Below are 72089 nucleotides of genomic sequence, written 5' to 3'. Positions count from 1 at the left end.
CTCATAGCAATCATAGTAACCACCTCACAAAACTCTATCAATCACTTCCAATACCATAGCAACCATACAGAAGCATTCGGGTGACCACCAAAGATATTATAGTATATGCTATACAACCACATAAAATACCCTTACCCCCCACCTGGAAGACCACAGCAACCCTCTAGCAACCACCTGGAAAAACAAATGATCCCCATAGGAGCACCCTAGCAACCACCTAAAATACCATTAGCAACAACCAAGCAACATCTTAGCAACCACCTGGGATAACATTGCAACCACCTAGCAACATCCTAACTACCATTCAAAGCACTGTAGCAACCACCTTGTAGACTTTATCAACCGCTAAGCAAAACCATAGCAATGATCTCTCAATGCCATAGCAGTGACCTACCAACCACCTAACAACTGCCAAGCAATGCCCTAACAACCAACTGGAATACCATAGCAACCACATAGCAACATCCTAGCAACCACCTGAAATTACTATACAAACCTAGTTATATAGAGAAATAAAGGTTCAGTGCAGGTACATTTTTCATTCATCAAGGTGCAAACAATGTAAATGTTCCCTCAAAGGTACAACAGTGGTTTTAAGGTCTGATTGTGAACCTTAAATAAGTTTTTCCAGGTGAAAAGTTCGTATTTGTACCTTTTCATAACCGAATGTTTTAAAACAGAACAGTAAAATAAAAGCCTGGAGACGAGACGGGGTGTGTGGAGTCAGTACATTTTAGAGAATATCATTTCAATGGGTTGTAAAGGTACTGAGATGTGCCCTTGAGGGTCCCACCCCAGTGACAAGAGGGGTCCTGCCCCAGTGAAAGTTTACTACCTTTATTTCTGAGAGTGTGTTAGGTATCATGCAATAAAATAACAGCAATTGATAATTTGATATTTGAACAGTTGCACACATATAGTCATATGCAAACATTTGAACAACCCCTGGTTCATATTTGCTGAAAATAAGTTTATACATTATCTACAGAGGACACACATAAATGTAGCATTTTGTTCTGCGTATTTTACTGCACAATTTCTATTGGAATTTCCAACATTTTGGAAAAAATATACCATAAAGTGGCCACTTTATTTTTTTTTAACATGTCAAATTTAGCAAAAAAAAAAACAACAACAACAATTATGCATTTAAATGAGCAGCAGTGTGTTCTCTGTAGACAAAGCATTAACTTATTTTCAATAGAAAATCAACAAAAGATATTATTTGACCAGGGGCACCCAAACTTTGCATATGACTGTATTCATGTGGAAATAATGTGCAAGGAAATTCAACACATTCCTTCTGTCTGAGTCCTAAATTAGAATGGGGTGATTCCTTTGCATCATTTAGTCACCACCACCGTGGCAAACAGTGGCCCGTTACAGGCAACCAGGGGAATGCAGTCTGTCTCCAGCAGGTTCTATTTATTTCCAGAGACAAAAGTGCCACTGTGATTTGGAGATGAAGTAAAGAGAGAGAGAGAGAGAGAGAGAGAGAGAGAAAGGAAAGCCACTTATGGTGAAAAGAAGGCTGCTATAAAAAGCCCCCAGGCATTCTCAGAGAGTGGGGGGAGGAACTGGAGCTTTAACAGTCAGGGACCAAATGCTGTTGATGTGCCGAGTTGGGGAAAAATACAAGCATCCACGGTCTCTGGACAGGCTGACCCCTGTCATTTCCTCTGGCTGGGTTTCGCTAGCTTGAGGCTCTCTCAGAATGGCTTGGTACACAAACGGTGCAGTCTGGACACAGGAAGGAATGTGCTCGCGTGTATAAAAGGCTGAATCAATAATAATGTTTACCCTGTCTCGGTCAGGTTCCAATAGGAACGTTTGGGTCACTTCGTCTCCTTTGTACAGAGTTTTTCATGCCTACACACTGGTCAGTTTGAGGTCTATGGTGACTTGTTAAGGCTAAATATGGAGGTGGAATGAGACAAAGTCATGGCCAACTGCAGAGGAATGAGTGGATGGTGGTTTCATAAATGCCAACATGATTTTATTTTCTTGTGTAATAAGTTCTCAAAAGAGTTTGTGAAAACATGTGATTATTGAAAGGGTAAGTGAGGGTTGAATAAAACAAAAAAAACATCATACAGCCACATCTCGGCCTAAGTTGTTAGAATTTGAAATAAGTGACCCTTAGAAGTTGCATTTATTGCTCTCAAGCATAGAAACTGTATAGAAAGACCAGACACTTTGTCACAGTTTGAATTTAATGCATTCTGGTTTTGCAGAATAAAAAAAAAAAAAAAAAAAAAATTTTCATGTTTTTTTTTTCATTTCTTTACAAAAAGAAAAGTGTCAAAAGTGCAGACTTGAACCTGTTGAGACGGAATGTAAATCAAATGTGTATATATACATTGTTAATTACTAATTAATTACATAATTAAATGCATTGTCATTACATTTAGATAGCATAGCAAAATGACAATAATTACTCCAGACCTCTAAGGGTTAATGTATTGTATATTTTTTTTAGGTGACCTAAAAGCATGCTCTGCAACTTGCATGATGAGATCATGTGTCTTCCTGTCTGTAGCAGCTAACGGAAACATTGTGGTATTTTGTCTCGCTTTGTTTTTCATCTTTATCAGGTGAACCATATAGAATTACACCATGTACAGAAGCATCTTATCTGTGCAATGCCTTAAAAGCTTTTAGCGCTTTGACTCGCAGCAGGTGTATATAAAGACCTGTGATCACTATATGAGTCACAAAGTATAAATACATGCACACAAAAATGATTTAGATAGATAGATAGACAGACAGACAGACAGAAATGCCTGGCAAAAGGAATCCAGAATGAATAAGTGCGATCAGCACAGAAAGCAGGAGGATGTACGACAGTAGACTAGTTATTACAGCAAAAACCACAGACCTGTTCCTGCCCAAGCCTGAAAAAATCAAACCCGTCTGGATTTTGCACGCTAACAATGCAGTCGCTGAATACTAAAGCACAGTCCACAGTCATAAAACTGTAATACAAACCATCTTTCATGGCATAAGCTTCAGTTGATATGACAGGGTGGATTATAAATCAAAGGAACATCTTAATACCGTAGACTAAACCAGATGCGCAGCAGACTTTTAATGATGTGTGCTATTGGGTAATTGAGCTAAACAGTAGTACTGCTGTAGACTCTTTCCTCTGCTCCTGAGGGAACTAAATACAGTGTCAGACTAAATACAGAGTGAGCAATGAAAATTAGATGGTTAAAGTGACCAAAGTCTTCTTTTTATAATATCCTCCAACAGCTGTGCGCTTTGATGGGTTTCTTATTAATGATATGTTTCATATTTCTGCAGTGTGGTTATGGCTACACCTATGTTTAGAGTGCTTTGTCACCCATATTACCCAGCATGTACTTGAAGGCACTGGTAGTGAGCACTTACAAAGACACTTAAAGAGACATCAGTAACACTATATTTTGATAGTCCACTGTAAATGCTTTGTAGATGGCCAGCCTGTCTCTAACTAGCATTCAACTACATATGCATTAAAAATTCAACTGCTCTACAGTCCAGCACTAAAATATACATATATATATATATATATATATATATATATATACATATATATATATATATATATATATGACCTTGGTAGTCCACCAACCAAAAATATCCAGCCAACAGCATCCTGTGGGCAGCGTCCTGTGACCACTGAGGAAGGACAGCAGCAGATGTGCAGCAGCAGATGAGCTATCGTCTCTGACTTTACATCTACAAGGTGGACTGGCTCAGCACTGCTGTGTCTGATCCACTCGTACCAGCACAACACACACTAACACAACACCACCACGTCAGTGTTACTGCAGTACTGAGAATGATCCACCACCCAAACAGTACCTGCTCTGTGAGGGTCCATGGGGGTCCTGACCACTGAAGAACAGGGGGCTAACAAAGTATGCAGAGAAACAGATGGACTACAGTCTGTAACTGTAGAACTACAAAGTGCACCTATATAGTAAGTGGAGCTGATAAAATGGACAATGAGCGTAGAAACAAGGAGGTGGTCATAATGTTATGCCTGATTGGTGTATATAGTATATGCAACACTGAGTTAAATAAAACTAGTTCAGTTGCTTGTTACCACATGAAGTAATTTTTATTGGTTGATCTGATAAGCAATTTTTTACAGGGTGTATATATTAGCATGTGGATACCCCTAATTATTCAGTTCAGGTGAAGACACGCCAATCACCAATAGATGTATAGACTCAAGCACACAGCCATGCAATCTCCACAATAACTGCTAGATTGGGTCGTAATGAAGAGCTGAGTGACTTTAAATGTGGCACTGCTTCAAGTCACAAGTCAGTTTGTGAAATTTCTGTCCTGCTAGATCTGCCCCAGTCAACTGTAAGTGCTTTTATTGTCAAATTAAGGAATCTATTGGACCTAGTTATAAGGCTAGGGACCGTTTATCATGGTTTGGGCTCGGCCCCTTCATTCCAATGAAGGATCATGTTAATGCTGCAGCATATGAAGGCATTTTAGACAATTATATGCTTCCAGCTTTGTGGCAGCAGTTTAGTGAAGACCCTTTCCTGTTCCAGCATGACTGAGCTCCCTATGCACAAAGTCAGCTCCATAAAGACATGGATTGATGAGGAACTCCAGTGGCCTGCACAGAGCCCTGACCTCAACCCCACTGAACACCTTGGGATGAACTGGAACGCCGATTGTGAGCCAGGCCCTCTCGACCAGCATCAGTCCCTGAATGCTCTTTTGACTGAATGGGCACAAAGTTCCCACAGACACACTCCAAAATCTCTTGAAAACCCTCCCAGCAGAGTGGTCGCTGTTAAAGGGGCAATGCCACATTCGTACTCATGGTTTTGGAATGGGATGTCCAACAAGGTCATCTAGGTGTAATGATACTTTTTGCCATATAGTGTATGAATGTATACAGTCACACTGACAATAAAGACACTCCTGAATAAATGAGGCAGAAACCCTTTGTGGTGATTCTAATAAACCTCATAAAAATGTTATTCAGTATAAAAGCAAGAAGTTCTGCCTGTCATGAAAAATATATAAAGGTAACATATCTTGGCCTAAATAAACTCTGTGTCACTGGCTCTTATGATATGATGTGGCAGTGAGTGTAATGCAGCAGGGCAGAAGGGTGGAGCTGAATGCCCTTATTTCACTGGCGAGGGGAAAAAAAGGGCCTCTAACTCTGTGGAAAGTGGTTAGCATATTCTATATTTACTGTAACCATACACAAGCCCCACCTTCTGCACATGGGGCTCTTTTAGCTATGCTGAAACTTTGGGACTTTGACCACTTTAAAGGACCAAAAGGAGCACTTTACTCAAAATATTAACACGGCTAAAGAACGAATGGTAGTTCATGGACATTAGTTAGCATGCTCTTTGCTCAATGCTAACTGGTCCTCTATTGGCTTTCATCAGCATGATATCAGCATTGTTAGTGGTTTTTGGGTGAAGTGCTGCTTTAAAAGTCAGACAATCTTGTAAACTTGCACAATTGGATTGAGTTGAAGTCTCTATGTGCTTTCAGATCATGTTTGCAAAAACTTCAAAGCATGCTGTTTTCCAGTTTAGCCCACTGCTAAACTTGCTAAACTAAGAAGCTACTTTTTTTGCTCACAGCAAAATAGTAGTAATGTCTACAGTTAAACTCCAAACACAACCTTACAGACCTTTTAGAAAGATATACCCAGGGGGTGACTCAGAATTTGCAGAATTCGTATGGCACTTTCTACAGCAGCTGTTGTCCCGTGCGGCTTTCCAGAAATGCAAGTCAAGCCCTCTAATGAGCATTGCTGAGGGAGAGAGTGTCGGGAGAAATGCCCGAGGAGCATGAGGAAGAACCACTCAGAGGAACCAGGACTCAAAAAGCAAGCTCCCTCCTCTGGGCTGCACTGGATCATGCATTTAAGTGGAACTAGATTAAACAGATCCACTGGAATCATACAGAGGAAAGCTCAGGGAGATACACCAGTGAGGTCTGTAAAGATCTGGAGGAGAAACTAGTGGAACACTTATGGGTAGATACATGGACGCTTTAAACTGCTCGTGGGCTACATGTGGGTTGTGGGCCCTATGGGTTTATTGATACAATGTCCAGAAGCTGAAGTCAGCTTGTTATTCGCCAGCTTCTTTTTCAAATTGTCTTTTCCATCTTAATTGGTGGCACAAGGTGGAACAGGAAATGTGATTAAGAATCTAGTGAATAGGAAGCCAGTTTCAGCCTCAGTTGTACCTTTTAATTTAAAAAACAATAAGTTTGAGAAGAGTTTGTTAGCTAACACCAAACGTGATAAATCCAGTAAATCTATCAAAAGTTTTATTCCATTAAGACCATACAGGTACAGTGAGTTGGAAAGTTGAGATGAACTTTGAGCTCATGTGTGCTACAGTCCAATCTGTCACACAATGCTTGTCCTGCAGTGTGTGGTAGAGCTTACTTGGTAAAACCATCAGCATCAGCAAAACAGCCTAGGTCTATGACACGCCATAGTAAACCTGAACCTAATCATCAAAGGCAAACAGATATAAAAAATTGCTTATGATCAATTCATATATTACATTTGATGCACTGAGATAACATTAGATGTTTGCTTTGACATTTTCACCAAACCCACTTCAGCCTTTGTAGTTAGAGCGAATTGTAAGAACCAAACTCACAGAAAACTGTTGATGACTCTGTTGGCTTTGAATGAACAGAAATCGGCATAGTCTTCAGGACGAAATGTCACTTTTAAACATCCACATTTTTAACTGCAGCTGGAGCTTCTAGTTCATACATTCATGCACCAACAACGAACCGAAGGCTTGAGGCAATGGCGTGATGTGCAGTGATTAGAGGGCTTGGAAAAGAAGGTGGAGTTTGACGGAGTGTGTAATGATTTGATTAGCCAGAGCACAGTGGCAGCACTGACAGTAAACAAATTAAACTTCATTATTTTAAACAATTCAGATGAATGAATATTCTTTCCCCATTTGATTTAGCAGGCCTGTGATCAATCTCTTTAGGCCCAGGTAGTGGAGAGGGAATAGTTTAACATTTTACCAGTCAAATATATGTATTTATATATATATATTTGTGCACTCTTGCTATGAGTCCATGGCTGTATTATAGCTTACAGCTTTTAATTAGCAAGTTCTGTTGATAGCTCTCGTAATAAAACTAAAGTTGTTTCTATGCTTGCCCTGCAATGGACTGGCGACCTGTCCAGGGTGTATCCTGCCTTCCGCCCAATGACAGCTGGGATAGGCTCCAGCACCCCACCGCGACCCAGAAGGATAAGCGGTTTAGATGATGTATGTATGTATGTATGTTTCTATGCTGTGAATTTGTTTATCACTGAAGAACGTCGAGTCTGAAGCATCATTTACAAGCAGAACAAAGCAATGAGCACTGATGTGGCAAAATCAGTAATTTTGCAGACTACACTGGGCACAGCTTGTAGGAGAGAAACTAACAAAAGCAAAAGCAAAGTTGGAAAACTACAGTTCCCCTCAAACACATACGAGGAACGTGCAGCCACTGCTGCTCTCCCTGAACATCGGTGATGAATGTCATGTACAGGTTCGTCTTCACCCTGCACTAAATAATAAAGTTATTTAATTACTGAAAGTAATGAATGTATTCTGATGAAGATTATTTTGTCCACTCATATTGAAATAACAAAATATATGGCTTTATAAACACAAACAATCTTTCTTTACAGTCAAATTTCATCAAATAAGACAAATGCAATTTATAGTGATTACCTACACAAAACAATGTGATTCATTGCAATTAACCCTTGTGTGGTGTTGATGTGTGTGTTACTCAGTGGTCTGCTGGACCCACCACATTATTGTTTTCAATACAGCCATAACAATTTATGTAGAAATACCAGATCTTTAAATTATCACAAGTGGGCAGCGTAGGGTTCTCCTTTAGCAGCTGTAGCCAGTCAGCAGCCTGTCCACATTGTCCACCCTCACACACAGACACACACACACACACACACACACACACACACAGCAGGCCATGTAGGAGGAGAACAGAGTGCAGGACACAGCACCTCCACACTTTTATTCCCTGCAGGTTCACCCAACACTACATGTGTAATATAAATGTGTGGGGGGTGAACAGAGTGAAGACACTGAAAATGGGTTATTTTATATGTTCTTCACGGAAAATGAGCAAAGGCCAAGGAATTTGGGGTTGAAATAATAATAATCGCATCATTTTTTTCTTTAGGTAAACATTGAAAACAGGTCCCACAGACCTGAACACCACACAGGGGTTAATTGCAAAGACATCAGTGTAGAAACTCATTGACAACACATTGTATGTAAACGTCACTAGTGAAGTTTGTGCCCATGTCTGTGTGCTGTTCTAGGTGCTGGTGTGGGGTTTTGTGTATGAGTGTGTTTGTGTTAGGGTGTGGTAAGTCGAGGTAAATGGTTCTCTGGGGTAAATTACTAAGTTGGAGTTCTGTCGGCTGTTGTAAATAGCAAACCCAGAACAGCAGTAAACACTCAGGCACTTCACTAGCCGCTCCTATAATACAGCGCTTCCTTGAAGGCAGCGCTCAGCAAAGTACTCACATATGGTGTTGACACAGGCCAGAAGAGGAGCAGAGAAGGAGAGGGAGAGTGAGTGAGAGTAAGGGAGAGAGAGAGAGGGAGGGAGAGGGGAGGCAGTGGGAGCCAATGGCCAAAATTAAAAGCAATTATCCCAAAGGCGTAAGCCACAAAGCTCAAGACCTGGCAACTGCGCCGCAGCGATGATGGTGACACTTTGGGGTTTCTACTGGTTCCTAATCTGGGGCTTAATTAGCAGGTCCAGCAGAAGAGTTTTTAATATGGATCAAACGCCAAGATTAGAAAGAGTCCAGTGTCCCTCTTGTGTGAAGGCAGTCACGGGTGTAACCCAATGCCATCATTGGTATCTATACGTGTTTAGTGCGCATAATATCTTTATAAAACAGAAGGTTTCTCTTCTAAAGTCTGACTGGCTCAGCCCTGTTTTAAAACATTGAAAATACTCAATATACTTGGTTTTAACATCCCCAGTCAAATTACGTTTTATTGATTTTCTTGAGGTTAACACATCCTCTACAGAAAACACACATAAATATGGCATTTTTATACAAATTTTAGTGCACACTTTCTATTTACTTGCTAAGTTTAATTGAAAAAAAATGTGCCATAACTTTTGCACAATCCACATTTTCTGTTTTTTAGAAAAACAGTAATAAACAGTAATTGTGTTCTCTGTAGAGGGTGTGTTAACTTACTTTCACTCAGAAAGTCACCCAAACCTTTGCATATGACTACACAAGTCAGCTGAAGCTACTAAAAAACATTGTACACTTCATACTTCATGTGTGTTTGGTTGCTTGGCAACCATAATCTACTGTTAATCTGCTGGGGAATAATTGTTTAATGCAATTATTTTTAATAATAGTAGCATTATGTATTATAAATCATACATTTCAAAATTGATTTGAATATGGCCTAACAACACCCCTGCCTGCAGGAAATTATTTATTTATTTTATTTCATATCTTTATTTGTTTTGGTTAATCCACTGAGTTAGCAATTTCTCACTTAAGGGATTAATCAAGTCTTGTGCATGCAGAGTATAAAGTCAACATAAATTCAACATGTTTTTTTTTTTTTATTTAGTCAAACTAAACGAGGGCATGAAAACCTGCTGTGTCTTTTGTATTGTATGTTGAAACAAGCCAGATTCAGATCTGACCCCTCCCAGACTGGACACCTATTTCAGTGAACTCAACACCTTGTTCACATACTGAATACATATACATACATACATACATCATCTAAACCGCTTATCCTTCTGGGTCGCGGTTGGGTGCTGGAGCCTATCCCAGCTGTCATTGGGCGGAAGGCAGGATACACCCTGGATAGGTCGCCAGTCCATCGCAGGGCAGACAGACATACATATACAATCACACACATTCACACCTAGGGGCAATTTAGCATGTCCAATCAGCCTGACTGCATGTCTTAGGACTGTGGGAGGAAACCGGAGTACCCGGAGGAAACCCACGCAGACACGGGGAGAACATGCAAACTCCACACAGAAATGACCCTGGTCGACCGGCTGGGAATCGAACCCAGCCCCTTCTTGCTGTGAGGCGACAGCGCTACCCACTGCGCCACCGTGCCGCCTTATACTGAATACATTTATGCACAATTTATAGAGATGTAACAAGAGAAATACCTCGGGACAGTACTGTGCAAAACGTCGGAGACCACCATTCACTTATTTAAATTCCACTTGAAATGGCCAGTAAGTACTAGTCAATCATTTTTCAGGAGAGGAGATTAGATATAACATAATCCACATGCATAAAAAGTGGAAAGTCAAAAGAAAAGAAGTGAAAAAAACAGGAGTCTTCAAAAAAAATATTCTTTAAAAATTATGCTCTCAGAACAATGGACTGACCGCCCCAGAGGCCAGACCTCAACATCACTGGAATGGGATTACCTGGATCATGAGAAGCAGAAAATACAACCAACTTCTAAGACCAAACTTTGGAGGTGTGTCTGCAGTTTTCTTCAAAAAACTGAAAGTGAGTCTCCTGAAAAGAATGAGAGCTGTAATAAAAGTGAAGGGTGGACAAATTACGTTTCTACGGTTTCTGTTTCGATTGCTGATGCTGAAAAAAACTTCTACCTAACGGCTGCTTTGACTGGAAATTAAATAAATTACGGGGGGAGTCTCTGACCCTTCCATGGCACTGCATAACATAACAAAATGTGGGAAAATGAACTAAAAAGCACACTGTGTCACTCCGTGCATCACGCACTCATGCACTTTCCAGAAGTGGTAATAAAAACAACACACTGTTTATCACTTGCAAATGAGCCACTACTGTTGTGATTGTTCACCTCTCAAAAAAGCTCAGTGATGCTGAGTAAAAGCACTGTGGCTGATTTATTAACCACTCATGCATTGGAAGCTGCTTGTTTACCCATGTGTGAGAAAAGGTTTGATGCTTATAAGCCTCATTAACAGTTAACCTGGCCGTAAGATCCAACGTTCTGGGAAATGACATTGAATTACTTTCTCTTTTTGTTCCGAAACCTCCCTCAGCACATCAACCTCCTGGATTCATTACTATTCAGTGTTCCAGGTCACCATAATTTGCTATTTAAGCCCAGGTGCCACATATTCCATGCAATCAGTGCCGCTTTATAGCCTGTAGACTTTGTTTTGGTCCAGTTCATATAGCATTATGGGCTATATTTAGAGATAAATAAGGCTCTGTGTCTCAGTTTGAGCACTATGTACTGTATTCTTACTTTTTAGTCTCTGTGTTTTATGATTTACTCTCTGAATTTTGTAGGTATCGTCTTAAATCAGACTTTTGCATTAAACAAAAAATGACAAATTAATGTGTGGTTGAATCGCAGGTTGCTTAGCAGTTAGCAGGCTAACGTAATCCATATCTAGATGCCACTTTGCCGGTTGTTCTCTATCTGAGGCGATACGTCTGCATGATCAACATGTTGGAGCGGTCAAGATCCGCTTGTGAACAAATTCATTTGTATTGAGAGACGATGAGTCTCAGGATTAAATCAGCCTCAACTTCCTTATTACTCAACCGATTTTAACCAAATCTGTTTTGTTATAATCCTCAGATGTAGATTAATCTAGGCTGCATAGATCTGCTCTCAGTAGCTTTTATTACTTTAATAACTGATCGTGCTAATTAGCGATCCGACTCACAGAAATGTATTCAGTCTGCAGCTGACGTTAAAAACCAAGTTTAGTGCAAGTAGAAACACAAACACACACACACATCAGCAAATCCATCAATGTGTGAATCACTTCTAATCTTAATACACATAAAAATAAAATAAACCCCCAAAACTATTTGCCAGCTTCGTGTTCGGGTTTTCCCGTTCCACCTTAAATGGTGCAGCAGTCACTTTCTAGCGTCTGAAGCTGCACCATTTAAGGTGGAACGGGAAAATTCGAACAAGAAGCTGGCAAATAAGAAGCTAACTTCAGGTTCGTGTAAGCAGGTGCTGACTTTAATCTATTATGAATATCTACACAGATTAAGGAATGCTGTAATTTACCGAGCTACAAAGCATTAACTATCAGTATAAATGAATAACTACTACATGGAGGTAAGATTCCCTGAATAGACTATTAAATGATATAAGCTTCATATAAAACCAGAGGAAAAACAATCACATCAGCAGGTTCTCTGTGCCTCATTAACCACATGGCCATATCTACACAAACACCACACAAACAATACACATCACACAGACATGAGCGTGGATCGCTGCGTTCCCTTCGTTATATAATCCTATCCCACTTTCTGAGAGCGATATTCTTGAAATAGTATAATTTTGGACAGTTCTTAAACTGCAGTTCTGAATGGTACTGAATGCAGTCCAGCAGCAATGTTGACCGCCCCAAAATGGCAGCGCCGTTGATGTGCCTGGCTGGACCCAACTCGCCATCTAGGTATGTATATCTATGTTAGTAATCTAAAGTAATCTAAGTCACATCACATGCCAGGTTTCCATTAAAACATTTTGAAATCTGCAAATCACACATAGAATAAATCAATCAAAACAACCTATCTGTACAAACAGGGCTGCATTCCTAGAAGTCAGTCCTTTCCTCAGCTTCTCTTCTCTCCTCAGCAATGTCGCTGCACCATAATGTGTGTTCATAACATCTAATCCACACCTGGTAAAATCTGTTTTCTGATGCACTTTATGACCCAGCATGGGCTTGTCTAACCTTAATGACCGGGCATGGACTGCATTATATGTCTGTGGTGCGAACGACAGCGTTTAAAAAGGAACATTATGAGCGGCTGTAGTAAAAACAGCCCTTGTAGCACGTGAGCCTGTGTGGCTATTTTGTGGTCCACTGTGGCCTTGCTGGGCTACTTAGACTGTACTTACGGCCTTTACAGTTTCCTGCTGAAGTCACACAACGCTTTGCTGAAACGTATGTTGAAATGTCTGCTTCCGGATGAAGCTTATTATTATGTGTAATAAAAAAATGTGAGATTTAACCAAGATGTGACTGAACCAGAGGTGTGGACAAAATCAAAAAAGACTTGCGGCTCAACTTGAACACAGATGACTCAGATTTTGCCTTGAACTGCGATGACTTGGATTTTGACTTGAACACCAATGACATGGACTCTGAAATGAACACCGATGACTCAGATTTTGACTTGAGCACCAATGACTTGGACTCTGAAATGAACACTGATGACCCGGACTTTGACTTGAGCACCAATTACTCTGACTTTAACTTGAACACTGATGACTTGGACTTTAGATTGAACACAGACAAATCAGACTTTGACTTGAGCACCAATGACTCAGACTTTGGATTGAACACCAATGACTCAGACTTTGGCTTGAACACCGATGACTGAGACTTTGGCTTGAACACAGACAAATCAGACTTTGGACTGAGCACCAATGACTCAGACTTTGGATTGAACACCAATGACTCAGACTTTGGCTTGAACACAGATGACTCAGATTTTGGATTGAACACCAATGACTCTGACTTTAACTTGAGCACCGATGAGTCTGACTTTAACTTGAACACCAATGGCTCTGACTTTAGATTGAACACAGACAAATCAGACTTTGACTTCAGCACTGATGACTCAGATTTTTGGTTGAACACCAACGATTCAGATTTTGCCTTAATCTCCCATGATATGGATTTTTACTTGAATATCAATGACGTGGACTCTGAATTGAACACAGATGACCCGGACTTTGACTTGAACACGGATGATTCTGACTTTACCTTGAACTCAGATGACTCTGACTTATGTTTGAACACCGATGACTCAGACTTTGCCTTGAACACCAATGACTCAGCCTTTGACTTCAACAATGATGACTAGGACTTTAACTTGATGAAGTTTATTATTATGTGTAATAAAAAAATGTGAGATTTGACCAAGATGTGACTGAACCAGAGGTGTGGACAAAATCAAAAAAGACTTGCGGCTCAACTTGAACACAGATGACTCAGATTTTGCCTTGAGCACCAATGACTCTGACTTTAACTTGAACACTGATGACTTGGACTTTAGATTGAACACAGACAAATCAGACTTTGACTTGAGCACCAATGACTCAGACTTTGGATTGAACACCAATGACTCAGACTTTGGCTTGAACACCGATGACATGGGCTTTGGCTTGAACCCAGACAAATCAGACTTTGGACTGAGCACCAATGAATCAGACTTTGACTTGAACACTGATGACTCAGATTTTGCCTTAAACTCAGATGACATGGATTTTGACTTGAGCACCAATGAGTCTGACTTTAACTTGAACACTGATGACCCGGACTTTGACTTGAGCACCAATGACTCTGACTTTAACTTAAACACTGATGACTTGGACTTTAGATTGAACACAGACAAATCAGACTTTGACTTGAGCACCAATGACTCAGACTTTGGATTGAACACTAATGTCTCAGACTTTGGCTTGAATACCGATGACTGAGACTTTGGCTTGAACACAGACAAATCAGACTTTGGACTGAGCACCAATGACTCAGACTTTGGACTGAGCACCAATGACTCAGACTTTGGATTGAACACCAATGACTCAGACTTTGGCTTGAACACAGATGACTCAGATTTTGGATTGAACACCAATGACTCTGACTTTAACTTGAACACCAATGGCTCTGACTTTAGATTGAACACAGACAAATCAGACTTTGACTTCAGCACTGATGACTCAGATTTTTGGTTGAACACCAACGACTCAGATTTTGCCTTAATCTCCCATGATATGGATTTTTACTTGAATATCAATGACGTGGACTCTGAATTGAACACAGATGACCCGGACTTTGACTTGAACACGGATGATTCTGACTTTACCTTGAACTCAGATGACTCTGACATATGTTTGAACACCGATGACTCAGGCTTTGCCTTGAACACCAATGACTCAGCCTTTGACTTCAACGATGATGACTAGGACTTTAACTCGATGAAGTTTATTATTATGTGTAATAAAAAAATGTGAGATTTGACCAAGATGTGACTGAACCAGAGGTGTGGACAAAATCAAAAACGTTGCGACTCAACTTGAACACAGATGACTCAGATTTTGACTTGAACTGTGATGACTTGGACTCTGAAATGAACACAGCTGACTCAGACTTTGACTTGAGCACCAATGACTCTGACTTTAGAAACAAACAAAATTCAGTTTAGAAACAAACAAAATTCAAATGAGCACCAATAAGCCTTTGCTCAGCACTTTAATTCCAGTCTTACTGGAGTAACTGACCAGGCTAACTTACTATTTTCCTCAAGGTAGTTAAACAAAAGAAGCAGAGCTCTCTCTGTTTGAGTGGCATGTGCAGTTAAAAGGGGAGGTGAGGGGCCCAAAATCCTATGCTTCCCTACACAATCCTAGTGGGTAGCGCTGTCACCTCACAGCAAGAAGGGCCTGGGTTTGATTCCCCGGCTGGGCTGACCAGGGTCCTTTCTGTGTGGCGTTTACATTTGCTCCCCATGTCTGCGTGGGTTTCCTCCAGGTGCTCCGGTTTCCTCCCACATCCAAAGACATGCAGTCAGGGGAACTGGAGATGCTAAATTGCTCCTCGGTGTGAATGTGTATGTCTGTGTGTCTGTCCTGTATGGACTGGCAATGTGTCCAGGGCGTTTCCTGCCTTCTGCTCAGGGACCGCTGGGATAGGCTCCAGTACCCCGCACGACCCAGGAGGATATGTGTGTGTGTTAAGTTCAAAAGTTGCACCACTATTTTTGTATACCATTATGTCTGTTGTGGTTTTCTGTGTGTTTAGTTATTTATTTTGAAGGTCACTACAGTCGTATGCAAAAAGTTTTCACACCCCTGGCCATATTACACGTTTTGTTTATTTTATAAGTAAAAATAAGTTAACACATCCTCTACAAGGAACAACTTCAATATGGCATTTTCTGCTAATTTTACTGCACAGTTTCTATATAGTTTAACATATTTGAAAAAAAAATTAAACTTGAAAATATATAAATTGTCCCACAACTTTTGTACAAGCAATGTTTTATGGTTTATTTCCTACCCAATATGTTAAAGTTAGCAAATAAATAGGCATTATGTATTAAGTGTGTTCTCTGTAGAGGATGTATTAACTTATTTACACTAAGAAAATCATAAACATGTCAAATGAGGGAGCCCAAACTTTTACATAATGATGTTGATTTATTAGGCTACCATACTATTAACATGCTATCATTAAATAGGTAATGTGACCATCATCTTGGCATTCAGTGTTGAAATGGTATTACATGTGCTGAAGAATGGATGGGTCCCCAACTGTGAACAGCTTATTTCAAAGTAGTAAACAACTAGTAAGCTGTAGATCGTGATGTACAGATATATGACTAGCAAAGTAGAGATAAATGGCATATTTAACTCCATAGGTCCCACCCATTATGGCCCAGACTACCCGAGGCATCGTCCCTTCCCAAATGAAATTACTGGGTAGAGAGACAGCGAGACGCATTAAAATGTCTGGTGTCTCTGTGCTAATTAAGGAAGGGTGAATTGTAGTCACTTTCTAGCAGTGCATACAAATATCCTGCACTGCCATCTACAATTTGTGCTTTAGGCTTCTCATTCTGTGAGACTCCACCAAAAAGTAAAAACGGTGTTGAGTTTGAGATCTAAGGGACAGGAACCAGAGACGAGAAGAACACGTGTTTAGTTTTCCTCAATATATTTCACAAAAGTCTTTGACATAAATAGTAGAAACAAAGAACAGATTTTGAAACAGAAAATCAAAAAGGCACTGTTTATTTAAAATAACGTTTTAGCCACAATATATCGATCCTGTTATGTAGCAAACATATCTACCTCCTAGCTTAAGGAAAGTACTGTCCAATAGAGCCAGCAGGTTCAGAACACATGAAACGCTTCACATATTCGGGCCCAGACACACCAAGCCGACAAAAGCTAGCACGAACTAAGGCAGACGACATGCATGCACTTACTGTACTTGCGCTAAAGGGTACAGCTCTATACAGCAGGAGCTGCGGTCTGTAAGTCTGCAGCATACAAAGAAAAGAATATATTGTTTGAGTGTATTATGAGCTTTAAATATCTGTGTTTAAGCTAAACCTAATGTGAGAAAGTGAAAGCAAACCACTGTTAGCAGAGCTGAGTGAGTAAAAGTGAATGTCTGTACATTAAACAGTAAAAATAAATGTCTGTTTTTCGCATATTCATAACTGTATTAACACAAACTAAAAAAGTCCATGAAATAACTATCTGCTTATGTTAGTGTGCTTCAGAGCACCGTCAAAGCATCTGTCTGTGTCTAATTCATAACAACATTAAATAGTTTCTCATTAGGAATGCAATATTTAATACAGTTCCTTTAAAAATCTGCACATTCAGACAGCAGTAGTCAAAAAAGTATTTAAAATGCCCAACACTAGTGATAAAACATTGCTACTTGCACTGAGTCTTCCCTGTGTGCTCTGTTGTGAGTGCCTATTTCTTGCCTTGCTCTCTTTTGTTTCTGCCCTCGCACATGCTCTGTCTCACGGTCGACCCCTAACGCCAAATAAACATGCTTAATCAGTAGAGACGTCACTGACCGGGACCAACTAGCCCCACTAGTTTTGTTGCACTAGACATAAAACTCTGGGTGACGATCAGACGACAGTCGGCTTGGTGTGTCAGGACCCTAAATCCCTGATGTTTTGGTCCCTTTGAATCCATTAGTCATTAGTGACTTGCGTCAACAGCATGAACACTGGAGATACATCTATACACTTCTGCAAGCCAGCTGCAGAAAGAATGTCAGAAACACACAGTACTACCCCATAAACATCTGCTCACACAGGAGACCCCCCCCCCAAACACACATACACACACACTCGGACACTTGCATTAAACTTCAAACAGCAACTCAATCACAGAACAGACACAAGCTATAGGTGGTGAGAGACATCCCTCAGGAGGGAGACAGAGGAGGGGTTTTGTCTTTGACTGATAGCCCCAAGCATTTGGCAAACACGAGGACTCTGACTGTAAGGTTCTGTCGTCTCTTATTAAAGGAATACGTCACCTAGAAACCGGTTAAACGAAAATAGTTGATGTTGTCAAAAGTTGTCGCAAGATTCTGGCAGCTTCTAGGGTGGCCACCTGTCCAGGATTTTCTGGGATTGTCCAGGTTTTCGGATGCCTGTCCAACCTGCTTGAATAATCAGCATAGCCTAGCATGGCTGACCACCAGCAAAACCAGCATATCGCTGTTGTCGGAAGAAAACCTCGTGTCTCCAAAATGGTAACTTTACAGGAGAAGGAAAAAACATACTTAACTTTTAATGTAAGTCAATGGAACCAGACTTTCCAAGACATTTTGAGTCGTTTCTTTTGGTCCATTCATCATGAAATTTACATACAATGTAAAGGGTAACAAGTATTTTCAAATTATGGCAAAAACTGAAAAAAATGGAGATGCAAGGTTTTCTTCCGACAACAGCGATATGTTATGTTTTGGATGCTGATATGCTGGTCAACCAGCATGACCATGACCAATTTATATAAGGAATGGGTTTTATTGTTGTATATTAATGTGTGTATTTAGAGTCTAATGTGTATACACTTTTATATACTTTTTATTCATTTTAGTATTTAAGTACTACAAGAGGGCTACGCACCCAAGATTCACTCACCTTCACACTTGATTTGATTAGTTCAGATTACTGGGACAGCGACATGTTTAGGCACTGGGCAGCTCTTCAATGCAGGGTTTGGATCTGTAGATGAACTGACTTCTATCTATCTTAGACTGTATAATGAGCTACCCATCTACTGAATTTAGCAGAAAATCAAGTTACTGATCGAGTGTCCAGGAATTGTACAGGGCTGATGTAACAACCCTAAACTTTTCACACATGTAAAACTATAAATGCTAAAAAAGTGTTGATGATGTATAAATGTTTACTGCACATTACTACAGTTGCACCTCAGCATTGGCATGGACATGACTAGACTGATGGGTTCAAAGCAGTGTAGCTAGGCTAACTATGATAGCTGATGTTGAAGATATTTCTCTGTTCTCAATGTTACCTTGACAAGCTAACATGTTAGTACATCATCCATAAAGGAGAAAGAAACTTGCCTTTTGTAAAGGATAATAGCTGTGGGTTAAATCTGTAGATAAGCTAATACTAGAGCTAACAAGTGCAATACTGGATGAGGGGCAGTCACTGGCTGCATCCAACAGTGCATACCACCATACTAAGTAGTATGCCAAAAATAGCACACCACTTTATTCATTAGGAATTCATTAGTGTAGTATGTGTTGTATGTTAGTATGCGGTTTTGTATGCAGCCAACGACTGCCCTACATTAACACTATAAAAAACTGCTGTACATTTACAGTATTTATTTTACAGTAAAATACTGTTTTTTTTGTTCTTTACCATTTTACAGGATTATACTGTAAAAGACTGGGCAACTGGTTTACCAGACAATGCAAGTTACAGTAATTTACTGGCAGCAGAGTTGCCAGCAAAGTACTGTACATTTGCAGTAAATAACTCTGCATTTAATATACAGTAAAATACTGTAAAATATGTACCATGAATATATAGTTCTTTACTATCAGCTCTGCTGCCAGTAAATTACTGTACATATTATGATTTTTATTTTGTTTGTTTTTTTTATTATTTATTTTATTATTTTTATTTTATAGGGCAGAATTGCACCTTTAACATTAGCTTATCTACTGATTTAACCCAAAGTGGCTAAACAGATTTTCCTTGGCTTTTGAATGATGACTAATCTATTTTTGAATCCTTTGTCTACTGCTAAATGTTCTGTTAAGTTACTAATTTTTTGGGAAAAGTAACGTTACAGCAGCTCACCAAACCCAATGATTCTCAGTTGTTGCTATTCAGAATTTAAACAGTATCTAAAGAAATGTCAGATCAATAGCTGCTCCTCTGGCCTACCAAAATACAGCCTTTTTGGTCATACGGCTCCACAGAGCCTCAACTTTTTATGTGTGTTTAGTTGTAGGTGTACTGCGTTCATGTGCAAATGTCAAAGTATGTGAGTTGAATGCGTCAGTTTTTGACAACATAAACTATTTTCTTTACTAGGGTTGCCACCCGTCCAGGATTTCCCTGCATTGTCCAGGGTTTTGGTTGCCTGTCCAGGACACAAAATATTCCGAATCCAAGCACCTTCATATGTTAGTATTTCTTATGAAGTTTAAACTGCTATTTCCAGTCAAACCGTTTGTACATAAAGAATGAGTTGGAATGGTACACATTGCTAATCAAGTGTCCAGTATTTTACAGGGCTGAGGTGGCAACCCTGCTCATTACACCGGTTAATAAATGACAGAAACCAGGCAACAGCAAGTTAGCATTATTAAGCTAACTTGCCTTATGTGGCAATCTCATTGGCATTGTTAGCTGAAGTATCTTTGTAACTTAGAAAGAAAAACATAGAAATCCTTTGCCTTGGGGTTTCTGATATGTGTTCCATTTCAAGTTTCATCTTTTGGAACAAAAGCAGCATCTGTGATTGAAACCTGAACCAGCCGCAGAGTAGAAAAGATAGATAGGAGATTTCCAGCATTCTTTATGATATGTGATTTACACCTCTGTTAAAATACATGTTAATGCTATGGAAATGAAGTCGGAGAGTCTTGTGTTCTACATAAAATACATTTCTGACAAAAATATCTCTTTCTCAGTATCGTTCCCTCTGTCATTTCTCTCAAGGTAGCACAGATTGTTTTTAGTTATCTCTGTATTTGTAACTTATGGAATTAAATGAGATCAAACAGACTGAATAAAGTAAGATTTACCCTGTCATATTTTGTGCTGATGTCCCTAATAAATATAAAACACAATAAAAAATCCTGACATCCAGCTTTGTCTCTTATAAAGGTGAGTTTTAGCTTACTGAGTTCTGAGTAAAAAAGATACAAGACTCTCTATGGTCATAGAAAAGTCCTTTCTTCAATCAAGCTGACTGACAAGTCGCTCAGCATCTCTTCGCTTTCGGCAAACTTGTAGCCGAACAGAGTCATGGCAGGGCCGCACACCTTCTGCACCACCTGGGCTAGTTTAAAGGGCATGCTAACCCTCCACTTCTCCACCTGCTGGGAGGAGTTTTTCTGGGTGGAGTAGACTCCGCTAACATCGCTGGAGGCGTGAGTGTTCCTCAAGATCCAGTCCTTCACTTGGGAAGTGAAGGGGATGCCAGTGAACTGGTACATCTCAGCAGCTTTCCGCATGGGAAACCTAGCAATGTCCTCATAGCGCACTAGCATGTAGCGTCCGCGCAGCCATGCGGGCCGTTTCAGGCCCGTTTCTGCGGACATTCGGATGTTGTCGCAGTTCCCTTTGAGCTTCCTCACTTCATCGTCATCCTCAGGAACTTCACCATCAGTGGCCCACCTCTTCCAGTTCTTGTATTTGGTTGAAAAAGCCACCATTCTGGATGCTAGCACCGCGCGCGGGTCCCGGACCAGCTGGATGAACTTTACGTCCAGGCGCGGATCTTCCACTAGGGGGCGCAGCGTCTCTAATTGCCGAACACGTACAGACTTGATGGCTCTGTGCTGCTTCTGCAGGCAGGACTGTGAGGCCAGAGTGAAGTTCAGCGGGCCGCAGCGGCGGGTGCGACAGTGGAAGCGCTCAAAAACCTTCTTGACGAACGGCGTGCAGACGGGGTCTTCGCAAAGCGACTGGCTGGATTCCCTGCGGAAAAGCGAAGTCGTGACATGGTCCTGCGGTGGCGGTTCGATAAAGCTTTCCAAGAGAGAAAAGTCGCACAGGAAGAGCTGCCTGAGGACGTCCCGGTAGGCCGAAGCTGAAGCTGTAGCGTTTGTCCTGCCGCCTTCTAGAGTTAGCATACGCTCGACGTGCCACAGTGGCTCGAACAGGTAGAACATATTCGCCCCCTGCTGGTTAAAAAACTCTCCCACGAAGGAAGACCCTGTGCGGGTGGTGGCCAAAAGAAGGATGTGTTTCCTCCCGCCGGCTGCAGAAGCAGAAAGCAGGCCTCCTTCACCGGCTTCGCTGAAGTTTTCCAGGCGCCGATTTGTGTATCGGTATGACAGTGGGTCAGTGTAGTCTGGAAAAGGCACGCTGGAGCCATTCTGTCTGATATTGATCCAGCTTAAGCCACCGGTCTGGAGGGGAGTCTGAGGCGTCTGCTTCAGAGAGAGCTTATCCGAGACCCTTAAAAACAGACAGGCAAAAACTTTCAATCACAGCTGCTCAACTCATGTATTTAACCTCAGTTAAATATTCAGAGCTCTAAAATCTTCATTCTTAACCAAGTGCTTCAAAGGCTCCATAATAAATCTGACTCATGTAATGAGCATTCCACAGCCTCTGATTGCTTAGATTAAGTGAACTGGGAACTCGAACAGAACAAAAATGCAGACGGATAAAGAAGCACCTATTAATAATGTATTTTAATGTCTTAAGAAGTATATTCAGACTCAGTCCAGGACCCGGCTGCACCAGGTTCGCATAGGTTTATACTTACGTTTGGGCGCAAAGTCTTTACTAAGTACTTAGTTACACTAGTTCGTTTCCAACTATCCTCTCACTAAATTTGGTTGCACCGCAAATCCGTATGTCATGTCTTAACTAGTAACAACTAACTAATGTGTACGTCGCTTTAACATGACGATAACATGTTCAGAACTGTCAGTAAACCTGCTGCCATGGAAACACAACAGCAGCTGCTCTGACCTTTTCAATGGAAAAAATATCCAGCATAGAAGAGAATGATGTGTACAGGGTAAACTGAACAAAGCATATTATCTACAGCTACTGTCTGTTTATTTAATATTTCCCTGAGAAACCAAATATGCGGCTTTTTAAACAACGGTTTCTGGATAACCGACACAACAGCAGCCTCAGTTTAGCCGTTTGGGCAGCAGCTGAGTCTTTCTGAGCTGTGGGTGTTTAGCTTCACGCTCAGAGCTTTAAACCAGGGTATCACAGCATATAGCGTTTAGAATTTCCAGCTTAGCTAACCAAAAAAGTCGTGTTTTTGGTCTTTTTTATGCTTTCTACATGGTTTCTGATGGTTTCCCCAACACTTACACCAGCTGAGGGGGAGGTGTATATATTTAGTAACTACTAAGCTCAACGTTAAAACTAGTTTGTGGTGCAACCCGTTTTGATTTAGTAAAGCATGAACCTGAACTTGGTAAACACTTACACTACAACTAGCCTATGTTAGAACTTATGCACAGCTGGTGCAACCGGCCACAGATGAATTGCTGTTCTTTATCCCATTTTTGCAGTAGCCATAAAACGCTATTTCTACTCGTTTTGGAGCCTCGTTTTACTTCAATAATGATTGAATGTTAATAGAAATATGTCGGATTTACAAAATTGTAAGCAATCTAGATTTTCATCTTTGTAGGTTAGCAAGCAAGAAAGTTTTGGATTGTACTGTTTGGTTTCATATAAGTGATTTTTTAGATTTAAATGCTATTTTTACAGTGGCAGCTGTACACACATTTTACATGTCTGCAGTTGTGACATCCACCTTATCTCTGTGAGATAAGAGTTGTGAATAGTTTCGCACCTTTCACCCATCATTGCTCGCTAGCAGCTCAACATAGAGTCTCATCATTTCACAGAGAGAGAGATAGAACAGTGTCCTAGGTCATCTAATAACAGGGTTACGAGGGAAATATTATATTTGATTATATTAATTAAAAATATTAGAGTCGGTTTCCATTTTGCTGGTGGAATGGCCTCTAGGGGGCCTGCAGAAAGAGGTTTAAAACAATTTCTTATCCTTTTCTATAAAAATATTCTACTGCTATTCTTGAAAAAGATGTTCGTAAATATTTTCTCAAGCTTACAATAAAAAATCTCACACCTTATGTAGCCTGAAAGAGTTGATTTTTAAAACAAAAGTTGATGCCAAAAGCTGCTGAGAGAGACAGCCTAGCTAACTAGCTAACCCCACAATGTTGCCTCAGGGCAACAAACTCATTTTCCTCACTTTACAATAACATTATACAGATTTAAAGACAACAATAGGGGTAACAATAAAGGGAAGAGTTTGACTAAGTCAATAAAAACTCACATTTCTTAATGGTCACATTTGTACCTCTTTAACATTCAGTATATTTTTTTTTTTGTTATGAGAATTTGCAGAATTATGTTTGTTGCCTAGAAGCAACACTGTGCAACAGTGGAATGGATTTAGCCAGTCACAAGCCAGGTCTCACTACTTCAGGGAACATGACTCTATGTCATTTTTTCCCATTGTCTCACAATGTTGCCTCAAGGCAACATACTCCCAAAAGACCCCTGCACACTTTTTTATGTTTTTGAATTGAATAATTGGGACCAATTATTAATAATCATTATATATCATTTTATAATTAAATAATGTAATATTCAAGGACAATTTTATGCAAAAAAAGTGAATGCAAGAAAGTTAAATTGCTCTCATGATGCATGCAGTAGAGTGTAGTTGACCCCTTAAGTTTAATCCCTAAATGAACACAAAAATAGAGGCAAACTAAACAATAGTCTCATCCATCTCTTTTGTTCTGGTCAGACTCTAGAGCAGGTCAGAACATCAGGAAAAAAAGTTATTGGAATGCAACATAAAGATATTTATGTCATGAAAGATTTCATTATCAGCATCACTGTAAGATGTAAGTCAGTGCTTTTGTACATGTAAAAGTAAAGGCTGGGAAATCTTGACTGCACATCTGTCCTATAGCTGTGTCACGTGTAATTTGAAGCACCTGCTTTAGAGCCTAAGCCAGCAATTAGCCCACAGAGCACTCTTAGGACTGACACACCTGAAAGAGTAGGATATATGCAGTATGTCATCTCTGCAGGCTCCTTCAGAGAAACCACATTACCGCAGCTCTTCCTTCATAAACTGAATGTGGTCACTGTGAGATGTGCTACGATATTTTTAACTGAGAGGAAAAGAAAGACGTTCACATACTTGGAGAGGATGTTGCTCTCCTTCTCGATGATGACCAGAGCCACGATGAAGATGAAGCAGATGGTGTATTTAATCCTCATTCTTGTGTGTGATTATGTCCAGGTTATGTTTCCACAGACTGGAAGGTTAAGGGAACCGGCCTCCCTCAGCTCTTAGCCACGCCACCAGCTTAAATCTGAAACACACACACAACTTAGAAATAAGGGCCTATTCATTTGATTTCCTCTCGAACGACAATTCAAACCCATCCTTCTTTAAGGATTCATTTTAGTAGCGTGGAGCACAGTGTTCAGATCACCTTTCATTTCCAGTCAAAATGTGGGAAAAAGTAGAGAGCATATGTTAAAAAGCCAGCCTGTTCATCCTTTTCCTTTATTACAGCTTCCATTCTTTACAGGAGACTCACTTTCAGTTTCTCAAAGGAATCTGCAGGGATATTTTTCACACCTCCAAAGTTCAGTCACAGAGGTTGGTTGCACTTTCTGCTTCTCACTATCAAAGTAATCTCAAACATAATCAATGATGTTGATGTCTGGACTTACATTCTTATGCAAGGAAAATGACTTTTGACTTTTTGACAATAATGAATGCACAGTATATACCGATCAGTGCCTGATCCACACTAGCATGACCCAGCGCAACACACACTAACACACCACCACCACATCAGTGCTACCGCAGTGCTGAGAATGATCCACCACACAAATAGTACCTGCTCTGTGAGGGTCCATGGGGGTCCTGACCACTGAAGAACAGGGTAAAAGGGGGCTAACAAAGTATGCAGAGAAACAGATGGACTACAGTCTGTAACTGTAGAACTACAAAGTGCACCTATACAGTAAGTGGCAAAAACTTGTATCTCCATTTTTGTTGTTTTTCATTTTTTGACATAATTTTGTGTAAATGTCATGACGAAAGTACCAAAAGTATGGCACCAAAACTACATGTAAAAAAGTCTGGTTCCATTGACTCACATTAAAAGTAAAGTATGTTTTTTCCTTGTTTTTTTATGTTTTTTTTTTTACTTTGGAACCATCTAGGCACAATCTAAATACATTCCAATGTAAAATGTTTGACTGAAAAAATGTACAGTTGATCAGTGCATTTACCAAATGACTCACTACTCAGTGAACTAAAAACAATGCACTGATGTAAGGGGCTCTAAATATCTGTGAGAGATATCAGTTCTCACTTGACACATTTTTAGATTTAATCACACAAGAAGTGTGTATCTCTGAGTGTGTGTGTGTGTGTGTGTGTGTGTGTGTGTGTGTGTGTGTGTGTGTCAGTAGGGGCATTCTACATCCCTGAGCTGTGTATAACGTATAATGCTAGTTTTGGCAGTGGCAGAAGCATCATAACTTCATTATGCCTCACTCAGTTTGATGGCGCTCAGTTGAATCAGCTGTCGTGTGGAGGAGGTGTGATGACTCTCCTGGTCTCTTAAGCCCACCCAGACGGAGAGACACCGACTGAGCTCAAAAGCGAAAAGCAAACGCCTCTCTCTGTCTGTGTCACTCAGTCTCATCATAGCATCGCTCTCTCTAAGCTCTCCAGGGCGGTTGTTTCTGTGAGATAAAATCACTGCTTTGGTTTGTTCTTTTCTGTGGTCATTATTTGTGTTTCTGATGAGGGCTGCTTGGTGCAAGATTTAAACGACTGCAAAATCCATCATGGAGTATTTGAAGCGCACTACAAAATAGCTGACACACTACCTTTTTAGAATTGAACTTATTGTTTAATTATTCTTAACAGCATTAAAAATAATTAAATAATTACACACAATCACCGACCACTTTATTAGGAACACTACACTAATCCTGAGTAGGGCCTCCCTTTGCTCTCAAAACAGCCTCAATTCTTCATGGCATGGGTTCCACAAGATATTAGAAATGTTCCTTTGAGATTCTGGTCCATGTTGATATGATTGCACCCCATTTCCTGTAGATTTTGCACTTTGAATCTCCCAAAGGTGTTCTACTGGATTCAGATCCAGTGACTGGGAAGGCCACTGAAGAACACTGAGCTCATTGTCATGGTTATGAAACCAGACGACTTCTGCTTTGTGACATGGCGCATGATCATGCTGGAAGTAGCCTTTAGAAGATGGTAAATTGGGGTCATGAAGGGAAGCACATGGTCAGCAACAAGACTCAAATAGGCTGTGGCATTCAAGCAGTGATTGATTGGTATTGATGGACCCAAAATATGCCAGGAAAACATTCTCCACACCATTACACCACCTCCACCAGCCTGGACTGTTGGAATAAGGCCGGTTGGGTTCATGGAGTCACACTACTGGCGCCATATTCTGACCCTACCATCTGTGTGCCTCAGCAGAAATCAAGATTTATTAGACCAAACTTTGTTTTTCCAGTCTTCAACTGCCCAGCTGTGATGGGCCTGAGCCCACCGAAGCTCAGCTTTCTGTTCTAGGCTGACAGAAGTGGAACATGACATGGTCTTCTGCTGTTGTAGCCCATCCACCTCAAGGTTCAATGTGTTATGCATTCTGAGATGCTTTGCTGCTCAGCAAAATTGTACAAAGTGTTTCTCTGAGTTACAGTAGCCTTTCTGTCAGCTCGAACAATTCTGGCCATTCAGTGTTGACCCCTCTCATCAGCAAGGCATTTCCATCCTCTGAACTGCTGCTCACTGGATGTTTTTTCTTTATTGCACCATTCTGAGTGACTCCAGAGACCATTGTACATGAAAATCCCAGGAGATCAGCAGTTATAGAAACAGTCAAACCAGCCAGTACAACACCAACAATCATGCCATGCTCAAAATCACCGAGATCACATTTTTTAACCCATTCTGATGGCTGATGTGAATGTACTGAAGCTGCTGGCTCATAGTTTTCATAGGTTTTCGATTATTTTTTAAGTTAAAATATTTAGATATGTCATGAGTTTAATTTTAAACAAGAAACTTATTCAAAAATACTTTATCTTGTAGCACGTTTTCATGTTACTACCGAAACACAAGGAGTTTTAGTCTGCAGGCAGAGCCTTATTTTAGCCACATCTTTTAGCATTTTAGAGCAGGAAGTGAGACTACATCCCTGTCCCTCATGGCCACATGGTGAACAGTTAGATCCCACTGCTTTGAAATAAATGTGTCCTCAAATCTAAAAATCAGTGTGGAACATTAAGAATTGTGTATATCTACACTGCTATCAGGGACCACCATTCATTTTCCAGTTAAAACAGACATTTATTACAAGTTCAAGCTGTAAATCAGAATATATATTTAACAGAAAAAATAATCTTTTTGTCAGTTGTCAGTATTTATTGTATTAAACCTGCTTTCAGTGTTCAAAGAAATCTGCAGGGGTATTTTTCAAAGTTCAGTATTCGAGGCTGGTTTCATTTTTTTACTTCTCACAATGCAATTCATATCAAACAAATTCAATCACATGGAAACAAGATTTTAAATAACTAATTAATTGAAGAACTGAATCTGAACTTAAAGAAGAGAAATGCGGAAATTGTACCAGTGACTGCAGCCCACAAACAGGAACAGAAAGTGTCATTTCTGGTGGTGGTGGTGGTGTGTGTGTGTGTGGGGGGGTGTATGGGTGGGTGTGTAATGTCTCCAGCAGTCTCTGAAACCAAACACCTGTCAACTCCTAACAGCTCACTCTGTTCAACAGTGTGGAAAGACATGAGCCACCTGTTATTTCATTCCTCCAGTGAAGAGAGACGCATCCTTTCATCATGGCCAGTAATGTATATATCCACCAGAACAAAACCTCGTATCTACAAAATGGTGACTTTACAGGGGAAGGAAAAACGTTTTCAATCTCAAGGAAAGTTAATGTCATGAATTTTTATTCCAAGTTTTAGCCAAACTTTGCACCGTCTCTGTTGGTCCATTTGTAATGAAATGTTGACAGTGCAAATAACAACTGGCCTTTTCAAAGCATTCAAAAAATGAAAAATGACAAAAAGGGAGATACAAGCTTTATACATATGTTACACTATGGGTATCCATTTACATTTGGCTAGAGGATCTGAGGCTGAGACTAACCAATGATTCTACTGTAATTATAACTGTAATTATGTACCATTGATTAGCAATTATTGGCTTAAATTGAAGTTGCAATTGAACAAGAAAAGAAAATCTAGATCTGATCTAGAGAATAATCAAGAGTCATCACTGGTGTTGAACTCCAAAACTGAAGAGACCCAAAAGAGAAAAGCACCAAGAGCGACGCTGATCTTGCTCAGTATTTGCTATACAGGTATCTAGGCTATCTATCTAGTTACTTAGCAAAAACACATTTCATTCAAAACAGTGTAGCTGAGCTACGTAGCTAATGCTAATGAAGTGACCCACAAACTAAATGAGCTGGTATAAACTGTAGTTTCTGTAACTGTAACAAGGTAATGTTAGCTACATAATTAGCTGTGTTGATATCTGTTGGTCAGCATTTTACTTGTGACTGATTACACCTTAAGCCAGTCATACACTGTGCGATTTGGTTGGAGCTGACTGAGTTTCATGATCGGCCCGAATTTCAGCTTCATCGGCCGTCATTTGCCATGCAGTGTGAGAGGAGAAACTATGCCCGATTAACTGCCCGAACGAGCTCCGATTGAGCAGTCGGGCGATTGGATGGATTTCTGACATGCCCGAAATTTTGGTTGCTTGTCTCCAGTGTGAGCAGCACGATTTCTCAGGAAACGATTTCTCAAAGTCGCACCCAAAACCACACACAATAACAACCACCACTCCGGCACAGAGGCAAAAAAGCCCACGTTTGTGGCCCCAGCGTCTCTGTATGCCACCTTTCCTCTGTTTGACTGAGTTGAACTGCGAGGTATAAATAAATACAGTGACGTTTTGTCTTCGTAGACCTGCCTGTACACTGCCTTCTCTTCAGCTTCAGTGCACAGTGTGGCACTAGTTAGCAAAGCTGTTGTAGCTGTTTGTCAATGGCTGAAATCTGGCTTTTACACTAAAACAGTGCACTGTTTGTCCAGTATGGAACTTTGCACACAAGGCTATTTATTAGAGATGTGATGCACTGTATGGGTGCAGGAGCAACTATTGTATAATGTGGTGCACTATGTAGGGAGTAGGGAGCCGTTTTGATTAGGACATCAACATACATTAAAACGTACAGTGTTTGTCACCAAAGAACAAGATTTCTAAAATCGCAGTGCATGCCTGGCATAACTTAGCACCAGCATTTCGACAGTCCAGCCTAGGCAATCCGCATGTTTTGAGGGTGGAGCTTTGGTCAGAACCCTCAAGAAAAGGGCTGTAGTTGTTTGGCTGTTGAGTTTTATGCTGCATTCAAGTGGGACCTGGGAAGCTCCCGACTCCCAAGTAGTAAATCTATTTGAACGCCCTTCAAACTTGTAATTCCCTTTCAAAAAGTTGGAGTTTTTCAAGACCTCCGGCCTCTCCGAGCTGCTAATCTGTGACATCATTTCAACATGACAGGACCCAGAGAACAAAATGTAATAGCATGTTTTAAGCTTTCTAAGTTTCTGCTTGATAAGCACAGGAGGACACTGAGATTATTGTAAGGCAATCATTTTTGACTTCACATGTTTTTATTCACTACATTAAAGGTGGATAAAGGTGCCATGGCCTTTGTCTGCATTTAAAAGAAGTAAAGCACTAACCAAACAGCTCTTTAATTCAGCTGTAAATGCTCTTAAAAGCTTTTTATATTCACACAGCAGCATTGTTGGATGAACACTTTTAGGAGGAAAGTAGCCTTAATGGAAAATGGAAATGGGAAATTCCGAGCTCCTAATTGTCGTGAACACAGCATTAGAGCAGCTAGCGGCAACCAACTGTAGGCTCTTTTCACCTGACTGCCATCCTGAAATCCAAAGCAGGTACAAAAGATGACTTGCTGGACTGCTAATATTGTGCCGTTGCCCAATTTGACAGTAACCGGCACAGAAAAATGGGCAGAGGGATGTAAAATACCACCGTCAATGTTGCTAAAGGCTGTAGCAACTGGATCGAGGGCTACACTGTTCTGTGTTGGCAGGGAAGTCTGGTCTGTGACTGAGACAAATTGCCGTTTGTCATAACAAAACCTCACTGGTAATGATAACCTTACAGAAAAAGGAAATAATATATATTTTGAATGCATGTTAATGTTACAAGAACTTATTCCAGGGCATCTCTATTGGTCCAGTCCTCATGAAACATTCGCAAAGAGGTTTTGATTTTGATATGACAGCAATTACATACTTCATCCAGTGAGAACAGAACCAAAGAGGAGGAAGTGGAGAGACGGCTCAGTAAACTTGAAGTTCTTCTATAGTCAGACAGCTAATAATAAAACTTACAGGTCACCAGTTCTCAGGATACATGCTTCATTTCGTCCATCTGATGTGTGACAGTGGATCACAGTGAGAAATCAAACAAAGCTCTGTGAAAGTCCACGACAGGCAGAGCGATTCCTCCAGAAAAAAGAGGTAAAAGAAGTAAAAACTGGTAAAGCTGCTCTCCTTCAACCAGCTATTCAAACAAACCAGGGGAGGTCTAAACCACTGTATGCTCTGCTAATGAAACAGCATAACAGCACAGCAGGATGTTTAAATCCTCCAGCGCATTAAGGAAAACCTAGCCAGAATGCCACAGCACACGCCATTACCAAATGGAAGTGGATTTCAGTGACTGCCCTAAAAAACAACAGCATTAGCTGAGAGGAACATTGTTTTAATATCTCCTGTATCTGATCCAGACATGTCCAAAAAAGGTACCATTGTTTTACTTAATCTCCAGTCAAAACAGCCATTGAGTACAAGTTATTCATTTTTCAGGAGATATTTCAGAGGGTATTAGATATAATATACTTCACTTGCATAAGGAAGGAGAAAGTCAAAGGAAAAGAAGTGAAAAAACAGGAGCTTGAGTTCAAAAACTGATTAAAAGCTACAGAGAAAATAGGATTTTCTAAAATCCATCTGAAAGACCTGGACAGACCATCAAAACTGTCCCCATCAGATAAACAGCACTTAAAGCTTTCGTCTTTGAGAGGGAGGAGAAAATCAAGCTGCTTCAGATCTGAAAACATCCACAGGTGTTTCTGTCCATCCTTCCACTGTGAGAAGACGACTCAGCGCTATGGGTCTGAAAGGATGTGTAGTCTGATCAAGAAGAACCTCACTGAGAAAAGGAAATAGACAAAAAACTTGCATTACAACAACGAAACTGAGAACCTGAGATGTGGAGTGAGGTTTTATGGACTGGACTAAATTTGTAGTCAGGATTATTTGGATTGTGAGCAGCAGAAAACGCAGCCAACTTCTAAGATATGATACAATTTCTTGTCAGATTCCTCTGAAATTCGTCTTGCATCACAGCGGCTCTGTGGGGAGGAGGGGTGACATTCACTGACAGAGAACCAGACCATCACGCAACACACCTTATAAAAAACCACAACAACACACTTTACACCAGCACCAGATTCCACAATGCTCCCTATTACCCCTAATACTGCGCGGTAAGCGTATATCGCCGCTGTCAGAACAAAACCTTCTACTTCCATTTTTGCCGTTTTTCAGTTTTTGACATAATTTGAAAATACCTGTTGCTCTTTACGTTGTGTATAGATTTCATAATGAATGGACCAAAAGAAATGATCCAAAATGACTTGGAAAAAAGTCTGGTTCCATTAACTTACATTAAAAGTATGGTTTGTTTTTTCCTTTCCCTGTAAAGTTATCATTTTGGAGATAAGAGGTTTTGTTCTGACAGCAGTGTTATGTTGCTACATGAGACTTGGTTTCTCAGAACTCCATGGAAAGACAAGCCCTGATCACATTTTTGTCTAAGATGTACATCCTGATACAGAGCAATATGCCATGATAGCATCAATGCCTCAACTTGTTTTTCCACTTCATTTAAGCACTACTCTGCACTGTTCTCACAGCACTTCTGAAATTCCTCCCACCACAGCCTCGTTTGCTAAAAAATGCATATTTTGTGCTTAATATCTGTTTTGACTGGAAATTAAATAAACGAAGGTTGGTCTCTGACTTTCGCACAGTATTTTATTTCTTCATAATGCTATAAAACTATGACATTTTTCAACATTTATATCCCTAAGCAATCTCTGGGCCTGAGCAGAACATTGTAAAAAATGAGACGTCTGCTCAAATTAAAATGATATAGTAACTGGTTACATGGCTTTTCTTGAGTTGACTCAACTTGAGGACACCGGATTCAAATATTCTCCCAGCTACTTTTTCTAGGTCTGCATCTCAGTTAGATAAACAAATCTGGATATGTGTTTTTTTTTACTCAGTTTCCCCAGTAGCTGGCGCTCCTTCTATCACACAGTCCCATCTGGCATATTTTCCTCTTGGACTTCCGGATATAGACAGCTATGGTAGTGCTGGGATTCAAACTCACAATCTCCTGATGTTGGGATGAATTATTAGACAGTTGCACCACATGAGACTATTCACTGCTTTAGAGTGAAAACAATAATTATTTACTCCAGTGTATTAAACATTTGTAGACACAAAATCTGAGCTGTTTCATGTGTTCCTGAATGGTGCAGTTGTCTAAGCCGTCACCCCAACAGGAGGTTGTGAGTTTGAACCCCAGAGATGCCATAGCCACCCATAAATGAGAACCCAAGAGGAAAAATGTCTAGCAGCATTGTGGGATAGAAAGACTCCTGGCTGGTGGGGAAGTTGAGTATAAAAAACAAGTTCATTTTATTTACCAAACTGAGACTCAGGACTCACAAAGTAAGAGAACTTTTGACTCAACTAAGAAGTTTGAACTGGGTGAACTCAAAGTTGAGTCAACTCAGGAAAAGCCATGTAATTAGTTACTATATCATTTTGAGTTAAGCTGACCTCATTTTAAACAGTGAACTTCTTCAGCGTCGTCTGTTCTGTCAAACGCTGGAAGATTTGTAGTTGAGATGAGGGTCAGAGGTCATGGCTGAGAAGAAACACAAATGGCCCCGGAGGAGGGGCACATTCAGGTCACTTATAAACACCACTTCCACCTGGTAATGGGGTCTAATTTACAAGGTACGAGGCTGTGGACTTAACAAGCCGAGGGCAAAGTGCAGGGAGAGAGCAGAAGATCCTCCGGGCAGAAATTCAATAGTAAAAAGGTGAAAACTTATTTTTATGTCAAACTTGTAACAGTAGAAGAACCCTTTTTGGAGCTATATAGAACCCTTTGGCTCTATATAGAATGGTTCTATATAGAACCTTTTATAGATGGTTATAGATGGTTCTATATAGAACTTTTTAAAGGGTTCTATATAGCACCAAAAATGATTCTTCTACTGTTACAATGTCAAGCTTGTAACAGTAGAAGAACCCTTTTTGGAGCTATATAGACCCTTTGGTTCTATATAGAATGGTTCTATATAGAACCTTTTATAGATGATTATAGATGTTTTTTTATAGATGGTTATAGATAGTTCTATATGGAACCTTTTTAAAGGGTTCTGTGTAGCACCAAAAATGGTTCTTCTACTGTTACAATGTCAAACTTATAACAGTAGAAGAACCCTTTTTGGTGCTATATAGAACCCTTTTCAAAAAGGTTTTATATAGATCCATATAGAACACATTCTTCTTCAACCGTTACACCATGCAAAGAACCCTTTAATCATGCAAAAGCTTCTTTAAGTGTTTATGGTTCTATATAGCACCATTTTCTTTCCTAAAGAACCCTTGAAGTACCATCTTTTTTAAGTGTGTACAAAATGGATACCTTATTGTTTTTGCAGTTGAAACTACATTCATCAAATCATCCCCTAGAAAATTAAATATGTTGTTATATGTTGCCAATTTAATCCAAAATACAAACATAACATGTTGAATGGGGGAGCAGGGCATAATCTAACACATTATTATTATTATTATTTATTATTATTATTATTATTTGCTACATTATTTCTAATTTTGAACAGTTCAGCCAAAAGCAGCACAAGTGGAGATGTTACAACTCACCCAGCAGGGTTAACAGTAACAGACTGAGGGGCTGACATATAACAGCACAATAAAATTAATATATATTTCACTTACATATGTTGTCTATATGTACAGTTTTGATACATTTGTGAATAAAAACTTCCAAAACATATGCCGGGGGGATATGGACTGCTCTCATTGTTTACTCTTGGGGTATTAGTTATAACCACTCATTAAACTAACCATCACCATTCAAAATGACACTATAATACAGTCACTAACGGCACATAAATTAATATAATTCCGTGACTTATAGACACAACTCAGTCATAAAAGACACTTATACTGAAAAAAGTTACTTTCATGATACACAAACAGTCAGAATCTTAAGAAATATCAGTCCAGTTGCGGTTGACCTGTTGTTGATACGGGAAAACAAGAAAATGACCAAAAGCTTGTTCTACTTGAACCTGCTTAGCTACATTAATGTCCATGTTACATTTTAAGGCTACACTATGTAAGATTTGGGGATCTGGAGACCTCTCGTGTGGGCCTCATTCACCAATACCTTCTTAAGTTTTTTCTTAAATTTGTTCTTGAGAAAGGTCCCAAGAAAAAGTTGTAGAAAAAAAAAACTCTCTGTTCTTACCTAAGAACAAATCTCAAATAAGAAAACACTGGCGAATGTCAGAATCTTCGTAAAAACCGTGTAAGTGGGATTTAAGACCGAATTTATTCTTAAGAATGGTTGGTGGATGAGGCCCATTGTGCTTCGGACCCCTTCGCTGAGTGGATGAACCTGCTGATGCGAGCGAGCTGAGAGAGTGTTTGAAGAGAACTCTTTAACATTAATACAGTTTCGACATTTTACCCTGCACTGGGTTGTGCCCTGATCTCCTCTAGTGCTTTTTCACTACATTATTTCTTTATTATAGTTTGTATGAGAGGTTCTTGAGTTCAATCTTGATTCAGGTTTGTGGTCAAACGCTGTACGGTGCAGCCTTTGTGTGGGTTTAAACACCTGCATAATAAACACAATCATCACCAGAGATTACATCAACCAGTGGGCCACTTTTAGCCTTAAAACAACAGACGATTTCAAATAACAACTGTGCAACCACAAAATGCTCTGTGTTAGTAAACTCTGAGCTAAACCTGGGCAGTCCTGTGGTGCTATTTCAGTAATTCCTGACCGCAGCCCTGACAGACACACACTGTATACTTTTCCGACCTCTGTTTATCCCACAGAATTAAACAGACTGTTTTGTTGCTGTGCCTTTAAGACTGACTTATGTAAATGAGCTTTGTTCTGATCGGCTGCTCTGCACTGTGGCTCATTCAAAAAGCAGTCTAGGCAAAAAAAATCCTTGTAATTTTGGTGTAAATGAGCTAAACTGCTGTAGGCTGTTGCTGTATCAATTGTTACAATATCAAGCTTGTAACAATAGAAGAAGCCTTTTTTCATATACACAGATCAGGCATAACATTATGACCACCTCCTTGTTTCTACACTCATTGTCCATTTTATCAGCTCCACTTACTATATAGGTGCACTTTGTAGTTCTACAGTTACAGACTGTAGTCCATCTGTTTCTCTGCATACTTTGTTACCCTGTTCTTCAGTGGTCAGGACCCCCATGGACCCTCACAGAGCAGGTACTAATTGGGTGGTGGATCATTCTCAGCACTCCACCAACCAAAAATATCCAGCCAACAGCGTCCTGTGGGCAGCATCCTGTGACCACTGATGAAGGACTAGAGGATGACCAACACAAACTGTGCAGCAGCAGATGAGCTATCGTCTCTGACTTTACATCTACAAGGTGGACTGACAAGGTAGGAGTGTCTAACAGAGTGGACAGTGAGTGGACACAGTGTTTAAAAACTCCAGCAGCACTGCTGTGTCTGATCCACTCGCACCAGCACAACACACACTAACACACCACCACCACGTCAGTGTTACTGCAGTGCTGAGAATGATCCACCACCCAAATAGTACCTGCTCTGTGAGGGTCTTGGGGGTCCTGACCACTGAAGAACAGGGTAAAAGGGGGCTAACAAAGTATGCAGAGAAACAGATGGACTACAGTCTGTAACTGTAGAACTACAAAGTGCACCTATATAGTAAGTGGAGCTGATGAAATGGACAATGAGTGTAGAAACAAGGAGGTGGTCATGTCGTTATGCCTGATCAATGCACTCTCTATCAATCTGAAGAACTTTTTCACAAAACACACAGCATAAAATGGTCCTATATAGAACTCATGGTTCTAAATAGAACCAGTGCGTTTACAAAACCCATCTTTTTTCAGTGTATAACCTCCTGGCTGTGACCAAAAGGGCTAAAAGGTACGTCCACAGCCTCGTGTCTGCCACAGGTGCTGTTAGGCAAGCGTTGAATATTTGTTCAGCAGTTTCTCTCAGCATGAGAAGGACCCTCAAAGCCCCACTGTGTAACATTCCCAGCAGAGTGAGAGCACACAAACCTGCAGAGGAAATTTCCAGCCCCAGTCTCCACCAGAATCCCTACTGCTCAGAGTACCTGCATTATGCAAGGCAAACAGGTCCACAGAACACACTGTTTAAGTTCGGGAAAAATACCTGAACCAAAATAACTCCTCCAGTGTTTGCCTGAATTCGTCTCATCAACGCACAACGTGAACTGCACCCCGGAGAAAACTTCAAGCGTTTACTGTGAGTTTGATGTGTCTGTAAGGTATTTGGGTTCAACTATCAAACCTCAATTCAAATTTACTTACTTTGAACTGTTTTTTTTCCCCATATGTTCCCACTTCCCTAATAGAGGGTTCCCAAACTTTTTCATACTGGGATCCACATGCACAGGCGGTGTTTGTCTCACCACCCACCAAATATTTTATGAAGTACCTTCACCAAAATGATGGTTCTTCAAGGATTCTTTATATATACACCGATCAGGCATAGCACTGACTAGAGGATGATTAGCTCATGCTGTACAGCAAGAGATGAGCTATCGTTTCTGGCTGTACATCTACAGGGTGGACCAACAACGCAGGTGCATCTAATAGAGTGGACAGTGAGTGGACACAGTGTTTAAAAACTCCAGCAGCACTGCTGTGTCTGATCCACTCGCACCAGCACAGCACACACTAACACACCACCACCACGTCAGCGTTACTGCAGTGCTGAGAATGGTACACCACCCTACTAGTATCTGCTTTGTGAGGGTCCATGGGGGTCCTGACCATTGAAGAACACTTTTTGGTGCTATATAGTTATATGTTGCCAGCATAATCTAACACATTTTAATGGAAAATGTTCATGGTTCTATACAGAACAGTTTCTCTTTACTAAAGAACCCTCTAAGAACCATCATGATCTAATGATCTAGTAAAATAAAAAATACATATCTGCTATTTATAGTTTTTCTTTCTTGTATTAAAACTCTGCAAGTATTGTAGTGATGCTGTTATTTCATTGTTAGATTTTAGCTGGAAATAAATGGGTTAAATTCTTGAAATGGTCATAAAGGAAAATCATCTAATCAGGATTTATTTTCCACTGTATGTTGGTAGATACAGCAAAGCAAGCTCTCTCATTGGTTAGGCCTTCAGGAGCCGAATGAAGTCCTAATGTGTCAGGTTAACTAACATAATTAGGAATGACAGTGGAATCAATCAACTGGGTTCTGTGAAAAAAAAGTCACTCTAGGCCTCCTGGAGGTTCTAGATACAACTTGGTATGTGTGGTAGCCTGACCAACATCAAGTCAGATGTTAGAAATGGAAAATAGCAGCAGCTCTGCGCCAGAGCTCTGAAGGTAAGGTAAAAGATGTTGTACATTAATTTTAATTTTTTAATTTTTTGCTTTTTTGTATAATTTGAAAACTCTGGTTATCATTTACATTCTGTTAAAATTCCATGATGAATGGACAAACAGAAATGGTCCAAAATGACTGACATCCACTACAAGTTAAGAACGTTTTTCCTTCTCTCAAAAAGTTACCATCCGATGGTTTGGTTCCGACAACAACAATACGTTAATATGTCTGTTATAAGCTTCAGACAGAACAACGAGTGTCTTTTACATGCTTAAAATGTCCCCGTTTAATCTAGAATGACCATAATTTGTATGTGAGTTGCCGTTAGCTTAGTTAGCTTAGTGCTAACACACAACTAAAACGAGTACAAAGGGTGCTAGCAAAATCGCTGCTGTCAAAGAAAACCTCAAATCTCCATTTTTGTCATTTTTCATATTTTGAAAATGCCTGTTGTCCTTTATATTGTGTGTAAATTTCATGAATGGACCAAAAGAAACATCCCAAAAAGACTTGGGAAAATGTCTGGTTCTGTTGACTTACATTAAAAGTAAAGTAGGTTCTTTCCTTCTCTTGTAAAGTTATCATTTTGGAGATGCAAGGTTTTGTTCGGCCAACATATATATATATATATATATATATATATATATCATAGTACAAGCTGTACAGCTCATACTGCATGAGAATTATATAATATATATATATATATATATATAATATAAGTAAAAGCCTGTAGCCGATTCATTATCATTAGATATTATATATATATATATATATATATATATATATATATATATATATATATATAATTCTCAATGCATGTAATGAAGCTGGTACAGGCTTGTTACTTTCATTTGAGAAATATTGCTCTAAAATGAGAAAAAATGCTTAAATGCTTTCTCTTCAGGATACACAGACAATTATCTATGCTTTTATATCGTCACATCTTGATTACTGTAATGCCTTATTTACATGTCTTAGTCAGTGAGTTATGACAATGGCTGCAACTTTCCAAAAATGCAGCAGCTCCGGTACTAAAAGACTAAAAGAAGGGAGCATATTACACCCAAATTGGCATCTTTGCATTGGCTGCCTGTTACTTTTAGGGTACATTTTAAAATTTTGGTTTAAACACGCTGGTGCATGGTGCTAGGCCTGAATATATCTCTGAGCTATTAGTGCCAGATTCAAATGCTAGGACACTGAGGTCCTCTAGTCAAGGGATTTTAGTCCCTAGGACAGAGGTCACTAATAGGTGGACCACGGTCAGAGTCCGGACCCAGACGCTGTCCTATGCGGACGTGAACCTATAACCGATAAACTATGGAGAGTTATTTATTTCGACGAGGTGGTCCTGTTTTAATTTACGGTAGCTTTAGCGGCCCGGGAGACTCACAGACCAATCGCATGTGTTGTACATATCACACATGACGCTACTCAGCCAATCAGATCTGTGCATTACGATGAGCGCTGAGACTCCAGTGAGTGACGCACAGACAGGGGAGGGACGAGGCGAGAAACAGCAGTCAGAGAAGAAAGTGAGTCAGAGGGAAGTTATTTCACATGGTCAGCTCTAAAAAGAGAAAACTGACCATAAATATTGTTGAAATATTACTGAACTGTACTTTATTTGATTTGACATTCAGTTGTTGACTGTATAAGATGTTGATATACCTACTAGGCTACTTCAGTTTACAGTATATGGCACTGAATCATGATGCAAGTTTGACATTATGATATTCCGGACCTTTGCTCGAGGATATTTTTTCTAACTGGACCTTAATGAATTTTAATCAAACACCCCTGCCCTAGGACAAAGTGAAAACCGAAGGGAGACTTGCTTTTTCAGTATATGCTCCTAAACTCCGGAATATTCTTCCCATTAGAGTCTAAGGAGATGTTCAATAAAAAAGGCTTAGGACATACCTGTACACCTTAGTCTTTGAGGCTGGACTTTGTCTGTTTTGTCTAATTTGTCTGTTTGTTTTATTTGTGGATGAAGCTGTACTGTTTTTGGTTTCATGTTATTGTTTTATATCGTTTTATTATTTTATTTACTTTATCTTACTCTTGTGAAGCACTTTGTAGCCTGACATAGAAACGTGCTATATAAATAAATGATTGTTTAATTAGGCTACAGCAAGCTTAATATCAGAACCGACAAGGCAGCAAAGCAGAAAAGCAGAGCATATTTTTACATGTTCACAGTGGCATGTAGCTAAAAAAAAAAGCAAAACAAAAATAGACCTCAAGCTTTCAATGCGACCATCAGTCTTACCATCATTATTAGCACAACAGTTGATACCTGCACTTTGAACACACTTTACTGTGCTTACTGCACATGGCCAGACCACACTGATAATGCATGAGCGCTTTGAGTGTCAGCAATGCAGAAACAAAGTAATTTCATTAAAGCTCTGCACTTGTGGGGAAACAATCTATATATAATCAGCAGTGCAGCTCCCTCGTGATCCACTCGCTTTACTCTACAAACCACGTATATAAAACCACTGCCTCAGCATAAGGTCTCTATAAAAGGGGCCTTTATCAAGCCTTTATCAATTTCCCAGCCCTCATAGCTCGCTGCTGTAATGTCAGAATAAAAAATGATAGCAGCTCAATAAAGATACTGAGCTTTTTTATTTGAGAACTAAAAAGCTTGATTCATACATCTCCCAGAGTTCAACTGGACTGTTACAGCTTGTTGGGGTATATCTATATCAGCACTGCCATTATCTATGTGGATCATTTAGCTTTGCAACTTCGGAAAGATCTGTGATTTCTGTGAAATGAATATGTTTTTACTCTGAGTCAGACATGCTGGCTTGTGCTGTTAAAGGGCATACATGAAAAAAGTTGCATTGAAAAACTCTTTACAGTGGTGGTGATAGGAACCAGAGGTCACAATGTCTTCAACACAGATATGGCCATTTTATTTACTATGAAAACCACCAGTGAACCTACACAAGTCTTCTGAGCTTTTATATGGAACAGACATATATTTATAGTCAATAATATCAGATGTTCCACTGAAGTTCATTAGTCAAAGGGGAATTTCATTAATTTGTCACTGAGAGGTAAACAACGTCAGTCAGAGTGTTGATGTGAAGTGATTCACTGTAGAGACTAAGGTTTCTTTACAGTGGTGGTGATAGGAACCAGAGATCACCATGTCTACAACACAAATATTTATATGATGTTTTATTTACTGTCTAAAACCACCAGTGAACCTACATGTCTTATGAGTTTTCTATATTTAATGTTGATGATGGTAAAAAAGTGATAAATCTGAAAAGGTAAGTTTTCTTTGGGGACTATTTTGTTGCCGAACTCCCTGCTTGTATCCGTCCACCATGAATGGATTTATACATATTATATATATATATATATATATATATATATATATATATATATATATATATATATATATATATATATATATATTTTTATATATATATATATATGAAACTCTTCTGAGTTTCATGTGTAACAGTGATGATGGTTAAATCATAGCACATTTAACCCTTGTGTGGTGTTCAGGTCTGTGGGACCCGTTTTCAATGTTTACCAAAACAAAAATTCTGTGATTTATTATTAATTCAACCTCAGATTCTTGTCCTTTGCTCATTTTATGTGAAGAACATATAAAATAACACATTTTCAGTGCCTTCACTCTGTTCACCCCCCACACATTTATATTACATATGTAATGTTGGGTGAACCCGCGGGGAGTAAAAGTGTGGAGGTGCTGTGTCCTTCACTCTGTTCTCCTCCTACATGGCCTGCTGTTAGTGTGTGTGTGTATGTGTGTGTGTGTGTGTGTGTGTGTGTGTGTGTGTGTGTGTGTGTGTGTGTGAGGGTGGACAACATGTACAGGCTGCTGACTGGCTACAGCTGCTAAAGGAGAACCCTACGCTGCCCACTTGTGATATTTTAAACATCTGCTATTTTTACATAAATCTCTATGGCTGTATTGATTTTAAAAAACAATAATGTGGTGGGTCCACCAGACCACTGAGTAACAGACACATCAACACCAGACAAGGGTAAATAAAAAGGGGTTTCCTTGGGTTCTACTACTGTTTTGGGCCTAAAACACCCTGCATGTACCTTTCTGCCATGAATGAATAAAAATATATGTTTAAGGCCAAAACGTTACAGCAGAACTACTGGAAAACAACATCTCGGGCAACATATTCATGACCATTGTGTGTAATACTTTTGAGTGAGGCAGCTTCTAGGGGTGTTAAACTCTTTGTAATTCTGGTTTATATCACCACCACTGTGAAGAGTTCTGACTCGGTAAGTGCCTCTATAATGGTACACTGTTAGAAATAAAGGTTTTGTGCAGGTACAGTTTTCATTCATCAAGGTACAAACAATGTAAATGTTCCCTCAAAGGTACAACAGTGGTTTTAAGGTCCAACTGTGAATCTTAAAATAGGTTTTCCAGATGAAAAGTATATAAAATACCTAATGTTTTAAAACAGCCTGGTGACGAGACGGGGTGTGTGGAGTCAGTACAGCTTAGAAAAGTTAATCTCAGTGGATTATGGTACAGTTATGTTCCCTGGCTAAAGGCACTGAGACGAACCCTTGAGGGCCCCACCCCAGTGACAAGAGGGGAACTGCCCCAGTGAGAGTTTAGTAGCTTTATTTCTGGGAGTGTAGTTAAACATGTGTGGACTGAGTACATCATGTATTTATGTATAGCACACTTATTAATATTTATTACATAGGAAACCAAACAGTAAGTAAGAAATCTGTTAGCAAGTTAAACATTTCAGTCCTTGGAATTCCATTTCAGGACATGACGAACTGCTCCGCTGTGTCAAAAACTAACAGTGTTTTCAGGGCTCAGTAAAGGCAGGTCTGTTTGAGGTAATTACACAGTCAGGTAACAGCCTGGAAAAGCAGGCGCTCAGGTTGGTGTGAGGTCTGCAGGCAGCAGGCTGGGTCTTGTTTTATTACAGAGAAAATGTAGAAAAGTGATGCTCATTAGAAAGTCATTCGGCCTGAAAAGGTCAAAACGCTGTAAAGTGGGCCTTCGTGACCACATCAATCGCTTACTAGGCCACTGATCTATCATTATCAACATTATTACCCAAGAACACTCCCTCACTCTCTCTCTCTCTCTCTCTCTCTCTCTCTCTCTCTTGCTCTCTCTTTCACTATCTTTCTCTCTCTTTCTCTCTCCTCTCTCGCTCTTTCACTCCCTCTATTTCTCTTTCTCTCTCACTCTTCCTCTCTCTCTTTCACTCTCTCTCTCGCTCTTTCACTCCTTCTATTTCTCTTTCTCTCTCTCTCTCTCTCCGCTCTCTCTTTCACTCTCTCTCTCTTTCTCTATCTCTCTTTTTTCTCTTTCACTCCCTCTCTTGTGCTTTCTCTCTTTCTCTCTTACTTGCTTTTACCCTTTATCTCTCTCTTTCTCTCTCTTGTTGTCTCTTTCACTCTGTTTCTCTCTCTCACCCTCTTCCCCTCTCTCTCTCTCTCTCTCTCTCTCACTTTTTCACTCTCTCTCGCTGTCACTCTCATCACTCTCTCACTCTCTCTTTGACTCTCTTTCACTCTTTCTCACCCTCTGTCTTTCTCTCTCCTCTCTCTCACTTTCTCTCTCACTCTCCCTATTTTTCTCTCTATCTCTCGTGCTCTCTTCCACTCTTTCTCTCTCTCTCTCTCTCTCCCTTCTCTTTCTCTCTCCCTTCTCTTTCTCTCTCTCTCTTCTCTCTCTTTCTGTCTTCACCATCCCTCTCGTCTCTTCCTCTGCCTACACCCTAAACAGTTTATGACTTTCTCCCTCTCACTTCCTCTCCCTGTCTGTACACTGACCACATTTCATCATTCTGCTACTCCTTTGGGAAAGGATATGAAACGCTGTTACCACGGTGAGCTGAAAATAAATCGACACCCGTTGCTAACCCCTGAGGAGCACTGTTACCTCCCTAATCAGACTCAGTCTAATTATCACATACTGAGGGGGCGAATGGTGTTATAAATGGTGCCAATGAAGAATTAACACCTTAAACTACAGGCTCATTATTTATCTATTAACCTTAAAGGAATATTCCAGCAAATGTCCAACCTAACCATTGTCTGCTGCACCTGTAGTGCATTTTAATGTGTTTCTCTGTATTAAAAAAAAACAATAAAACAAACAGAAAACCAATTAGCTTACAATAGAAGACAAAGAAGACAGTGGGCAGGGGCTACAACGACATCTAAAACTGAAAACCTGTTTAGAGTCAAGAGGTTTTCTGTTTTCGTTTTCCAAACTAAGTAAGGGGAAACACACTGTATTCCTTTGAGGCTTGTTATTATTTACTAACTACTATAAATTATTAATTAAAAGCTAATATGTACATACCACCCCATGCACATCCTATTTATAATGCCACAGTACATACTGTTCAAACGCACACATGCATACATGTATCTATAATTCAACGGACCAGACTAGTCACTGTCTAATCTGATATCAGCCCTTAACCCTTGTGTGGTGCTGATGTGTGTGTTACTCAGTGGTCTGGTGATCCCACCACATTACTGTTATCCATGTTGTCCACCCTCACACATACACACACACACATATACAAACAAATACACACACAAACGCACACACTAACAGCAGGCCATGTAGGAGGAGAACAGAGCGAAGGACACAGCACTCCCCGCGGGTTCACCCAACACCACATGTGTAATATAAATGTGTGGGGGGTGAACAGCGTGAAGACACTGAAAATGGGTTATTGTATATGTTCGTCACTGAAAATGAGCAAAGGCCAAGAATCTGAGTTTAAATAATGATAAAATGCATCATTTATTGTTTTGGTAACAGACCTGAACACACACAAGGGTTAATCATCACAGAGCATACAGTTAACTCAGGTCTAAAAGTTTCACCGGGAGTCTCATTATTCACCACTTTCATCTTTGGCGTTTCTGTGGGATTAAACTTGCATCTGATCAGAGTGTGTGCACATTTGAGCGTGATTCTGTGAGGCTTATTACATACTAAAGCTTATTATTCAGTAACTACAGGGACTTCAATGCAAACTGGCTGAGCTATTCTTAGGTTATAGATGTGTGTAATAAAGCTTTGGGTCTGCTAGAGGGCCCTGGCCACTGAAGGGGTTACCAACATTAAAGTGTTTGATTTGCATCTAAAATATCAAAATAATCATCAATATAATCAATAATGTCTCGATATCGATCATAATAATCATTGCACACATTGATTTTCTCACACTGAGGGGGGTGAATGGTGTTTTAAATGGTGCCAAAAAAGAATTAACCCCTTAAACTACAGGCTCATAATTCATATATTAACCTAAAAGGAACACTCCAACAAAATTTTCAACCTAATCTTTAACTGCTGTGATTGTAGTGTACAGCTAACATCCCCAGACTGTAATGCCGATGTGTTTCCCTGTATTTATTGAAAACACACAGAAAATCTATTAGCTTACAATAGACGCCAATGGGCAGATGTTTTAGAACCTGTACCTGTAAAATCCTGTTAGGTTTTTAGTATTTGTAAAAAATGTTTGATTTGCAGTTGAAATTTAAAAATAATCATCGATATAATCAATAATGTCTCTAACACAAATAAAAATAGAAAATATCAACGATAATAGTTAATAATAGTTGATAATAAAGCACATATTGATTATCTCATTAAACTACAGGCTCATTATTTACTTATTAACCTAAAAGGAATGCCCCAACCGAATTTCTAAATTTAAAAAAATTAAAAATCTCTATCTGCTGTGATTGTAGTCTACAGTTGATTAGCATAGATAGCCATTTTGATGCTTTCCCCTGCACATATACAAAACAATAAAACAAATAGAAAACCAATGAGCTTAAATAGAAGCTAATGAGCAGTTGTTCAGCACCTGTCCTTTAGCTTCTAAAACTAAAAACCTGTTTAGAGTGAACAAGTTTTATATGTTTTTTCTCTTTTTTAAACAAAAACACACTGTATTGCTCCTGTAATGTGTATTATACAGTAATAGAGAGCATGCCGATTTGAGTGTGCTTGTTTACCAACCTAAAAATGCTTGATTTGCAGTTAAAATATCAAAACAATCATCAGAATAATCAATAATATTAGTGACACCAATAAAAATAGCAAACATCTAATGATAATAATAATGGTTCACTTATTAATTATCACATACTGAGGGGTATGAATGGTATTCTAAAGTGATTCTAACAGTGTCAATAGAGAATTAAGGCTTATTATTCAGTACTTACTATGAATTATTCATTAAAAGCTAATATGTACATACAACCCCATGCACATCCTATTGCTAATGGGACCTATTGTTCAAACACACACGTGCATATATCTATGTATAATGTAACAGCACAGACTAGTCACTGTCTATTCTCTTTATTTTATAGTGACATTTTTCCTTCACTTAACCTATAATATAGATATGCAGGTAAAATAATATGAGTAATAATCAATAATATCAGTAAAGCCAATAAAAAATAGAAAATATCAGTGGTAATGATAATAATTGTGCTCTTATACTAAAATAGTAGGTAGTTCAATTTGAATTTAAATGTAATTGTATTTTGCAGACTATATCATAAACATATGTTGTTTATATTGTTATACACATCTATCTATCTATCTATCTATCTATCTATCTATCTATCTATCTATCTATCCATCTATCCATCCATCCATCCATCCATCCATCCTTCCAAATGCAGCACACTGCAGTTGTAAAGTTTGGAATCACGTGCCATATTAATAATTGGCTGCTATTCTATTCATGATTAGCTTATATAGTGTAGATTGGAACAGATAAGTTAGATACTAGAGGCTATTTTAAGACTTACTAATCGATAAATAAACTTCTGTAATGATCTATTTACAGTAATGCCTTGATAATGTGCCTTGAGATTTGATCACCACCTCTGAAATATGTTTGCTGAATTCCACATTGTGGAAAAAACAAATAAAACATAAAATATAAAATGGGCCTTAAATTTTGCTCGGGCCATGTTTTGTTATTATTATTGTTTTCCATTAATGTTAAAGTCAGCCAAGTAATAGTGCATTACTTTTGCACCTGACTGCACATGTATACAACAACATAGAACTAATGTAAGTGGTATAGATAATCATTAAATCATATTCAATATAAATCCCTGGTGTCCTTTTCACCCACACATTATAATCAGTACATCTCTTCTAATCTGTAAGATATTCCTCTGTAGTGATTAGAAAAGATACCAAAAAATGGTTTTACATCCATTTTGTCATGTGAAAAGTAAATAAAAACATGTCCAGTTTGCCTTTTAAGAAACGTCCCTGGTAAACCACAGAAATGTAAATCTAAATCACTGGTAGACCTAAATCTGTCTAAAATATTTAACCTGATATATTCCATGTAAAATGTTAAACTCTGTATATATTTATACAAAAAATAATAGAGCTATACTGTATAAATATACTTGTCCTCTAATTTAAAATACAGAAAATCAATGTAAGCATTTATACCTTATTTCATCTGATGGGGCTCTTCCTCTATCCTGCGCTTCTATGTGAACAAGTCATCTGTGAGCTGGTGAACGGACGACAGCCAAAGACATATGATCCTGCTCAATGCTTTGATTTTACTGCCTCACACCTGCATGAATGAGGGGAGCGTTTCATGCTAATTCTACCGCAACACCTTTAGAGGGTGTACCCTGATATTATATGTATTCTCTGAAAATAATATGCAAACGATATGCAAATGAGAGCACGGGGCAGGTGCTTATTTTCTCGCAACTGAAGCTGGTTCAATGACTGTGCTCGAGTCTTTGCTCACATCGAAGCTTTTCTTGAAATAGACATGGGCTGCGTCCTAAACCACATACTATATATGATACTATACACACTACACTCTTGAATACACTGCTATTGGTGGTGTACTATTTTTGACCTTCTGTTTAGTTAGTATGGTAGTATGCAGTTTGAGTCGCAGCCATAGACATTTTCTTGAAATAGACGCAGAGTACATCACTTCTCACGCTCAGATGTTGCGCTCGTTGGATGAATTAGGGCTACTGTGCAGTTGTATGCAAAGGTTTGGGCCAAATGACATGTTTCGTTGAGTTTTCAGGTGAAAATAAACTAACATCCTCTACAGAAGGACACACTTCTGCACATTTTAATGCATAATTATTGTTAACCCCTTAAAATCCAAGGCTTGTTATATTCTAAGGCTCATTATTAATTACAGGGACTTCAATGCTGAACTATTCTTAGGTTATAGAAGTGCGTAATAAAAATTTGGGCCTACTGGTGGGCCATGACCACTTAAGGGGTTAGTTGGGGGGGTTGGGCATAAAAGGTGGCCTGTACAAAAGACACAGTTTATACTTTGTTTCTATTTTCTTCCAAAATGTTAAACTCAGCAAAATATAAACAGAAATTGTGCAAAAGAATGTGCAGAACAATGCCGTATCGTTGAGGATGTGTTAACTTATATTCACTTAGAAAACCACCAAAACAGAATTTGACCAGGGGTGCCAAAACTTTTGCACACGACTGTATTTTTAGTATTTATCACACCAACATCAATAATAAACTCTCAGTGTACAAAAGGGGGGATCTGAGAAAGGGGAGGGGCTTTGAAGAAGAGGTGTTTTGGGAAGGGGAGGGGCTTTGGGGAAGGGTCAGTTTTGAGGTAAGGGGGGCATTGGGGGAAGTGGGGGCTATGGGCAAGAACTTTTGTCCTTACATTTATACTTAATTATTGACAAACTAATGGTTTCATTAGTCTTAATCAAGACATTTGATAAAAGATATAGAATATAAAAGATGATTTTATATATATATATTTTTTTATTTTTATTTTATGCTTAAATGGTTCTCTACATGGTGAAATCGTTGGATATGGTTGTATATGGATCTATACAGCACCAAAAAAGGTTCTGCTATTGTCACAAGCTTGACATCATAACAGTAACAGAACCTGTTTTGGTGTTTTTTTCAAAAAGGTTCTATATAGAACCATATACAACACCAAAACAACCTTTTCCATCAATCTGAAGGACCATTTCACCATGCAAAGAACCACTGAAGGATGAAATGGTTCTTAATAGAACTAAGGTTCCAAATAGATCCATTTCCTTTACTTAACCCTTGAAGAACCATCATTTTTAAGTGTGTAGCCATTTTATTCACCAGCCAAAACCACCAGGTGTTAAAACAGTGGAATAAATAAGTGATCTGAAATGTATGTTATAGCAAAACTATGTCTCAGGCATCAGGCAATGTGTTTGTAATGACTTGCGTAATAAATTCATTTGCATAGTAATTTTCTATGAGGGAGCTTTTAGAGGCATTAAGGTCTTCAGATGTCTGGAAGCCACTTTGAACAATTCTGACTCTAAAACAGAGCATTTCACACCAAACCACTCTGAAAGACTTTGCTTACCTTATTAGTTTTGACCAATTAATGATACTGAAATTTTGAAATATCAGTGGAATTGCCCTTTTAAGTAATTTTTTACTCCTCTGCAATTAAAGTAAATTTGAACTGAATTACGCTGAAAAACTGATTTCACACATTGAGCCAGAGCCACACACACACACATCTACCTCTATCATCTCCTCTGTGTAGAAAGCTCAGCCGTAGAAGACTATCAGTAGACCCCCCTCTATCCCCCCCCTCTCTCTCTCTCTCTCTTTATCTGTCCCTCCCCCCACTGTCATTTCATTCTCTCTCACACTCACTGGGTCCATTGTGGCCATCATTCGGAGGTTCATTTGTGTCAGCTACCCTTATTGACCAACCCCCCTGGAGGGATGTTTCGCATTGCAGATGCTGACCATTACGATGAACACAGAGGTTTCTGAGGACCAGAAACGGTGTCCATAAATCCGAGTGCTTGATTAAAAAGCCTGTGAAGGCTTGCATGTCTGTCTCCAGCCACTGCTTGGTGATTCAATAGCTCTGACCACAACACTGCAGCCAGCAGTCTGCCCTTTTTAACACATCAGTATGTGTGGGGGTTTTATAAGACCACCGGGAATCCAAATGTGTTCGCAACTGCTTAGGCTGGCAATAACACAGTTTCTTCTGTTTACAGTCCAAATCTAAATCAACTGACTAATAAAAGAGTAAATGACTGAACGTTAATTGACAATTTACCATCTAGTCTTCCTCCGTATGCTGGCCACAGCCTGGACGGACACACTCGCAGCCCACATGGTCCGGATCCCCCTTCAGCACCAGGCTCTGTCTCATCCACGAGTTTGTGTTCGAGTTGTATCTCTGTGATCCATCACATCTCACACAGAGTGATAAATCCCATCCAGCATCGTCAAAACAAAGTAAAAAAAAAGTCGATGTCTTTAATCAAAGTCAAAAGACGAAGCTACGACATTTTCATACGCAGCCAAAACAGCCGGGTGATGTTTCTGAGCTGTTACAGTGAGAGAGACCCGCAGCTCTCCTCCAGCATCTCCGCCGTGATGAGGAGTCTGGAGTAAAGGGGCAAAACTGGAGCCCGGTCACGTGGTGGGCTACTACACGCTTCCACCAATCAGAGCCGCCCTGACAGAGCCGGTCTGCAAAAATCCCCGCCCCCTCCCAGTTTCGTTGTGCTAAAAATATGCAGTGCCTTATATAGGCGGCAGAGGGCGCCAGAGAGACAGAGAGTGAAAAGAATGCAAGTGAATGGGCAAAGCAATCAATCAATCAATCAATCAATCAATCAATCAATAAATAAAGTCTGATTAAATATCTTTTTGGTCAACATGCGTTTATATAAAAAAAATAAAGGAAATTAAAAGCATCAAGTCATTCATGTCAGTGTGGCGACCATAGAGACAGAAACAAATTCATCGCAGAGATTACATTTATGAATTATTTACTTATGATAACTCATTGCACTGTCAACTTGAATAGTCATAATAAGACATGCAGCCAGAACCCTGTGTATATTACCTCGTATTAACATGTTATAAAAAACTTGAAAACTTTGTTTCTGTCTCTGGTCACCACACTGACTTGAATGACTTGATGCTTTTAATTTCCTTATTTTTTTTTTTCTAAATGCATATTGACCAAAAAAGATATTTAATTAGACTTTATTTATTTATTTATTTATTTATTTATTTATTTATTTATTTATTTATTTATGTATAAATCTTAAATGTAGTCCTAAATAAACATTTCTACATTAGGAATTCTAACATTGTTCACATAACATTAGACAACCAGTTATTTTACTTACTGATGTGCTGTGAAGTTAGAACCTGACAACAATGACTTCCATATATATATATATATATATATATATATATATATATTTTGGGGGGGAGGGGGGGGTTGTTTTTTGTTTTTTGTTTTGTTTTTTGGTCCAATTTCCAGGTATATCAGAGTGGAGCCCTGTCTAGGTATGATTTGCTCATGATTGTGAAAGTTAATGAGAGCTTGTGTTAAGAGGTTAAGTGTGATTATTTTTAGCTACTTGTAATTATATTAGTGCAAATAGGTGAAGCTTTTGGGACATTTAAAGTGAAGACAGATCAGTCAGTGTTGACAGATCAGTCAGTGTTGACAGATCAGTCAGTGCTGTGATAGAGAAGCAGAGTAGGATGCTGAGGTTAAGGATCACACACATCCTCTTTAAGACCTCCCACCAGAAGGGCTGGATTCATGTGTATGATCAGAGAGCATGAGAGTAATCATCGTAGCCTGTGAGGGTGTTTGAATTGGCCTTTTAGAAAGTCACCATGACCCCACCCCTTTACCCTGTAACATGTTCCTATTGCATCTTACCAAATTCTTATTTTCCTGTTAAATAGTATTCTAAAGTTTTTTTGTTTTTGTTTTTGTTTTTTTTACAAAATATAGTGCAACATTATAAAAATGTATGTAAAAAGCTCAATTTGAACTTAATTTGTACTTTATTTTGTCACCATTAACATTGGTTTTAGCCACCCAAAACAAAAAGACTGACCTAAGGTATCCAAACAGTGTATATATATTTTGCTATTTTTGTATCCCATGCAATGTGTGTGCAGTGTGTGTGGTGATATGAGAAGCATGTAAAATGTTATATTGTATTAACTGAGTTCATAGTTTGCCAATTGCCAGAGTTTGTAGCTGGCGCTACGTAATAAGCAACATAAGTGGCTTCTAAGAGCCCCACAGCCACCAGGGTCCCCATAACAACATTTGTGTTATTACAGTACTATTATGTTGGGAGGAAAAGGCAGCTGGTTAATGATGTCTCACAAAAAATGCATGCATCTGGAACCAAACAGCAGGAAAGTGATGGCTATCTGTAACTTAATTGTAACTTAATAGAACTCCAAACAGGTATTTATTAGAATACAATCATCACTAATACACAAATTAGCCATTTTTTAAAACATGATTTATAAAATGTGTGGAAGTCATTGTCATCAGGTTCTTATTTCACAGCACATCAGTAAGTAAAATAACTGGTTGTCTAATGTTATGTGAACAATGTTAGAATTCTCAACGTAGGAATGTTTATTTAGGACTACATATAAGATTTATACATAAAAAAAACTTTTATACATAATTGTGTACATTTAACTAGCTATTTAACTAATTTAACAAAATTAGATTGAAAAATAAACAAGCATTCCACAACAGTATTCAGTCAAAGACAGCTAAAACAAAAGGACACTTCATGCACCAAAGTTAATAAAACCTAACATGTAACATTGGCCAATTAACTACTTTCAGTTAATCTCACCAATATCATAGAAAATTCTGTTTAAATGATTGACGTGTTTACATTTAATTGTTCATTCTTAGTGGACAGGCACATGAGGGGCACATGCTTAGGGCCCCCAAAAGGCTAGAACCGGCCCTGTGTTCATTTATCAACAGGAATCAATGTTGTGTCGTCTTGATACACAGAAACTGCATGAATATTGAACTGTACCGGCTGCAAATTGTGAAAAATTAATTAATTTTACCACAGATCACAGCATTATTTGTATATTTTTCAGTGGTGGACAGTAACTAAGTAAATGTAATTCGTTGCTGTACTTAAGTAGTTTTTCATGTATCTTTACTTTATTGAAGTTTTTCCATTTTGGGCGACTTTTTACTTTCACTCCACTACAGTTCAAAGTCAAATATCTTACTTTTTACTCCACTACATTATGAGAAATCTGTCGTTCCTTTTGGTTTATGTGTGTATAAAAATGTAACATGTCAAAGTGAAATAAGCATGAAGCAAGAACACCAATCAGGGCACAGCGCACTTTGTTTTGAGCTTGTTTTGACCTGTTGGTCATACCGACCCAGTGCAGCATACGGTTCAACATCAGTGCAGCAGCGTAAAATTTTGGGAGAGTCTATTCAACATAAATGATGAACTAACCTAACTTTGTGTAAATAGACCACAATATGGAAATATGTACTCATATGCAGTTGTGACTGACGTGTCTTTTTTCTGAATTTATACAAACACATTTCATTTTATAGTAAATTTGTTTTGACTAGTTTATGTTTATGAACAGAAACCTACAGATGCAGTTTAGTAAAGGAAACTCATTTGTGAACCTGAGTTTAAAGTTTTTATTAAACTTAAACTTGTAACTAAGTTGCAAATAAATCTTAAACTGAAACTTTGCTTGTTTGCAAAAACTTATTTCAGAGCCACTCAGTTCTACCTAATGGAAACTGTTTGCCTTCAGTGTTTTGTGCTTATGATAATTTTAATAGACATCAGCGTCACTAATTAATGACATTCTATTAAAAGACTGGTTTACCAAGAGAGACACTGGAGTATTTTCACCTAAAATGAGTTAATGAAGCGAGTCTTGTTACAAAAATGATAATAGAGCCATAATTAATCTTTTAGTACTTTTACTTTTGATACTTAAGTACATTTGAAGGCAAATACTTTTGTACTTTTACTCAAGTGGAGGTCTAAAAGGAGGAACTTCTACTTTTACTGGAGTAATATTTTACCTTGGGCCTCTCTACTTTAACTCAAGCACATGATGTATGTACTTCGTCCACCACTGATAAATGGCTTCTGAATTCACGTCATCTTCATAAAGAACTACAAGTTCCACAATGCACTGCGCGCACGGCTCATGATGTAACCTACGAGAAACTTCCGGAAGGCTGTGACGTTTGCGCGCTTCTCGAAGGTGAAAGCAACAGAGCGGCTCTTCAGTCATTACAGGTGAGTTTTTCTGCTTTTAAAACATTTTTAACGCAGACTTGAAAACCATTCACTGATCATATCTCACCCTGACGAAGAGTCCGAGCTAGCCCGGCTGATATCATGTGTGTTTAATCGAGACAGGTGTATAAACAAGCACATTAACTCGGTTAGCTTAGCTAGCTCTGCTAATCCACACAGACAGGCAAACATGTAAACAGCTCAGTTTGCCAAATAATCTGTTTAATCGCGGTATGTTTGGTCATTTTAGTGCGGTTGTAGTGTTAACAGCTGCTATTTTTCTGTGTTGTTAGAATATAGCTGTGTTAGTTGACACAGTCTTCTGTAGCCTTGCTATGCTAAGTTACATGACTGCAGGCAGAAGGATCCCAAACCTAAACTCAAGCAAAAGCGTTTTTACTTCAGCGAAATAATGACTGCAGTAAAATTCCACCTATTTTTCACATCTTCATCGTAAGTAAATGGTTCAGTTGTACACAGAGTCATTCAGAGTAGTTAGGTGTGAAATGCTTCACTGCTGACGAACTTGCAGAGTCAGAATTGTTCACAGAGGCGGTGATAGGAACCAGACGTCCCCCTCTAAAAGTCAAAGTTGTTTTATTCATAAAATCTCCCTCACAGAAAGTTATTACATGGAATGGTTTGTGAATACACTGCCTGATAGCTGAGACGTTGTTTTATGATAGTTTTCTGATAAAGTTTTGGCTTTAAAATGTATTTTAATCCCCTCATGTCAGAAGGGTACATCCAGGGTGTTGTGAGGCAAAATAGTCCCCAAAGATTTTTTTTTCAGATTTTTCGCTATTTTACCATCATCAACACTAAATCTAGAAAACTCATAAGAGGTAGGTTCACTGGTGGTTTTGAATGGTAAATTAAATGGCTAGAATGTGTTGTCGACACTGTGAAACCTTAGTCTCTACAAGGAATCACTTCACATCAAAACACTGACCGATGTTGTTTACATATCAGTGACTGAATTATTATACTATGGAATATTATATTATGGAATGTCTTATGTTACTGACTATAAACCTATTTGAGTGAAAAGTAGATCACTTACCCCACAAAACTGCTTGAGTAATAAACAGTGTTATCATTTGAAGCTACTCGGAAAGTTCAAATTCATCAAAATTATGCTTTAGTATATGTAACTGAGTGAAGTAGTTAAAACTGTCCTCTGAGAGCAGGTTACATCATCCACTTCACAGAACAAACAAATGTTGCTGAAATCGAATTGACAGATTTATGTCAACAGTAATACCGTTTAGCTTCAGATATTTTAACCATAAAATAATTTCAACTCCTTGAGACCCCCGGTGGTTCCAAAACGCACCTCCTCATATTTTTATAACTTTCATGTTTCATAAGCTACATTCAAAAGGTGGGGGTCGTATGAGAGCTGTAACTGTCTTCTTTCCAGTCAAATAGATGGGTGATGTAATTTTAAACTCTTGTAATAAAAGAAGTCATAATTTTTTGGTCTACTGAAGGTCGACCCATTTTTCCACAAATCTGGACTATAAACTATAAACAGACGGCGTCTCTTTAGTGATCTGCTCTCTAAAAAATATTTTTATAAAAAAATACAGAGTGTCTACGATTTTTGGCTTTAAATTGTAAGCATATAGAAATATGTGTGATCATAAAAAACATGTTCTGTTAATTTGAGGGGAGCTTTTACAAAAAAAAAAAAATACATGTAAAAAATTAAATTTATTTCATGCAGTTACTGAATAATTTGCCTAACGATTTGGTCACGTAAATTCAGATGGAAAAAACCCTGGAGAATAAGAGGTTTATTCTTTATTGATCTGAGATATTTTGTGTGCTGGGTGAAATGATTAATCACTGTCAGCATGTTGTGTAATTTGCTGTATGTTGTGTAATCTACTGTATGTAACTAAAGCCATGTTCTCAAATATATTAGAGCTCAGTCTTAGACTGGCAGACATATGGTTTGTATATGAGTTCTCAAAACAAAAAAGAACAAAACGGCTTCAAAATTGCAACCCCTGGATTTTATAAGTGACTTCAGAAAAAATGCCCAGTCATTTAAGCGTGGGTGTGTGAAGCCCCACCCCCTCCCGCCCACTTTACTGTAACTGGATGCATCCAGATGCCTAATTTTGATCATTGATCATGTTTTTTTATGCTGTATTGTAATAATTACACCCTTATTAAAGGCTTTGCTGTTAACTATGTATGTCTCTTGATCTTCTAGAGGTTGTTGTCCACTAGGTTGACCTAACAATGTTGGTGGCAAGGCTGGCGTGTCTACGGACTCTCCCTGTGGGCGGGCTGCGGTCAGCCTTGACCCAGGGTACCCCCGCGCTGCGGAGCTCCACCCTCAAAGCCTGTCCTCCAATGCTGAAACCACAGCAGGTAAACAAAGTGTGGTCTCCAACAACTGTCTTATCCGTTCCAGTGGTAAAAATGATACACATATGTCTTTAGGAGAAGAAAGGTGGGATAGGAAAAGTTATTATTTTATTATAATATCTCATTATCTTTATTTTATCTTATTATTTTTTTAATGATTTATTTATTAGTTTTGTGATGTTGTTGCTGTTGTTGTTTTTCATTATTGCACTTCTTTGTTGAGCTCTGTTCTCTATTGTGTTCTGTTTTTCCTCCCACTTGTTTTCTCTTTTGTTTTTAAAGTGACCTTGAACTTTGATAGGTGCTAAAGAACATTTGTTTGTTTCTTCTTATTATTATTAATAGTAGTATTATCATCATCATCATCATCATCATTATTATTATTATTTTCTCTTCTAAAACAGTAATAATTGATTTTTACCTGACTGTGTTTCTTATTCCTTGGAATTAAACAGGCTATTTTTGTGACCTTTAAGACTGATATATGTAGATGAGCTCTGTTCTGATTGGCCCTGTAATTAAAAAGCAGTCCAGGCTGAAACTCTCCTTATAACCTCAGCGTAAATGGGCAGAGCTAAACTGCTGTAGGCTCAGTAGGTGGATTTATGTGGATGTATTGCAAACTCTTTTAATGAAAAAAAGCCAGAGATGTTTTTCTGTGTAACATTACATAAAAAAATCATATATTTTCTTTTTTTTTAATTCTATTAGGGTTATTCCACCAGAGCCAGATTTGGACTGCGGCGGAGCAAAACAGCCAAAGATCAGCTACAGGAGGCGGCGTTTCAGCCAGCGACTGACACAGCTATTAAAAGTGATCACTTTAATCTGCCATTCTCTCACAGAAATCTTCTTTTGGTAGATTTTAACAATATTACCTAACTCTGTCACAGTGCTTAGAGCCACTGCGCCAGTGATGTAACATTATGTGCTGCCTATATTTCTTTTCATGGGTGTGCAGTAATTGGCAGTCCTAATATTTTGGCTCATTGTGATTAGTGATTAATTCTGCTGAAAAACAAACATAGCAGACACAGATTGTTGAATAGCTCTGGATGTCTCATACATCTCTTCTCTCTCTGTCTCTTAGTTGATAACATGGGCAGAATTATTCTGGCTGGAGGTGCCGCAGTTGGACTGGGAGCGCTGTGTTATTATGGCCTGGGCATGTCCAGTGAGATTGGAGCTATAGAGAAATCTGTGTAAGAATGTCTGTGTAAAAACTATGATGGATAAATCAGTTTTACTGTACCCAGTTTATGTGCATCATGTCCACAAAAGTGGTTAAAGTACATACAGAGCTATATCATCGCATTGCCTTGTACTGTTAATACTATTTTAAGTCTAATGGAAAAAAGACAGATTAACAGATAAAAGGTCTTGCAGCATTCATCTTAAATTATCTGCAGTTTAAGTGCTTTTTTAAAGCCCAAACGGAGGTCGCAGCACTGATGCATATCAGCGTTTTATTGCTGAGTCATTGCAAAGTGCTGAGTCATTTAGCTGAATGCTCTTTGTTCCAGTTACCTGCTAATGGGTTTTATTTGCTGCAGAATTTACTCTACTATTTAGAATCTACTCTCCAGTGTTCACTGTTTTATTTAAAGCAAAGTTCACACATCATTTCTGTGATATCTTGATTTCTCTATGCGATAAAACTCTTAACCTCTGAGACTTTTCTCACATCCTGCAGTTATTATTCAGTAGTTACATGTAAAACTGTGCAGACTGGTGGTTCAAAAGTTCGAAGTCAATGTTTTCTTATAGATATTGCAAATGTGCAACTGTGTGATCAAAGGAAACCGATATGGCTTTATCATAAAAATACAGTTCTGTCATATTACCCGTTAAGTTTGCATTGGCAGTATATTTCCTGCTTAAAGTCAGTCAACTCAGGCATTGTAAAAGAAATCTGATGCAAAGCAACAGTCTCTGCTGTGAGGATTAGTTTAATTACAGGCACTGTTTCTTATCCTTTTTTAAAGGTGTGTTCATATCTGTAGTTTGGTTCCTTTGGTCCAGGCTAAAGCAGAAAAGTATATATTCCTGTGTTTTATTTCTGATTTACTTAGAATTCACTCTGATGTATTTGACATTGAATGAAAAGATCTAAACAGAAGTCATAAAGAGAAAAGTTCACAGCTGAATGAGCAGATTTTTAATGTTTCCAAACATTACATATCCAAGCCACACTTACTCTTGTCTAACTGAGCTGATGTGTTTTCTGAATGTCTTGTCGTTATTTTGTCTTCTGCAAATTTATGGCCTTGAGCATTGAAAGCACCTAACGTCCTGCTCTTGTTCTCTGTCTGGCAGTATCTGGCCACAGTATGTGAAGGACCGGATCCACTCCACCTACATGTATTTCGCAGGCAGTGTGGGTCTAACGGCTCTGTCCGCTGTGGCGGTCAGTAGGACCCCAGCTCTGATGGGGCTGATGATGAGAGGATCCTGGCTGGTAATAAATTCAAACAGTTCTATTGTTTATTATTATGCCTGTGAAGATTACTTATATTTAATTACAGTGATATAATGACATTGATTATAGAGATAAGTTGACATATCATTGACAGGCATTTTATAATGCTCTGTGTCCATGCGATATGCATGGCAGAGCTTTGAGGGATGACAATGAGAGTAAACAGGAAAAGGCGTAAGAATACAATTAGTCAGTTAATCAAATAATGGATTACAGATTGATTATAGATCACTTCTGTTTTTTTTAGCCATGTATTGGAGAAGTGCTTCCTCCTAAATAATTCTTCTTCTACTTATTTTTTATTTTTTTTGCAGGCTATTGGTGCAACATTTGCTGCTATGATTGGTGCAGGGATTCTGGTGAGATCGATCTCTTATGAGCACAGTCCTGTTCCCAAACATCTCGCCTGGATGCTGCATGCAGGTAAATCCAGCTATACTGCAAAACACCATGTTTCAATTCCGTGAAATGGAATGTGCTTTTTTGTGTGGCCATCTGATAAAAGTACCAGATGTGCATATTAAGGGCAGTGTCTACTCAACATCAAGGCTGATGCTCCTTTGTTGCAGTACAGGTTTAGACCACTGGATGGCAGTAGTGTATTGGCTGACTGTCAACACACACACACACATCCCTCATTGTTTTTGCAGCCCTTTTCACAGAATTACCCGATTACTTACGTTGTTTTATAGTTCATTATGTAAAATTAGAGGGGCTGTGGTGGAAATAATGCACCTCTCTCAGGTTTTAAGCAGATATAAAACAGCAGATTTGGTCATAAAACAGAGCAGTGGTGGTGATAAAAACCAAGGGTTATGATATCTATAATACAAATACAGCCATTTCATTTGCTAACCAGAACCACCAGTGAAACTACATGTCTTCTGAGTGCTTATATGTAACGAAGATGGTGGTAAAATAATAGTGAATTTATAAAAAATGTTTTTTTTATTTCTAATATGGTACTGTTTTGCCTTTCGACACCCCGCATGCATCCCTCCACCATAAATGCTTTTAAAAATGTTTTAGGCCAAAATCTTATCTCAAAACTATTGTAAAACAGAGGCGTCTTGCAGTGTGTTCTTAACCATAACCATAAATTCTTTGGACGTCTGGTTCGTATCACCACCTCTGTGAACAATTCTAATTTGGTAAGTTTCTCTAGATCAAAGAAGTTTAAATCAATCCACTTTAAATGACTGTGTTTACATCTTAACCATTTAATAATGCAGAAATTTTAAAACCAATTAAATTCCCATTTAACTCCCTTCTTCTTTAATTATTAAATTATTAACCTCTACAGTAACTACTATATATTATTTAGTGACTATTATCAAACTAATATGTAAGTTATGTAGCTATGAGAGTGAGGAATTGAAGTATGGACGCTTGAGAGTTGAAGGGCTGCAGCTGTGTTTGACACTAGCGTTATACATGTCAGTGTTCTCTGGTATATGTTTACTCTGTATATGCTAATAAGCGCACATATATGTATTTTGCGTATGTTTAGGTGTGATGGGAGCCGTTATCGCCCCCCTGACCCTGCTGGGTGGTCCGCTGATGGTGCGAGCAGCCTGGTACACAGCAGGCATTGTGGGTGGCCTGTCCACTGTGGCCATGTGTGCTCCCAGTGAGAAGTTCCTGAACATGGGGGGTCCTCTCGCTGTCGGCTTTGGGGTGGTCTTTGCTTCCTCGCTGGGTATGTACAAATCCCCTATGAAAGCAAGACAGTGAGTCAGCTCACAGGCTTTATATGACTTCAGTAGTCCATGACTAGCGAACGTTGTAATGATTGCTGAGACTTCCTGTAATGTCATTTAGGGCTGCCCAGTGTGGACACAAAATGTTTAATAAAGCTGTTGGATGTCATGATGATGATATGAGAAGTGATAGATTGTTGAATGCCTCTGAATGGATATGCCTCAAGTACAGACAGAGATGTATTTCGCAGAAATTCATATCGTGATAACAAAAATGCACTTCATTGTGCAACCCTAATGTCGCCTCTTCTTCACTTTCATCTTAACACAATTACATTAGATTAGATGGACTGAATGATCGATTACAGTAGAAGTTGTCGTTTTCTTATGAGCATACGCCTGCAGAAAACTTAAATGAAGAGGAGGAATCATGAATTTTTATAGCAGATTCTATTGTCTTCACAGCCATGTTAGCCGACAGCCAGTTTTTTTGCTATGTTTTATTATTATTACATATTTTAGATTTATTTATTATTTATTTTTACTGAAGCATATTAAATGGGAGTACAGCCTGAAACTTGCTAGCCCATTTGCAATACGTTCTGTTACCCAGAGTTTCAAAATAAACATTATTATCTTTAGAGGGCAAACTGGCATTAAACATTTTAAACGGAAAATCAGTCGCCTATTTAAATAGCCTGTATCAAATAATTCCCACATCAAAAGAGATGTCTGGCTGTTTAGCACAATGAGTCATGCATAATTCTGCTACATTTTGGTACAGATGTAGCATCAGAATTCAAATACAGCCAAAATGCACTTGCCTGCCTCACGTTATTTACCTCATAAAACTGCAAAACAGATCAGCCAATATCAAAATAATAAATGTTGCATGTTTGAAGCGAAAATCTGCCAGTTCCTTTCTTGCATCTCTTAATAAAAGCATATAAAACAATGAGTAATGCAATTCAGCAGGCAAGCGGAAACGTAGGGCATATACAGAATACTGATTTGGGTGAAGGACGAATTATCAATCGCTTGAATAGTTTGTAGAGAAAACGACTTAGATCGATTGTTCCAGTTGGCTCTGGGGAAGAGTACTCAAAAAAAAAGATTTTTAATTAAACTGTCATAATTTTACTGAGCTGTACTTGTAGTCTTCCAGTCACTTTCCCTGTAATATTGAACAGAAATCGTCCTTTTTTTGTTTTTTTTTGTTTAAGCTGCCAAACTATGCTGTCAAAATTAAACTTCCCATCAAACACTTATTTTCACCTTCAGAATATTTTGTCTGAACCCAAAGCTCTTTAATTTTCTTGATTAAACAGATGCTACTGAGATTTATTAAAAATTTCCTTCTTTGCTGTCCAGGTTCCATGTTCCTGCCGCCCACCTCTCCATTCGGCGCCGGGCTGTACTCAGTAGCTGTGTATGGTGGTCTGATTCTCTTCAGCATGTTCCTGCTGTACGACACACAGAAGGTCATCAAACGTGCCGAGACGCACCCCCTGTACGCAGTGCAGAAATACGACCCCATCAATGCGTAAGTGTTCGCAGACTTGAGTGTCATGTATGTTCTGTAATGCTGTTTGTAAGGTTGGGCAATATGGCAAAAATATAACTTTATGATATATGAAGTGTAACATTTCCTTAGGTTACTGAATAAGATCAAACGGACAGAATGCACATCCAGAACAGTTTATTTTTTGTTTAATTCAGTGCTTGAAAAAAATAATCCATTTAAGAAGGAACAAAAGATGAAATCAAAGCTGAAATCAGGACTGTATAATTGTTAAAATAATAAAGTACAGTTTAACAGTTTATTTTGTGAAGTTGATCAAGATTTGTCTGATTTGCCCAGATCTGACCCTAAAGAAAGATTTTCCCATACATTTTCTAATAGGTACACGAGTAGACAAAATAAGCTTCATCAGAATATATTTATCACCTTCTAATAATCCGATAACATTATTTTCAGTGAACCTTCAGTCCATCTGTTTCTCTGCATACTTTGTTAGCCCCCTTTTACCCTGTTCTTCAGTGGTCAGGACCCCCATGGACCCTCACAGAGCAGGTACTATTTGTGTGGTGGATCATTCTCAGCACTGCAGTAACACTGACGTGGTGGTGGTGCATTAGTGTGTGTTGCACTGGTCTGAGTGGATCAGACACAGCAGTGCTGCTGGAGTTTTTAAACACCTCAGTGTCACTGCTGGACTGAGAATAGTCCACCAACCAAAAATATCCAGCCAACAGCGTCCTGTGGGCAGCTTCCTGTGGGCAGCGTCCTGTGACCACTTATGAAGGACTAGAGGATGACCAACACAAACTGTGCAGCAGCAGATGAGCCATCATCTCTGACTTTACATCTACAAGGTGGACTGACAAGGTAGGAGTGTCTAATAGAGTGGACAGTGAGTGGTGTTTAAAACTCCAGCAGCACTGCTGTGTCTGATCTACTCGTACCAGCAAAACACACTAACACACCACCACCACGTCAGTGTTACTGCAGTGCTGAGAATGATCCACCACCCAAATAGTACCTGTTCTCTGAGGGTCCATGGGGGTCCTGACCACTGAAGAACAGGGTAAAAGGGGGCTAACAAAGTATGCAGAGAAACAGATGGACTACAGTCTGTAACTGTAGAACTACAAAGTGCACCTATATAGTAAGTGGAGCTGATAAAATGGACAATGAGCATAGAAACGAGGAGGTGGTCATAATCTTGTGCCTGATTGGTGTATATCATATATATCATTTGTACAGTCAAAGATTCAACTCCTCTGTGATTGTTGTTCATAGGTTCTCTATATAATAGCAAAAGTATTATGATTCATATAGTTCTGGCAATATCCATGACGTACTCAGAAAAGCATGGAGTGCCTTGTGTCTGAGGTTTTCCAGCTTCATTGTTTTTGAACCAAAAAAAAAAATGTATATTTTGTTAAACTTTGCTGTTGACTCTCATCTTGCAGATGTATGGGCATTTACATGGACACACTCAACATCTTCATGAGGCTGGTAATGATTCTAGCCAATGGCGGTGGAGGAAGGAGGAAGTAGTCATCAGGACGAGGAGGAGGAAGCAAGATGTGAGGTGGAATTCTGAACTGTTTGAAGGGGGGAAAAAAAAAAAATCAAGCTGAATCCGACCCATTCTTGCTTTTAGGTTTAACTGTTTAAAACAGAGAAATGTTTGTTTCAGTGTGAAAAGAGTTCCAGCTGGAAGATCTTGGGTGATAAAAGGTTTGTCCTACCAAGAGTGACCGCAAGCAGCCAAGAAACAAGAGCGCATCGCCTCTCGGAATGATGAAGCTTCGCTTGGCTTTCCATCAGAGCAAATATACAACATCACAACTGGTGGCATGTTTAAATTTGTTACTCAGGACAGGAAACCTGATTCAGCTTTAATACAGCTTTTGAATTTCGCTGTTCAGCATAATTGTAAACATTTTTGTTTATCTATTTATTTAAAAAGTGACTTAAGTGATTCATGTTGGGCAAACATGCCAGTAAAGAGAAGAAGCTTCTATGTTGCTCTTAACTCTGGCCTCTATATTTACACGTTGAGCACTTCATCGGTTCAGAGCGAAATTACAGTTGCAGTGTGATCTGGGACGATACGAAGCTGTGGTGGTTTCTAATAAGTTTAAACTTATCACTTCTGTTGTTTAATAAACTACATCTGCATCTACATCCTACTTGTTTTTTATTCATTTCTTTTTGAAATTGTACAAATGGAAAACATTTTCCCACCTTAAAATTAAAAATATGCAGAGCACAAAACGTACACAAGAAGCAACAAGCTAACTATAAAACTGCAGAGGTTAAAAGGGGAATCCCACTGATTTTGCAAATTTTCTACGTAATTCAATGGTTGAGGTGTAAACAGTCATTCAGAGTGGTTTGATGTGAAATGGTTCACTAAAACGTACCAACTCCAATTTCTTTACAGTGGTGGTGATGGGAACGATGGGCCATGACTAACGTAATTTAGCCCTTTTCTTACTTTATAAAACCACCACTGAACCTACATGTGTCTTCTGAGTTTGATAATAGAATAAAAATAAAATTAGTGGTGAGTTTGAAAAGAGTACATTTTCTTTGTGAACTATTTTGCAACATCATCTCTGCCATGAATAGATTTTAAAAGTTAAAGCTTCATAATAATAATAATAATAACAACTTTTCAAACTGGACAATGAGCGTAGAAACAAGGATATCATAATGTTATGCCTGATTGGAGTGTATAAAATTAGAATAGGATCAGACTGTCTATTAAAAGTTGCCTTGATTGGCTCTGATACGGTATTGGACATCTCTAAGGCTTCGGTCACACACATCCAGAAGTCTTTTTAAAGTGTAGTCTTTTTCTCCTTTTTCTAAAGTCCATATCCACACCAGCACCGTTTTTGAAAAATCTCTGTCCACAAGAGAAAACAAAGACTCAAAAACGCTCACATGAGCATGCAAGCCCAGTAGAGGGTGATAACACCTCATAAAATTAGGTGTCGTAGACCTCAAAATGGACATTGTGAGCATATTACCCAAAACATAGGCTGGTCCAAATAGTCGAACGAAACTCCTGTTACTATGTGCTTGCCTTGATTTCGCCTGATGCAGTAGCCGTGGGAATCCACATGCAAGTCAGCTCTGCTGATATATTTAGTGAAGTTATAGGCTACAGATCAGACGAAGGCAAAAGCAAGAAAAGTAGGTGAAGGAAGAGAGCCGCATGGCAGAGCGATGGGTGGCGTGTTACAAACACAGTAGACTTTGACCTGCAGGCATTCAGATCTCTGTAATTCAGTATTTCACACAGATTGAAAGTCCGATCTCTGCCAGAAAATAAAAGCTCAAAATGAAAGAAAATCTGCTGTTTGCTGTTATGTGGTTGGTTATGTTGCCATAGCTATGCTACGGTCACAGAAACATTCACACCATCCAGTTCAGGCAGAAAGGCTGAGGTTTTCTAGCTTTTCACTCCATTTGGATTATGAGTTAAGATCCTTTCAAAGATGATGTTGGTTTTTGGCCATCAAGTCACAGATCTTTAGAATCAGCGAAGTATTTTTATTGTTTGCAGTCACGTTTTTATCCTATTTAAAAGACCTGAGTGCAGTACTTTCTGATGCCACTACAAAGCTAAATTCAATTTAAAAACATTATCACCCCAAAAATTACCAAGCACACTGAAACCCAGTCACCAGCTGTATTCTGAGTTAAGCAAGCTTAGTAAATGGAAATGGCTCATTTACTGAGCAGTTTTGTCTGTCCACACTGAAAAGCTCACAGAGTTTTTAAAAATTTCCATTTTCATTGACTGAATATACTGTTTTTGTGTGGACGGAAGGCCAAACGCAGATAAAAAAAAAAAATCTGCGTTTTATTTGCACTGTCGTGCTTTGGACCTGCCTAGTGCTGATGAAAACTGAAGACATTACCTAGAGGAAAAGCAAAGGCCTTAAAATCGAACCTTGTGGGACTCCAAGAGACATGTTAATGAAAATGTCTTTTGGGAGGGGTGTTTGTTGTATGTTTTGTTTTATTTGCTGAACTAAAACTTTAATCAGAAACGAGACACTGAGTGCTTCAGAACTTGGGTGATGTCATACTGCTGTGAGTATATTAAACTTATGTTTACTAAGTTTCTCTGCCAGCAAGGTGGTGCTTTTGTCAGTGAAAAAGTCCAGTTTCACGATTTCGGTAGATCTCGCTGTATAATCACTTGAATCACATTTTGAATCAGCTTTTTAATTCAGAAAGTCACGTTTGCTTTCAGCTCTTCGTATTTAGATTACACATAATCCGAAAAGAATCTTATTGGATAAATTAAGCAGTTTGACAAATATAAAAGTATAATCCACTAACTGGATAGAGAAGCAATCTCAGGCTCATTGCTGATCCAGAGTGGTAGATGAGTTTGAGGGACGTTGGGGAATACAAAAAGTACATCAGCTCAGGGCCCAAACACAGTTCTGCAGAACATTGGGACATTAGCTACAGTGCCGTCTGTAGGAAATTGGACAGAACCTTTGTTGTGTAAGCTTTGTACTCTCAGCACAGTGGGTTTGAAATGAAACAGTGACCAAGAGGTGCTGAATTTTAGAATATTTATACCGTATGAATCGCATAAAAATCATAGCCTTTTATAAATCCTCTATTTCAGGAGGATATGGAACAGTTTAATTATTGTTTTTCATATAGGTGAATGTTTTTCTGTCTTTCAATCATTGTGCTTTTATTTTAAAAGAAGTAAAAGGAGATGATGTGAACACTTTAAGATCACAAGTCTTAAGGCCATTACACATCCAATACGGCACGAATAAACAACATGCAAATGTGGAAAATTCAGACACGATATTTTCACATCAACACTTGGAATTTGCTATGTTGTTTGCAAATCAACAGCTGGAACTTTCTGACAGTTTTCAAACGCGGCTCGGCTGACTGTAACTCGGCTTTCAGAGACAGAGCCTAATCCGTGACAAAGCAGAAAACTAATCTTTTTCTAGTTGCTGGGACACAGCAGATCCATCATCTTGATTGTTGCCATGCCAACACCAAAGACTACGGTGATCGGTCAGTGCGTCTATGTCACCTCCAAAATGTAGCAGGGAGCAACTAGTGTTGCATTTTTACCTTCTGAGAAATTGCTTTTGGTGTGCAGCACATGTTTGAATTAGTTTACTGACACCTGAATAAATCGCATGATTAAATCACACTCATTCTTCTGGGCCTTTTGTACGACGGTGTTTTAGGGCCACTTTTAATAAAAATAAAAACAGTAGACTTCGAGAATGTATTTCGAGAAAAAAGTCGTAAAATTACAACATTAAAGTGGCATTAATACCAGGAAAGGTCACAATATTGTGGCAAAAGGCTTTGCAAAGTGAAGGCAGCACCTCCTCGTGTTAAATGAGGGGCGGTGAGTTGGTGGAGTTCTACTTTCATATCAATTCACCCATAAAGAAACACTCAGTCTCCCTGTCTCTCCAGCACATCAGCACCAGCCTGTTATTAGTATAAGAACCGGCTGAAACGGCTGAGCAGGAAACCGTGTTTATCTAGAATAAAGAGCCAGACGGACTCGGAGGAAACTGTGTTTATCTAGAATAAAGAGCCAGACGGACTCGGAGGAAACTGTCTGTCTGTGCTGTTGAAGGAGAATCTCAGGCAGGGTCGTCTACACGGCTATCGGGGGCTACATCTCCCCCCATTCAAAGAGGGCATGAAGTTTCACAGACAGTGAGAATGAAGATCAAAATGATCCACAGAGAGACGGGAGTGAGTGGAACTCCGGCGCCAGTACTGCAACCGAGACCCCAACGCATTATGGCAGACCCCCTACAGTTAGCCCACTTTATCCTCGAAATATTACGACTTTATTCTCAAAGTCTACTATTTTACTTTTATTAACAGTGGCCCTAAAATGCTGACATACCTTCGGCTGATGTTACACTGTGAAATTTTAATACAACCGTGCAAGCCAGGGTGGGCGTCTGTTAGCAGACGTAACAGATTTAGCACCAAGCGCGTTCAGCTGTCCAATGACTTGGCATTGGCGGCGGTTCGAAAAAGACACGGTAGCACATCGCATGACTTAGAGCAAGCATGTCCTAGCCTTCCCCCTCCTAGCGCTGGGGGGAGACCTAGCTAGTGAGTGGAGTACCATGTTTTTTCCGAGTGAGCGTGTGAGCTCATTCAGAACAGTGTTAGGATCAGTAAGCACTTATTATTGATTTGTCAAATCAGTATGATGATAAAGCTTGATGTGTGGCTTCTGTTCCTATTCATGTGTTTTCTTCTTCAGAATGGCAGTTTGTGAAAGGAGTATGTAGAACGACAGAAATAGCAACTGCCTTAAATGGTTAAAAGGCCTGGAATGCTCTGCAATGCAATTGCAAATGTTTTATAACGCATCAGACGCAATATAGTCTGCATGGCACCACGCCAGCCTGATTTAAAAATGTAAATATTGCACAGGAACATTTGAAGAAGCTACATTACGGTGATCAGACGTTAATGCCAAGGCCTCTCTCCTCCAGTCTGCTCTTCTGTTGACCCTAGCTCCGCCCCTTGTTATCTTGTTCACCTGTGTGTAGTTTGTAACCTCGCCCAGTCATTATTCCTCTCAGGTGGTTGTCATCTGTGTTCTGTGTGTATATAGCCTTGCCTGCTCATGCTACTTGTGTGTTTTCAACATGGTGTCATATCTGTTAACTTCTAATGTTTGGGCCGTTAGTTTTCCTGTTTTTTTTTTTTCCCCCTATTTTTTTTTCCCTCTGGCTCATCTCACTGTTAGTTTGTCTTCCCCAGTGCTGTTTGTGTCTTTAGGTAGGATTCTGGATCTCTAAATGATTGCATTCGACATCTCTGCCTGCCTCGCCTACTGCTACGTTACACTGTTGAGGAGAGGAGGTGAGAATCTGGCACAGGGAAAAGGAGTGATTGACTACAGTTGAGGTGAGAGGGAAACTATATAAATTAGATTTTTTCACTAAACCATTCCATTAAAGGGCCTAAATCTGCTTTTTTGAAAAGGGCAAGACTGGTTTTACTGGGCCACCATCAGCTGCATGGCACTTGTCACTCAAGTGTCTGTGATGCAGGATATAGCCAGAGATAGACAAATGAAAAAGACACAGGAGAGCTGACAGCAGGTTACTTTTGACATGCAGAGAAAATCATCAGCTGTCGGCTCTCCACCCTCAAAGATCTGTACTCATCTAGAATAAGGAAGAGGGTGGGGAAAATCATGGCTGACCCTTCACACCCCGGTCACTCTCCTACAGCACAGACCAAGAGTGAGAGCTCTAACCAACCGTCATCTCCACAGCTTCTTTCCCCAGACTATCATTCTCCTACACTCTCAGAAATAAAGGTAGTAAACTGTCACTGGGGCAGTACCCCTCTTGTCACTGGGGTGGGACCCTCAAGTGTCCATCTCAGTACCTTTAGTCAGGGAACATAACTGAACCATAATCCACTGAAATGATATGTTCTAAGCTGTACTGACTCCACACACCCCGTCTCGTCTCCAGGCTTTTATTTTACTGATCAGTTTTAAAACATTCGGTTATGAAAAGGTACAAATACGAACTTTTCACCTGGAAAAACTTATTTAAGGTTCACAATCAGACCTTAAAACCACTGTTGTACCTTTAAGGGAACATTTGCATTGTTTGTACCTTGATGGATGAAAAATATACCTGCACAGAACCTTTATTTCTAACAGTGTAAACAAAGAGCCTCACATCCCTCTGCTTTAAACAGCCGCACATGCACTGTCTTACACACACTGTACTGTACATAACCACTGTATATCCAGTGCCGTAATCCTGCTGAATAACAACCTTTCCACTTTACTCAGTGCACATATGCACTTAAACTTATTGCAGTTGACTTATTTTATAAACAGACTTACATTTATTTTAGCTGCACATATTGTTTATATGACAGCTGGGATAGGCTCCAGCACCCCACCGCGACCCAGAAGGATAAGCGGTTTAGATGATGTATGTATGTATGTATGTATTGTTTATATGTACCTTAATACGCCATCGTAATTATAATTTAACTCCCATTGCACATTCTTTATATTACTCACAGTTTTTGTGTACTGTTTTATTTTATGGTGACACCTGCACCAAAAGAAATTGCTTGAACATTCGGTATTTGGCGAATAAAGATTCTGATTCTGATACATTTGTATGTAAAAGTTTAGGCACTCATGGTCATGACTGGTTTTGTAGATTTGAGTGAAAATACGTTAACACATCCTGTACAGAGAACACACTTCTGCACATTTTAATGCACGATTACTGTTTATTTGCTGCATTTAACATATTAGGGAAAAAATAAAACAAAAAATGTGGCCTGTGCAAAAGTTATGGCACATTGTGAATTGTATTTTTTCCAATATGTTAAATTTAGCAAACAAATAGAATTTGTGCACCAAAAAGTGCTGTATTTAAACTTGTTCCCTGTAGAGACCATGCGCCTTGGCAGTGGGCCAAGCCAGGTCCATGGCACGATCCTATCCTATAGAATTTTCACTTTCTATTAATATTACCCCGTTTCACAATGAGTTGCACTACAACCCCCAGCATGCACTGCTATGTCATATGTGATCTGACACCTCTCAGCCAACAACAATCTATGGGACAGCGGTTACACCACAAGTAGGAAAGATGGCAGGTGTCTAGTATAACCAAATAGGCAGGTTTAAAAAACCTACATTTAAAGAGGGTTAACAGTTATCCATAGCTAATGTAGCCTGTTGTTTTATATTACAATTAGTTTTTATTAAAAATGATTTTTTAAAAGTACTCATGTAACGTTTTGAGGTCTGTTACAAGTTCCTATATTTCGTCGCTGTCCAAAGAAAACCACGTATCTCCATTTTTGTCGATATTTTGTTTTCTACATCATTTCAACATACCAGTTGTCCTTTACGTTGTGCAAAAATTTAATGATGCATGGACCAATAGAAATGCTCTAAAATCAGTAGGAACAAAATCTTTTTACATTGACTTACATTGAAATGTAAGAGCGTTTTTGCCTGCTCCTGTAAAGTTACTATGTTGGAGATACTT

At 39.1% G+C, this 72089-nt stretch overlaps 2 protein-coding genes across 6 annotated transcripts; one reads left to right on the top strand and one right to left on the bottom strand.

The window, feature by feature from the left end:
* Positions 1 to 19309: 19309 nt before the first annotated feature.
* Positions 19310 to 51211, bottom strand: chst3b (carbohydrate (chondroitin 6) sulfotransferase 3b). 2 transcript variants are annotated; one of them, XM_036571976.1, is made up of 3 exons: positions 50897 to 51211; positions 25017 to 25191; positions 19310 to 22255 (listed from the first exon to the last, which is right to left on the bottom strand). In XM_036571976.1, exons 2-3 carry the CDS (start codon positions 25094 to 25096, stop codon positions 21010 to 21012), a joined length of 1326 nt encoding a protein of 441 aa, XP_036427869.1. In that variant the 5' UTR covers positions 25097 to 25191; positions 50897 to 51211; the 3' UTR covers positions 19310 to 21009. The 2 variants fall into 2 exon arrangements, with proteins under 2 accessions (XP_036427869.1, XP_036427870.1); XM_036571977.1 differs by lacking the exon at positions 50897 to 51211 and adding an exon at positions 50479 to 50845.
* Positions 51212 to 54839: 3628 nt separating this feature from the next.
* ghitm (growth hormone inducible transmembrane protein) lies at positions 54840 to 65187 on the top strand. Of its 4 annotated transcripts, none has more exons than XM_036571972.1 (10): positions 54840 to 54929; positions 57154 to 57314; positions 58023 to 58125; positions 58402 to 58513; positions 59628 to 59769; positions 60105 to 60213; positions 61301 to 61489; positions 62862 to 63033; positions 64467 to 64583; positions 64697 to 65187. In XM_036571972.1, the coding sequence occupies exons 2-9, from the start codon at positions 57183 to 57185 to the stop codon at positions 64552 to 64554; spliced, it is 1047 nt and encodes a 348-aa protein (XP_036427865.1). In that variant the 5' UTR covers positions 54840 to 54929; positions 57154 to 57182; the 3' UTR covers positions 64555 to 64583; positions 64697 to 65187. The 4 variants fall into 4 exon arrangements, with proteins under 4 accessions (XP_036427865.1, XP_036427866.1, XP_036427864.1 ...); XM_036571973.1 differs by having other exon boundaries at positions 64467 to 64588; XM_036571971.1 differs by having other exon boundaries at positions 64467 to 65187.
* The last annotated feature ends 6902 nt before the right edge of the window (positions 65188 to 72089 follow it).

This window comes from Colossoma macropomum, unplaced genomic scaffold, assembly GCF_904425465.1.
Source record: "Colossoma macropomum unplaced genomic scaffold, Colossoma_macropomum, whole genome shotgun sequence".
Classification (NCBI taxonomy): domain Eukaryota; kingdom Metazoa; phylum Chordata; class Actinopteri; order Characiformes; family Serrasalmidae; genus Colossoma; species Colossoma macropomum.
The sequence above is the reverse complement of the archived record's forward strand: the minus strand, read 5'-3'. Positions and strand labels throughout refer to the sequence as shown.

Excerpts from the sequence above, each read along its gene's own strand:
- ghitm (XM_036571972.1), top strand. The coding sequence starts at position 57,183 with ATGTTGGTGGCAAGGCTGGCGTGTCTACGGACTCTCCCTGTGGGCGGG. Across the intron at positions 59,770-60,104 it reads TGATGAGAGGATCCTGGCTG|GCTATTGGTGCAACATTTGC; the intron begins GTAATAAATTCA and ends TTTTTTTTGCAG. Across the intron at positions 60,214-61,300 it reads CGCCTGGATGCTGCATGCAG|GTGTGATGGGAGCCGTTATC; the intron begins GTAAATCCAGCT and ends GCGTATGTTTAG.
- chst3b (XM_036571976.1), bottom strand. The coding sequence starts at position 25,096 with ATGAGGATTAAATACACCATCTGCTTCATCTTCATCGTGGCTCTGGTC. Across the intron at positions 22,256-25,016 it reads GAGAGCAACATCCTCTCCAA|GGTCTCGGATAAGCTCTCTC; the intron begins GTATGTGAACGT and ends TCTGTTTTTAAG.